Here is a 69,896-nt window from a genome sequence, read left to right on the forward strand (position 1 = left end):
ATTTTGGGCCTGTGTCTCAAATTAACCCACGGTGGGGGGTGGTGAAGTATCTTTCCCTGTGAGTCTAGGGTCTCTCTCAGGGTCTGGGGTCTGCATCTTTAGCACCTCTGTCTTTCTCTGGTGTGTTTTTGAGTCAGGGGTCTCTCTCTCTCACAATCTGGGCCTCCCCGAGTAGGGGTGGGGGCTGCAGAGTCTCTCCCTCCTCCTCCTCCTCCTGCTCTCTTAGCTCTCGCTCGCTCCCCCGCCCCCCCTCTCTCTCGGCTGCCGCTGCTGCCGTTGGCTCTTATTCTCCTCCTCCTCCTCCTCTCTCCTCCTCTCTCCTCCTCTCTGCTTCTCTCTGCTCCTCTCTCCTCCTCTCTCCTCCTCCTCCTCCTCCACCTCCTCCTCCTTCTCCCCCTCTTTCTCCCCCTCTTTCTCTCTTCTTTCTCCCCCGTCCCCCCGCCCCCTCCCCCCAGGCCTGATGAGCAGGTCTCGAGCCTCCATCCATCGGGGGAGCATCCCCGCGATGTCCTATGCCCCCTTCAGAGGTACGTGGTGGGGGGAGGGGGAGGGCCATATGGGGGGCAACAGGGGGAGGGGCAGGGGGCGGGGGAGAGTCGGGGCCAAGGGAGGGGAGCGGCTGAAATGGAGAGAGAGGGGAGGACCGAGAAGGCAGGGGTGGGAGCAACCGGGAAGGAGGGATTGGAGGCCAGAGGGATAGGGGTAGATAAGGGACGGAGGGGCCAGGAAATGGGCCTTGAAAGGGGGCTGAAGGGAAAATGATGAAGGGGAAAGAAAGCGCCAGAAAGGGGTGGGAAGGTAGAAGGATTGGGTTGGGGAAAAAGCTGCAGAAATAATTTGGGGGTGGGAGCTGAGTGATGAGGAAAACATCAAGGAAATAGAGGGACAGAGTCTTGGGAGAGGGGCTAGGAGGGAGAAATGAAAACATAGGGGTGAAAAGAGAAGCCAAGAAGATGTGGGGGGAGAATTTGGTGGGGGACTCAGAGTATGGTAAGGGGTGGAAAAAGAGAGGAGGATGGAGGGAGAGAAGGGGCCAGATGGAGAGAGAGGGAGGCAGTGGGGGGCGGGGGGATGGAGGGTCCAGATGGAGGGAAGAGAGAAGAGAGATGGAATGGTGGGGGAGGGGAGACCAGGGCAGGGAGAGGGCCAAATTATGTGTGCTTGGTGGGGTGGCAATATAAGTAAAATTAAGTGATGGGAGTAGGGGACAGGTTAGCATCCTGCCCCAGACTCTGACCCTCTTAAAGGCTCTTGACCAGTGAAATGTAACCTCTGGGGTCTTAATGCTGTCTTCACTTCATCACTTTTACCCCCTTCCCCCACCCCCCAATCCTTATTTCCATTCCCCCTCCCTCCTCTGCTGTCCATCACCTATATCTTTCCCCCAATATGGTGTCCGTTCCTTATATGAGTCCCCCTTCTGTCCTTCCCCTATATCAGTCCCCTCTCTGGTGTCCATTGCCCCTCTCTATCTCTTTTCTATGTGGTCACTCCCTTATATCTCTATCGCTTCTCTACTAGTCTGTCTTGACCCCTTGTCATAGCCCCCGCATTAGGTCTGCCTCCTTTGCTCTGACACATGTCCAGTCTAGCCCTTCAGGTGTATTCCCTTGCCCCTAGGCATTTACCATCATTTCTGCCTCCTTTTCTTTTATATCTACTCCTATTATTTGTCCCCCAGACCATTCCTTGTCACCACAAGTCTGTGCCTACCCACTTTCCCTTAATACCTCAACTCTTATTATCATTTCTCTTTTCTTGTCTCCTCTACTTATTGGGGTGTTGGAGATTTGGGGTACAAAGACACAGGTTTTGATGATTAGAACAAGGGATCCCCATCTCAGCCCTTAAGGGATTTCTCATGCTAGTAAAAATTTTCCCTTTCTCAGTCATGTTCCTTTGCCTCTTGCATCTGCCTCCCAGAATCATTCTTCACCAAGTCCAGACAGTGTGTGTGTGTGTGTTTCTAGAGTTGTTCCTAAGTTCCCTGCTGCCAGGAGAAAGATGCCCTCTGAAGTCTAACCTGCCTCCCTTGGCTGCAGCCTGAACCAGCCCTTTCCCAGGATGCTTATGTGTATCAACAGATTTCTCTTCTGAGTATACCAAGTGTCTAAGTGCGGTGGGCATGTTGCCAGCAATGTCTGTAGTTTCAGAGGCTAGGTATTGGTGATCGTTGTATCTAGAGAACATTAGTTAGTCTTGGAAATGGGTTGAGATAGAGTTTCAAAGTATTGTGGTTTCTAGATGGTGGACATTCTGAGGGTTCATCGCTCACTGTGATCTGGAGGCTGGGTAAATTTGAGAGATATATTTATAGACAGAAAAGGGCTGAATTTGCAAAACTCTGCTACTCAGTGCATTCTGTTGGAATGAAGCTCAAAGACCAGTTCTCCTGCAATATACTCGTGGTTATCCCATAAAGGTGACAGAGTTTGATCTTTTTTTCCATCTAAAATCTGATACCTTAAGCTAATTCTCTTTGCTGTCACCAATATGACATCTCTCTTACTTCAATAGGGCCTGTGTGGCTTTGGGGTTTAAAAGAGAGGCAGTTTGCAGGAAGAGCGGCATGGCAAGAACAACACAATTGGGGAAGGAGGACCCTGGGCTCATCTCAGCCATGGGTGACACTTGGTCTACTATTCTCTCTTCTGAAAGTTTTGTTCCCATCTCCAGCTCTCGTCTTTGGAGGCCCCTCTATGTCACCAGGCCTGGATATTCCATTCTTTCCCCCTGACCTCTTTCTTCCTCAAGCTCTTCACTGTGCCTTGGGAAGGCTCCTGACCTATGGAGTGGTTTCCTTCCTGTCCATTGAGACTAGGTGGGGTGAGGTGGTGGGGGCAGTGTTGAATCTCTGGGCACTGAATGGGGGAAGAGATAAATTTGGTCTCTACTCGTCCAAACAAGGGCATATTTCCCACATTCTGCCCTGGCCCCTCCACAGCCAGATGCCGACAAAAGCCATCTTCTCCTTACCACCAGAAGAACCAGAACTTTCCCTAAAGGATGAACAGGGTTGAACTGGGGAGGAGGGCACAGAGAAGGGAGAGTTGGGCGGGGAGACCCTCTCATGTCTCTGACTCTGTGAACAGGTAAGCTCCCCAACTTCCTCTTTTCTAGATATTTAGCCCTCTGAATCTCATGATCCCAGTGTTCCTACACACACACCCCATCCTTCTTTCCCACAGCTGTGTAGCTTTCCTCATACTCTTTTATAGAGGGATGGTGCCACCTTCCAAGTCCTTGTCTTGTGCAGCTATTTGGATGCCTTCCTCTACCCAGATATCTGACACCAACTTCTGTTTTTCTCCTGCCAATTTTGTGGCATCTCCACCTTATTTTCCTGAAGTAGATGGAGAGCTCCTTCTTCTTTCTCTGCCCCCAAACGTGTACCTTCTCTGTCATATAATTCCCGTCCCTGAACCTCTGCATTTCTTCCCCCAAGTCTCCAGAGCCTTCTGTGATGTGATCCTCTCCTCTTTTCCTCTATGTATAAATGCTTGTCTTGTGTTCCTTTAGAGTTGCCAGGTGCCTCACTTTCAACTGATCTCCTGAAGGCCGGTGGGGTCCCCTTCTCACTTTGTGGACTCTCTTCTTGCCATTTTAGGCCTCTGCTTCCAAATGCATAGAGCCTCCCTTACTGTTTCTGTGTGTCTCTGTTCCCCAGATGTACGGGGACCCTCTATGCACCGAACCCAATATGTTCATTCCCCGTATGATCGTCCTGGTTGGAACCCTCGGTTCTGCATCATCTCGGGGAACCAGCTGCTCATGCTGGATGAGGATGAGGTGAGTGGGGTGAGAAGGCTGGGGAAAGGCATGTGGGAGAATGGGGAGAGTCCTCATTAGTGAAGGGGAGAGAGACACAAAGAAGGCAGACAAAGAAGAAGCATTTGCAAATGGCAGAAGGGTAGCCACTGAGACTTGGGTTGGAGTGTGACAAGGGGGATAGTCATCCTCTCACTTTGGGAAGGGAGTCTTTGAGGGTTATGAACTGTGTTGGGGAGGAGATGTGGTTCTGAAGATTTTGGGGTGGGGGGACTCCTGTTTTCACACTGTCCATATTGTAGGATAGGTTAGAATGGGGAAGGGGAACTGAAAGGTTTAGAGAAGGGGTGAAGACATGGAAAGCCCTCCCCACCAAAGTAATCTTCAGGACCCCTCTCTGCTTTGTCCACTGAGCAAGACTCCCGTCCTTTCTCCATCAGGGGGCAGAGTGCAAGGAGGATAAATTGCAGGACCCAGAGAAAAGGCAGGGGATAGAGGAGGTTTTTGGTAGCTGAAGGGTAATGGGAGAGAAGACTGAGGTCAGTGGATCTTGGCATGATGGGGGTGAAGACTGGGAGGGTGACTGAGATCAAGGTTTAGAGAGACACTGAGAGGGCTTCTGCAAGGGAATGGTTGGACATCAGGAAGGAATATAAGGGAGGGGAACTGGGAGTATGTGGAGTTATCTAAAGGAGTAGGAGTGGAGTAGGGGCAGGGATTAGCCAGAGTAAAGGAGATGAAATGGACAGAGGTCTCTTATGGAAGGTGGTGGCCAGGTATGGAGATCTGAGAGCCAGGGGAGTGGGTTCTGATTTGGGAGCTGGGTCAGTAGGAGTGTCCATTGGAGGAAATAGAGGATGAAAACTGGAAGCATGCCCCATAAGTGTGAGTCAGGGAATGGGGGTGATTTGGGGCACAAGTTTAAAGAATAGTAGGGTAGCCTGGAAAACCAAACGTGATGAGAAATGGGCCCTGAAAGTTGTCGGGAATAGGGTGATGAGGAAGGGTTAGAATTTGAGTCAGGGCTAACTACAGTGTCAAGGGACCTGTGGGGGCAGGTGAGAGTGTGGAGAGATGGCTGGGTAGACAGCTTCCAGGCCACAGAGTAAAGTAGAGGTGTTAAGGAGAGGATATGGTGACTTTGAAAGGGGAGGTGGTTTGGGGAGTCTAAGTTTTGGACACCATTGGGAGAGATTTGAGTGACTGTGGTCAAACCCCTCAATCAAGGTTTGGAGTCTGTAGGATAAATGGGGGAAACTGGAACCAAGAGTGGGGACTGTTAAAGGGATGAAGTGGGAAGACAATGGATTGGGGTAATGAAGGAATGACAGAGATAGGGACAGATTGAAGGGACCAGTGGCCAGCAAGCTGAGGGGCAATAGGAATGGCCAGTCTGGAGTAGGAAGGGCATGTGTGTGGGAGGGGGAGTAGATGGAACTGGGAAAATGAGCAGCCTGAACAGACACAGGGAGTTGCAATTGGATGGGTGGTGTGGAACTGGGGCTGGGAGATAGTGAGGGGTCTGTTCCTGTGGCTCTTGATAGAGGTGGAGGAGACTGCAGGGGTGGAGGTGTATGGAGGTAGGGATGGAGGTGGACAGGGGGAGTGGGGTGTGAAGCTTAGGGAAAGGTGATGGCTGAGGGGAAGAAGGGAACGGAGAGATGTTGGGTCGGGTGATGGAAGGAGATGAAAGGTGGGGGAAGGTGACCAGGCCCTCTAGGGGGAGGGGAGGTTGGGTCCCAGTCTGGCCGCAAGCCGGGCCGTGGGAGGGAGACAAGCTGTGGATCCTGATTATAAATGCAGCTTCTGCTACCCCCGTGACAGGCTCGGAGGGAGAGAAGGGGGTAAGGGAGGTGGGAGGTTGGGAGGAAAGCAGGGAGAATGGAGGAACTGAAGGTCAAGGGAAAACTGGATTCAGGAAGTAGCTAACTTCTGAGGAGTTGCAGAAGAGCTGAGTAGGGTTTGAGAGAATCCTCAGGAAGGTGTTTCAAGACAAATGGAGGGAGAAAAGAGGGTGGGACGGGAAGGAATGAGAGAGAGAGACTTGGGGGAGAGAAGGGAGAGATCCAGTCACCAAGTGTGGAGGGGCCGGGGCAGAAGGTGGGCAGCCTTAGGGGGGAAAGGGAGGCCCGCCCTTCCTGGGAGGGGGCGGAGGGGGGTAGAGGGAGGGAAAGGGCGGCGTGGGCCAGGGAGATCTGAGACACCCCCACCTCCCCTAGATACACCCCCTACTGATCCGGGACCGGAGGAGCGAGTCCAGTCGCAACAAACTGCTGAGACGCACAGTCTCCGTGCCGGTGGAGGGGCGGCCCCACGGCGAGCATGGTACGGCGGCCGAGCAGGCTCTCAAGCCCCGGACAGGCGAAGGGAGAGGGCTGAAGGTGGACCGGGCTGGCGGGGCGGGGGCGTCGGGGAGCTGTGGGAGCTGGCCGGGGGCGGGAGAAGGTGGAGACAAAATCTCGCTTCCCGAGGGGAGATGGCGCCCTCCTCTGGAAGGTGGAGCGGGACAGGGGCTGTGGGTGAGAGGCCCCTGTAGGTCCTCGTCGGCTTCGCTCCCTTTCTCCTCTCCAGCAGTGAAGTTTGACTATTTTCCTGGTGCTTGTAAAAATAGTCTCCTTAGATCTTTAGCTTCCAGTCCGTGTGTTCCTGCCCCTGCCCCTCCCAGCCCCTGGTCTGGGATCTTGGAAAGAATGACCTAGTTCCTGCCCTCCCCCCAGACCTCTGCCCCACCCCTATGCTCCTGATTCTTCTTCCGGACCTTCAGTCCTTGAGGTCTCCTTCTTTTCTTGCTCCCCTTTTTCCTCCTCTCATCAGCTGCTTCTATTTTCTGCAATTGTATCACCCCCTTTCTCTTTCCTCCCTGATTTCTCTTATTTTCTGTACCCCTCTTGATTACCCCGTCCCTCCTCTCTGCTCCCGGCGAAAGTCCATCAGACTCCCATCTCATCTCCTTTCTGTCTGTAGAGCTATCTGCTCGGTCTGTCTCTCCAACTCTCTCCCTCTCTCCATCTGTCTCTTCCCCTCCCTCCCCCTTTTTGCCCCCCCAACCCCCTCTTTAGTCATTTAAAAAAAGATTTTTGTCTTCCTGAGAAGTTCGCTTAAAAGGTTTCCATGGGAACAGTGAGGGGAGATGAAGGCAGAGAACAGAGATCTGCAGCCAAGGTGCAGAGAGACGCCCTCAGCCCCCGGAAACCCCCTCGTCACTGCCCCCTTCCACTGCATTTCCCTTCCCGGACCCAGCGATCCAGGTTCCCCATTCCTCCAACCCCCGTGTGACCCCTTTTTCCCACCAGCTCCCCCTCCCCTCAGGAATTCAGGCTACCAGTTTCTTTCCCTTAGAGAGCCGGTGACCTGTCCCCATCCGTTGGCTCCTTCCAGCCTTCTGATAGGTCCAGGCCCTACTAGTCTTGTGGGCCGGTTTGGGGACCTTGGGTGGGTGGGTGGGTGGGTGGTCAGGGATGTGTGTCATTGTCATGGAAACCCCATACCGTGGGGGTGTGTGGGTAGCACATCTCTGTGAGGCAAAGTCAGGTGGTGGTGGAATGTATACAGAGAATGTGTGTGATGTCTGTCACATCTGTGTGTATATGTATGTGTGTATGTCATGTTCGTGTCTGGGGAAGATGTGTGTGTTTGTGTGCACGTGTGTATACCTGCGTTTCCAGGCCAGAATGGTCACATGCTCACAGAGCATGTTTATCATGTGTCCTGTGGTTGGCAGATCTGCCCACTTATTCCCCATCTTTCTCCTTATCCTGAGTCCTCAGGGTCTAGGGGTCTCTGGCGGGGGTCTCCCGTGTGTTTTGGGTGGGGACACCGTGTGTGTTTGGAGTTGAGGTGGCACGTGGAGGTTGCTGTATTGGGGTTCACTAGAGGCTGGGAGGGGTTCCAGGGGCATATGTATTTGGGGGGAGGGCTTAGTGAAAGTTGATAAGGGGTGAACATTTAGGGTCTTCAGGGAAACATGGAATGTGTAAAGGGCATAGAGGATGTGCAGTGGACACGGGTCGTTGGAACCTTGGGGACTTGGCTATGCAAAGGTGTTTGCTGAGGCTGTGGACTCTCCAGCCCGGGAGAGGTCGCCGGACCTTTGAGGGGCATTGGAATCCAGGGCTCCTCCTCTGCTGGGTGGAGCCGCGAACCCTCGTTCTCTCCGCGGTTTTGTGTGTGTGTGGGGGTCCTGCTCAGGAGGGGATGGTGGGTGGCCTGGTTTGTTTTGGGGGTCCCCTTGCCCCCCTCCCCCGTCTCTCTCGCGCTGTCTCCGGGCGACGGGGCTCGTGACAGAGGCGGCCACGGCAGCAGCGGTCGCCTAGCAACGGCGGCGGGGCCCGGGCAACGGCGGCAGCGGCGGGAGCGGCGGCGGAGGGAGCCGTTCCCGCGGCCGTCACCGCGCGGCCGTCCCGGCCGTCCCGGGCCCCGCCGCCGCCCCCACCGCGCCGGGCGGCGCGAGCCGGGCCGTACCGCCCCCTCTCACTCCGCACCCCGCCCTTCCCCCGCGCAGGGGCGGGGCCCCTCCCCCACCGGGGACACCCCTGACCCCCCCCCGGGGGGGCGGTGCGAGGTAAGGGCGGGGCCGGGCGGTCTAGGAGCGCGCGTGGGGGGGGAGGCCGCCGCGCGCGTGGGGCGGGGGCGCGCGTGTGCGTGGGCGCGGGGAGGGGGGTGGGGAAGCCGCGGTGGCGGCGGCGGCGGCAGCAGCTGCTCCCTCCGCATGTTCTCGCTGCATCTTCCGAGTGGGGGGAGTTATGGTAACCGGAGGGGGACAGCGGAGGTCGGGAGGGTCGGGGACCGGCCTCGTGTGGACAGGGTCTTGAGCACGCGGGGGCGGCCGGTGTGTGTGGGATCTTGGAGCCCCTGGTGGAAGGGGCAGCCCGTGTGTCCGCGAGTGTGTTCGTGCCCATGCTCGTGTCTCCTGTGTGTCGGTGCCATGTGCACACGGGGGCCCAGTTCCTCATGCACACATGTGCAGCCAGCCTTGTGCAAGTGTGTCCTGTCTTATCCTGCCTCTGCCTGTTTCCTGCCTAGGGGGCTGTTGGGCCAGCCATGGGCTTGTAGGGCAGTTCGCGGCCATGCTGGTCCATGTCACCTCTGACCCTGAGCATGCATATCCCTGGCTGGGGCTCACCTCCTGTCAGCCTTCTGTGTGTGGGAATGTGTGGCCCTATGAGCAGGATTTTCTGTGTCCCTGGTGGCAGGTGTGTGTCTTTGCATGTGTGTTCCAGCACTGGCCTGAGTATCTGTGTCAGTCCCAGTATGGGTGTCCAGGGCGTGTCTGGATGTGAGTGGTATGGCGTAGGGGGGAGAGTGTGTGAATGTGTTCCTTGGAATCCTACTGTGTATGAAACACCTTTGGGCTGGGCAGGTGTAAGCCCTGCTTGGTCAGTAAGTGGGGACAGAAAAGCTCAAAAAGGGAAGAAATGGGGTAAAGAGGAAAAGTGGGGAGGGAATAGGAGCGAAGGAATGAGAGAGGCTTGAAGAAGAGAGCAGAGAGCAGGCCAGGGAGAAAGAATAGCTGGAGAATGGGAATGTGGGAGAAAGCTGAGCCAGACTTAGGAGAGAACAGGGGATAAGAGCTTAAGATGGGGAACTGGATAGAGATGGTGGGAAAAGAAGTGGTCTGGGAGCTGGGAAGGCAGTGGGGAGGAGAGAGTCAGGCCTTCTGGTAAAGTCATCTGTGAAAGAAGAAAGGGAAGAAGATGGGAGAAGGCACTGGATTCTTGTAGGCCTTGTAGGATCAGGCTTGGTTTTGGATCAGGGAAGGCCACTCAGGCATACGGGCTGGCTCACAGTGAGGCCTGTCATGGCAGGGACTGTCATTAGAGGTTCATATCCCCAGCACAGAGCTCTGTCTCCCATTTCTCTGCTCTGTGTCCAACCCTGTTCTTCGCCCTTCTCTGGCAACCTCCCTCCCCTGGCTCCCCTTGAGAGCTGCCAGCTGGGTGTGGAGAGGAAGAAAGGCCAAAGGAAAGGTTAGGGATTTGGAGGGCAGGGGGAGATTCTGTGGGTGATGGCAAGGTTAGAGATGTTGGAGGGGCAGGAGTCCAAGCCCTTGCTGTGTGTGTGTGAGTGCCATTGTGTGTGTACACAGGGTGTGTACATGTGTGGGTGTGTGCACAATGCCTGTGTTACGGGTTTGTGTAGGTGGCTGTTATGTGTGTGCATGCGTGTATACATCGTGCAGGCATGGGACATGGAGACCCAGGATCACAGTTTATGCTTTTCAGGTTTGCTGTGTGTGTGTATATACGGGTGTGTGTTATTTTCTCTGTACATGTCACTGCATGCAGCACTAATAACAGGATGTTCTGTGTTTCTGTCACTCTGCCCCCCTTTCCTCTGTGTTTCTGCTATTCTTTTCCTGCGGCAACAAAAGTCTTTAATAAGCATATGTGTATGTGGCCTCTGTGTTCCTGTGACTTATGAGTGAGTTCATTGATCTTAGTTCTTGGTAATATGTGTAAGGTTATATTACTTCCAAGAAACAAGCAAGCCAATTAGCAAATTTGTTATTCTGTTAATGCTTTAGTTCCAAAGCAGAATTTTAATGTATTTAAAATTAGACTTTATGCCTTTATTAGATAAGCTTGCACATGAAAATAATGGCTGAGCTCGGTTCCCTGAAATGAGAGTGAGGCAGCCATACCTGAGAAATGCAGAAAAATGTTACTAGGGAAGAGATATCCTGAACCATTGGATGCATTGCTTAGTGTGTGCCAGAAGGATAATTAACACATTTGCTCCTGGTTTTTCTTTACTCTGGTGGCAATCTTGGATGCCTGTGTTAGAGTGAGAGAAGGGCTGGGGGAGGAAAGGGGGTTGTCCTGATACAGAGCGGATGTGGTTGTACTTTTCACGTGAATGAAAGGATGTTTGTGCTTCTGAGATATGGGGATACCTTTCTGTGGTCAGGATCATGGTGTTCTCAAGCATGTATTTCAGGGGTTAAACTGGAATTCCCCTGCATGGGGATATGCGCGTCTTAGGGTTATAGGTCCATTTCTGTAGTGTGCTGTCCACGTGATTGCCCAAGAGACTTGGGCCACAAAGTCCACACGAGCAGCTCTCATGTGGGTAACTGGGTTCAAGTATGTACTCCCTTGTTGTAGTGCTCACATATGTCAAAGCATGTATCCTGTGGGGTGTGTGGGCCTTAGGGTCTCAGAATGTGGATCCGTGCTATGCCCGTGCTCACAGTTGTCTGTATGTCTCAAAAGCACATAGATCCCCAGTTATTTTTTTTGTATTGTGGTTCTCATATACACGTACCACTACAGCTCAGTGTATGTTTCTGTACTATACACCTGAGGGAGTGATAGGGTTCTCGTGTGATGGGGTCCACTTTTTGTATGCAAACCTCCTAACACCTGGGTTTTATAGGTAAAGGGGAGCTGGGGACTGATTCTAGGGCAGTTTGCAGGCAATTTGCAATTCTGGAAGCAGACAGTGAAAATATAATTGTGGTCCTCCCTTGTTCTGTTCTGGAACCTAGAGGGTTAACAGGCAGCTCTTCCGGTCCACCCCCCTCCTTCCAGCCTGTAGCTTCTTGTTGCCGTGGAGATGCTGGCCCCGCCCCTGATGCAGCACCTGCCCCCCCATTGGCTGCAGTGGTGACTGTGGGGCTGAGGGGGGAGCCCAGGCCTGGGCAGCCATTCTGGAGCTGGAGCCGGAGCTTGGCATCCCCCCACTTACATTCTCTTCCAGCCCCTGGGCCCCTCTAAATTCCCTTGTAGCCGAACCTCAGCTTCCTTTTTCAGAGCTTGCCATCCCTCTAGGCTCTTGGCAGGCTGAGCTGCATCCGCATTCACCTCCCCTCCTCCTCCTCTCCCTGTCCTTACTTGGGAGTCCCCAGAACCCCCACTGCCCATCCTTCCTGTTCCCTGCCCACTCCCCTGCATTCTTTGCTTCCCCCCGCCCCCACCTTCTGAGCCCCTGCCACTGCAGTGCACGTGGAACCGGCTCCTTCTCCCCTCCCCCCACCTGCCCCTTCCTTGGATTTTCTGTCCCCGGCTTCTCCTCCTGCTACTCCTCACAAGTCTCTTCCAAGACCTCCCCCTCCAGTCCAGGGAGGGGGTCATGGGAGGCAGCCCTGGCCCTCCAGACAGGCAAGGGTTCCAGGAGGTGGGGGGCAGATGGAAGATGTGCCCAGCAGGGGGAAGAGGAAAGCCTGCCTATGGGCAATGACCTTTAACCCATCTTTCCCCCCAGCTGGCCCCTTCTGGGGTGGGTGGGCACCAGGGACCTAGCCTCCCTGGATCTTTGGTGTCCTTCATTACTGGGGTTTTACTGACCCTCTCAGCCATGCCCCCCTGCTGACTGCCGGCCCCAGTCATGGGCCTAAGGCCTCCCACCCCATCCCCCTCAGGGGGCTCCTGCTCAGGTTCCTTGCCCCCTCCTTCCCGCTGCCAGCCTCTCCGCCGTCGCTGCTCTTCCTGCTGCTTTCCGGGGGGTAGGTGAGGCCGGAGCTGAGGGGCAGAGGGAGGTGGGGGCATGCACTGGGGTCAGGGGTGGGAACCTGGGTTAACAGCTTCCCTCCTGGCCCCCTCCCCAACTTCCCTTCTGGCCCTTTTCTCCCCTCCAGAATACCACTTGGGTCGCTCGAGGAGGAAGAGTGTCCCAGGGGGGAAGCAGTACAGCATGGAGGGCGCCCCCGCTGCGCCCTTCCGGCCCTCGGTGAGTGGTGCCTACCAGATGTGGCTCAGCTGGGCCCCCTCCCCTCCAGCCCCAACTGGGGCCCTAGGAGTCTGAGAAAGAGGGCAGGAGGGGGAGAGAGGGAGTGAGATTGAGAAAAAGAGTGTGTGTGTGTGTCTCCCCACCTCTTTGGTTTCCCCCTTCTTGGCTCTGCCCCCCTGCTTCTGAGACCAGCCCTCCCACTTTCTCCAAGCTGTGTGTGTGTGTGTGTGTGTGTGTGTGTGTGTGTGTGCACGCGTGCTTGCACTGTACCCGTGGGAGCAAGGAAGACAAACTGGTATTAGGGTTCCTATCCCCCTTTCCTCGCCTCTGGAGACTTCCCTTTTCCCTATCCCACTTTCATCCAGGGACTCTCTACCAGCTGAGGGATGAGTAGGTAGAACTGACCCTGCCCCAACCCACCCCATCCCCATTTCCCCCCCAGCAAGGCTTCCTGAGCCGACGGCTAAAAAGCTCCATCAAACGAACGAAGTCACAACCCAAACTTGACCGGACCAGCAGCTTTCGCCAGATCCTGCCTCGCTTCCGAAGTGCTGACCATGACCGGTACAGGGGCTGGAGCATGTGGGATGAGATCGATGTAATGTAGGGTCTCTTGTGTGAGATGCAGAGGGAGGGGGTTATCTGTGTGCAAAGGTTGAAGGATTCAACTCAAGTTGGTTGGGGGATGTCACGGGGCAGGGGACAGAACAGAAAAGAACTAGAATAGGGATCTGTGAGCAGCAGGAGAGGGGTAGGGTAGCAGAGAGAAGACAGAGAGGCTGGAAAGGGAATGAAGGTGAAGCCAAGGAGTGACTCCTCAGGGACTACTCAGGCCAAGAAGGATGGGCTCTAGCCCAGGATCAAAGGAGCTGTACAGGAGGAGAGTGATCCTGGAGGAGCGTTTAAGGAATGCAGGGAAGGGGTTGGTAGGTGAATGAGCAATAGGCTCTAGGTGGAAGGGTGTCAGGGAAGGAAATACAGGGCAGCAGGTTGGAGCAGGGCTGGGGGTGGCTGAATGAATGGATGATGGCTAGGGCTCAAGGACCTCATCAGCGAAGGAAGAGACAGTATAGAGCATGGCAGAGAAGGGGAGGCTGGGACAGGTGTGCAGGGTGACAGAATGGGGAGCAATCCATGGACTGAGGCATGAAGAAGCAGCCTGTAGAGAAGTCCAGAAGGCATTGGCCCTGAGGCCAGGCTGAAGGAGACCGCCACTGTTTGCCTTTGTTGCCTGCCATTTGGGGTTCCTATCTGGGTTTCCCCCTCACCCAGTCACTCCCTAGGGAGAACCATGCCCTCCCTTTCCCCCACGTCTGGCCACCCACAGGATTGGGCAGGTAGGGAGGTTGGGATAAAGTGAGTTACACCTTGCCCTGCCCCCCTCCCATGTTGCCAGAGCTGGATTTGGGGCCGGCAGGGGGTGAGGGCATGGTATTCCTGGCCGCGGGGGCGGGGGGGGGGGGGGCCGGGGGCCGGGGGAGCGTCGCGCTGACGGCAGCCAGAGCCTGCGATGACGGGGCTGCTATAAATAACTTCTTGGAGGCTCCCACACCCGAGCTCCCCTCCCGCTTTCCCACTGCTCTCTACTCTTCATCCCCTGCCCATCTCCATACCGCTTGCTATCATACCCCTCATTATTCCATGCCCCCAGTCCCCTTTATCTTCTGCCCTCCTGCAGTGACTTTTTTGCATTCCATCCCCTCTTAGCCCCCACCTCGGTTCTCCTGGCCACCTCTCCAGTTGGCCCTCCTCCTCTTCTGTCCTCTGTCTTGTTGCACATACCTTTGTCTTCCCCTTTCTCCTTGCCCTACCTTCTCTTCTTCCCTAGTCCCCATATTCTGTCTTTTATCCTCATTCAGCTCTTTTTTGCCCACAGCTTTCTCCTATTTCATATGCTTTGCCCTCACTCTTTCCCCTGGTTCTGCTAAAACTTGTCCTCTTATGCTATGTTCATTCATTTTTTGAATCATTAAATGTTTATTAGGCACTAGCTGTGTGCCAGGCCCAGGCTAGACATATCTCTTCTCTGTGCCTTCACTTTTTTACTTCCACTTTTTCCTTTATACTGAGGCTCTGGTTTCTGGGGTTACCTGGAGGTACTACCTAGAAGTGCCCCAGGCCCATTTTGTTCTCTCCTTTTTTTTTTCTTTTCTGCCATGGTCCATTTCTGGGTTGAGATATTTCTAGGTATCCCCAGTCCTCGCAATCCCTTAGGTGTGAGATGGTTGGAGTTTCTTTTTTTTTTTCCTTTTTTTAAAAATAGAGATAGGGTCTCACTGTGTTGCCCAGACTGGTCTCGAACTCCTGGGCTCAAGTGACCCTCCCACCTCGGCCTTTGAAAGTGTTGGGATTACAGGCGTGAGCCACCAGGCCCAGCTGGAGCAGGGGAGTTGCTTAAAGGATTCTCATTTCTCTCACATCCCTCATGTCCTTCCTGAGATAGGCAGGGTTTCTTTCAGTGTCTGTTTGGGAAGGGTGTTCAGGGGGCCTTCTCTCCAAGTCTCCATCCTGGAACAGACTGATGGTGCAGGATCCCTATGTGTCTAAGAAGAGTAGTGGGGCCGGCCGTGGTGGCTCATGCCTGTAATCCCAGCACTTTGGGAGGCTGAATCACGTGAGGTCAGGAGTTTGAGACCAGCCTGACCAACAGGGTGAAACGGTGTCTCAACTAAAAATACAAAAAAAAAAAAAAAAAAAAAGAAAGAAAGAAAAAGAAAAAAAATTAGCTGGGTGTACTGAGGCAGGAGAATCGCTTGAGCCCAGGAGGCAGAAGTTGCAGCGAGCCGAGATCACACCACTGTATTCCAGCCTGGGCGACAGAGCAAGGCTCTGTCAAAAAAAAAAAAAAAAAAAAGAGTGGGGCCCCCTGATCCCCTCCTCTCCTGAACCTCCTGCTTGCTAGGGCCCGGCTGATGCAAAGCTTTAAGGAGTCGCACTCTCATGAGTCCTTGCTGAGTCCTAGCAGTGCAGCTGAGGCATTGGAGCTCAACTTGGATGAAGATTCCATTATCAAGCCAGTGCACAGCTCCATCCTGGGCCAGGAGTTCTGTTTTGAGGTACTGGGTCTAGTAGGCTGGGGAGGGCCAAAGGAAAGGGGCAATGGAAGGTGGGGGGCAGAGAGGTCTAGAGAAAGTGGCACAGGTGGGGACATCAAGGAAACAAACTTCTGGGATTGGAAGAAAGGATGATAGGCCAGGGAGGAAGAGAAAGTAGCAGAGTCTCCTTCCCTCTGTAGCCCTTTCCCTCAACTCCACACTCCTTTCTAGGTAACAACTTCATCAGGAACAAAATGCTTTGCCTGTCGGTCTGCAGCCGAAAGAGACAAATGGATTGAGAATCTGCAGCGGGCAGTAAAGCCCAACAAGGTATTGGGGAATAAAGGGGACATAACCTGTGCAAGGCAAAGGTTGCGCCAACACAGAAAGTTGGGGGCCTAGGGAGGAAAGTGAGTTAAAGGAGGAGAGGCTTGGAGAAGGAGAGGATTGAAGTACAGGGCACCTGGACAAGAAGGGGGAGACCCCCATTATTCTGAGTCCCCCATTTCTTTTCTCTTTCTGTACTTTCTGTACTGCTACCCTGCCTTACGATCTCTTTCCCTGCCATATAAGTCGTAGACTTACAGAGTTGACGGGGCTCTGGAAATCCTTTAGTCTAGCTTCCCTGCAGGCAAGAATACTTCAATAAAACCCCGCAGGACACATAAAATACACTTAGCCAAGTCTCTGTACCTTGATTTCCTCTCTAAGACAGAGGGAACTGTCTTAGGGTTGGATTAAATGATCTCTAAGTTCCCTTTGGCACATAAATTCTGTGAGTCTGTGTTCTTCCCAAAACTTCATGCTTTCAGTTCTGTTAGCTATTCTCTGTATCCCAGTTTCTAGCAAGCTTACAGTCCTAGTCACCCTCCTCTGGGGGAACTCTTGTGTCTTGATGTCCTTAAAGAACTCAACCCAAGATGCTGACATGATCTGACCTATGCAGAGTACAAACACCATGTTCTTTTTCCACACACTGCAATATCACCTGAGCCTTCCCATTAGCGTGTTCTCAATTGTATCCCCCCAGGCCCTTATACCAACTGTCAAGCCTTACTCATTTTTTTTTTTTTTGAGACAGAGTCTTACTCTGTCACCCAGGCTGGAGTGCAGTGGTGTGATCTTGGCTCACTACAACCTCTGCCTCCCAGGTTTAAGCAATTCCTGTGCCTCAGGCTCCCCAGTAGCTAGGATTACAGGCATGCACCACCACACCTGACTAATTTTTGTATTTTTAGAGACGAGATTTCACCATGTTGGCCAGGCTAGTCTCAAACCCCTGACCTCAGGTTGTCTGCCTGCCTCAGTCACCCAAAGTGCTAGGATTACAGGCATGAAACACCACACCTGGCCAAGCTTTACCCATTCTATATGCAATTCTTTTTTCACAATTTCTGATAGTTTCTGCAGGACTTTCCAGTTCCCTTTAAATTCTACATTAATATTTTTGGCTTGTTATTCCAGCTTTAAAAATCTTTCCAATACTGTTTGTGTTGTCTAGTGTATGTGTCTAGAAACTACGCTTCTAGAGTAGTTTCCTGGGGCTGCTATAACAAACTGCTACAAACTTGGTCACATAAAACAACAGAAATTTATTCTTTCACACAGTTCAGGAGACTGGAAGTCCAAAAGCAAGGTATCAGCAGGGCCATGCTCCTTTTGATGCTGTAGCGGGGAATCCTTCCTTGCCTCTTCCTAGCTTCTGGAGGTTGCCAGCAGTCCTTGGCATTCCTGGGCTTGTAACTGCGTATGTCTAATTTCTGCCTCCATCTTCACGTAGCTGGTTTCCTTTTGTGTGTCTCTGTATCCTGTATCTCTATGTCTCCAAATCTTCCTCTCCATATAAAGACATCAATTTTTATAAGGTAGATTAAGAGTCAACTCTAATTCAGTATGGCCTTTTTTTTTTTTTTTTTGAGATAGAATTTCGCTCTTGTTTCCCAGGCTGGAGTGCAATGGCATGAGCTCAGCTCACTGCAACCTCCGCCTCCCAGGTTCAAGTGATTCTCCTACCTCAGCCTCCTGAGTAGCTGGGATTACAGGCACATGCCACTATGCCCAGCTAATTTTTTTTGTATTTTTATTAGAGACAGGGTTTCACTATGTTGGCCAGGCTGGCTCGAACTCCTGACCTCAGGCGATCCACCCACCTCAGCCTCCCAAAGTCCTGGGATTACAGGAATGAGATACCGTGCCTGGCCTCTTCTTAATTTGATTACATTTGCAGGGATCCTGTTTCCGAATAAGATCACATTCACAGGTTCAGGGTAGACATGAGTTTTGGTGGGATACTGTTCAACCCAGTACACCGTCTCACCTATGATTGCTGTCTGTATCCCACTTTCTTACTGTCTCTCCTCTTTTGGTGTCTCTCTGTCCCTTCCCCCTTTAACATCGTGCCCACCCCACCATGCCAGGACAACAGCCGCCGGGTAGACAATGTGCTAAAGCTGTGGATCATAGAGGCCCGAGAGCTGCCCCCCAAGAAGCGGTACTACTGCGAGCTCTGCCTAGATGACATGCTGTATGCACGCACCACCTCCAAGCCCCGCTCTGCCTCAGGGGACACCGTCTTCTGGGGCGAGCACTTCGAGTTTAACAACCTGCCGGCTGTCCGTGCCCTGCGGCTGCATCTGTACCGTGACTCAGACAAAAAGCGCAAGAAGGACAAGGCGGGCTATGTCGGCCTGGTGACTGTGCCGGTGGCCACCCTGGCTGGGCGCCACTTCACAGAGCAGTGGTACCCTGTAACCCTGCCAACAGGCAGTGGGGGATCTGGGGGCATGGGCTCGGGAGGGGGAGGAGGTTCGGGGGGCGGCTCAGGGGGCAAGGGCAAAGGAGGTTGCCCGGCTGTGCGGCTGAAAGCACGTTACCAGACAATGAGCATCTTGCCCATGGAGCTGTATAAGGAGTTTGCAGAGTATGTCACCAACCATTATCGGATGCTGTGTGCAGTCTTGGAGCCCGCCCTGAATGTCAAAGGCAAGGAGGAGGTTGCCAGTGCACTAGTTCACATCCTACAGAGTACAGGCAAGGCCAAGGTGAGTGTTGTGCCCTCAGGGAAAGGTGACTTGGGAGTGGGCACTTGCTTGGGGGTTAGTGAGGACAGGGCAAATTCACGAGATTGGGTTGTGCAGAGGCTGACACTTGGATTTTCCTGGTCCTCAGGACTTCCTTTCAGACATGGCCATGTCTGAGGTAGACCGGTTCATGGAACGGGAGCACCTCATATTCCGTGAGAACACGCTCGCCACTAAAGCCATAGAAGAGTATATGAGACTGATTGGTCAGAAATACCTCAAGGATGCCATTGGTATGGCCCACACTCAGGCCCTCTTCTTCCCAAACCTGCCAGATGTCCACCCCAGACCCCAAGTCCACCCTTCCACAGCTTGGTATTTCCTAACCCAGAGTCCTAGGACTCCAGCCTCCAACACCTGATTCTGAAATTTCCCCAACCCTGGCCACCCCCTTCCCTGCCCTTGGAAAGTGTGACCACACCCTCTTGTGCCACCACCCCCAGGAGAGTTCATCCGTGCTCTGTATGAGTCTGAGGAAAACTGCGAGGTAGACCCTATCAAGTGCACAGCGTCCAGTTTGGCAGAGCACCAGGCCAACCTGCGAATGTGCTGTGAGTTGGCCCTGTGCAAGGTGGTCAACTCCCACTGGTGAGACTGGGAACGCTGGGCTGGGGGGCCAGGGTCGGGGGAATTATGTGTTCATCTGTTCATCTATCTGTCCATCCTCAGAGAGGACTGAGAACCATTTATGGGTAAAGCATTGTTCTAGGCGCTATAGAGCAAACAGGTGAAAGAGGCCTGGTCCCTGCCCTCAAAGGGCCTCCACCAGAATGAGTGGGGACAAATTAGGAAAACAACAAAAAAAAAGCCACAGAGTCATAATGGTGTGTAAGTGCTGAGTAAGGGTCCCCCCACCTCTGTGTGATAGAAGGTCAGAGAGAAGGCAGAGCTTTAATTGAGATAAGCGGGGAAGAGGTGCCCCATTGGGTAGGCTTTGAAGACTGTAGGTTCTGATATATGGACATAGTTGGCAAGAAAGACATTTCAGAAGGCGGCTGTGAGAAAGGCACATGTGTGATGGTGAAAAGGCCCAGGAGTTATCAGGGGACATTAGAGTAGGTTAGTAGCAATTACATCAGGTTTAGTGGAGCATGTGCCTCATGATGGGGAGTGGTGGGAGAGATGTCTGGGCAGGAAGATTAGCTTTAGAAACTGGAAGGCCTCAAGGAGTCTGAGGTCATTGGTAGGCCTTGGGATGCCATTAAAGGTATCAGAAGTATTGTGCTTTAGAAGATTAATCCATAGGCTGGGCACGGTGGCTCATGCCTGTAATCCCAGCACTTTGGGAGGCCGAGGTGGGCAGACCACCTGAGGTCAGGAGTTCAAGACCAGCCTGACCAACATGGAGAAACGCTGTCTCTACTAAAAATAGAAAATTAGCCGGATGTGGTGGTGCATGCCTGTAATCTCAGCTACTTGGGAGGCTAAGGCAGGAGAATCGATTGAACCCAGGAGGCGGAGGTTGCGGTGAGCCAAGATCACGCCATTGCACTCCAGCTTGGGCAACAAGAGTGAAACTCTGTCTCAAAAAAAAAAAAAAAAAAAAAAAAAAAAGATTAATCCATAAGTAGACTATATGTAGTAGAGTAGAGGGGTGTATGTAGGGGGATGACTGGAGTAGAGCCAGCTGGGGGTTGGGAGGCATGAAAGTCAGATCCTGAATCAGAACAGTGTCAGAGTTAGGAAGGAGCTACTGGAAGGACCCTCTGAGGAAAGGATCAGTAGGAATTGTCAGCTTATTGGAAAGGAGGGAGCATATCTGCGGGGAGTCACGGATGACTCAATAGGCCATGAGAATGGTGGTTGGGAGACCTGTGGCCTCATTGACAACCAGGAAAGTCAGGAGGAGGAGCCAGTTGGAGGTGTGGGGGTGGTGGTGAGCTCTGCTTTACACCAGTCGAGTTTAAGGTGTCAGTGGGACATTGAAGTGGATCTGGGAGGTGGGGGGAGTGAGCTCTGAGCCATTCCAGGGACTGGGGATCATGCCTGGGGCACCTCCATCCCCATTTCCCTGGAATCCAGAAGAGTTGGGGGGTCCGAGCTCCCTGTACCTCAAGTGACCCTCCATCTCTCTCCCATCTCTGTCTCTCCCTGGTGTCTGTTTTTCTTCTCCTCCTCTCCTTGTCTCTCTCCCACACCCCTCCATCTCTCTCCCACGTGTCTCTCCCCTCACCTTCTCTCCCCCTCCATTTCTCTCTCCCTAATCTGTCTGTTCCCTCTGCCATGGCCCCCTTCTTCAAGCAGCCTCCCATCTTGCTCCTGCGGTCCCTCCTTCCCTGTCTCTCTCACCTCTGTTTCCACACCCTCATCTCCTACCACCCCCCTCAGCATGTTCCCTGGAAGCTGAGGGTCTCTGGGGCTCAGTCCCGGTCTCTCTCTTTCTCTCTCTCTCTCTCTGTCTCCCCGCCCCTTTCCCCCAGCGTGTTCCCGAGGGAGCTGAAGGAGGTGTTTGCTTCGTGGCGGCTGCGCTGCGCAGAGCGAGGCCGGGAGGACATCGCAGACAGGCTTATCAGCGCCTCGCTCTTCCTGCGCTTCCTCTGCCCAGCGATTATGTCGCCCAGTCTCTTTGGGCTTATGCAGGAGTACCCAGATGAGCAGACCTCACGCACCCTCACCCTCATTGCCAAGGTCATCCAGAACCTGGCCAACTTTTCCAAGTGAGGGAAGCTTCAGGAGGGGGCAGGGCAGGGCGTGGCAGGGCTGGGGGTGGGCAAGAAGGGTCTCCTGAGTCCCCAGAGATCCTGAGATGGGGAGGCTATGATACCTTCTCTGTGTGTGTGTCTGTGACCTTTATCTTCTGGATTCTTGGCTAGGTTTACCTCAAAGGAGGACTTTCTGGGCTTCATGAATGAGTTTCTGGAGCTGGAATGGGGTTCCATGCAGCAGTTCTTGTATGAGATCTCCAACCTGGACACGCTAACCAACAGCAGTAGCTTTGAGGGTTACATCGACTTGGGCCGAGAGCTCTCCACACTGCATGCCCTGCTCTGGGAGGTGCTGCCCCAGCTCAGCAAGGTCAGCAGATCCCCTCTTTGCCCTATCCCCAGATGACTCCAGAGGTTCCTGGAGCCTAAGAAACTACCCTTTGAAGATTTTTTTTCTCCCCTTGTTGCCCGAGGTGTCACCACTACCATCCCAACTCAGACCCCCTCCACCTGTACCCTCAGAGGCCCTCTTAGAGCTGGGCACTGAGCCCCCAGATAACAGCCTCACCCTTCCAGGAAGCCCTCCTGAAGCTGGGCCCACTGCCCCGGCTCCTCAATGACATCAGCACAGCTCTGAGGAACCCCAACATCCAAAGGCAGCCAAGCCGCCAGAGTGAGCGGCCCCGGCCTCAGCCCGTGGTACTGCGGGGGCCATCGGCTGAGATGCAGGGCTACATGATGCGGGACCTCAACAGGTGAGCACCCTAGGACAGCCAGGCCTGTGCCCTAGGAGCCCTTCTCCTGTTCTAGATACTCCTCATTGGGCCCCACACGCATCTCTCTAGGGCTTGAAAAAAAGGAAAAAGCACCAAGTTCTCAGGGAAGACTGGTAAGGAGACAGGTACAGTCAGTGGTAGGCTGAGAGCCCTTTACAGCCTGAGGAAGTGAGAGATGTGGAGCTTTAGGAAGAGGGCTGAGGCTCCACCAACTCACGGCTTAGTTGTAAGCCTAGAGCATCCCTGCTGCAAGCTCTGATTTGCTGTCCCTCTGCTTGCCTATGCTTGTCCCCAGGCTGAGGTTCAGCCAGCACGTCATGTCAGCTATGTGTCAAAATATTCAAACATCTCAGTAATAGCTAGTGAATAAGCACTTCCCCCGGCCCCCAACCAGAACCTCACAGACCTCCCCATGATCCAGCACTTAGAGCAGTGGCAGCAGAAGCCTAGTAGGGCCTGCAGCCTGCTCCAGAGTCCCAGCTTCCATTCCCATGGGTGGTGCCCGTGCCTCATTTGCTGCTCATTATTTTGATGATGGCCCTGCTTGTTCCTCTGCCCGTGTCTTCCTCCATGCCACCATACCCATGCCACCATTCCCGCCTCTCCTTTCATTTGTCCACATCTTTCTCCTTCTCTGTCTGTGCTTGCCCCTCTTTCCATCTCTCTCCAGCTCCATCGACCTTCAGTCCTTCATGGCTCGAGGCCTCAACAGGTGAGGGGCTCTCCCCTCCCCCACCCTCCTCTCCTCTCCTGTCTGTTCCCTCTCCTGCTCCACTGGCCTTCGCCCTACTCCCTACTCCTCTCCTTCTCCATGGACCTCATCTCCTCCATATCTGCCCAGCCCTGTCCCCATTCCTTCTCTTGCTGCCCCCATCTCCCCTCCTCTAGGCCTCACCCCTTTCCCGGAGGGGCCTTGTCCTTTCCCTTTACCCACCTGTCCCCTCCCATCCCCCCTGCCTTCCCTCTTCAGGGCTGCCACTGCTAGCTCTCAGCCCTTCCCTCTGGGTCCCACTTTTCACCCCAAGGCCTATGCCAGACCATAGCAAGGCTCAATTGCTAGGAGCCCCAACCTTACCTTCTGCTTGTGTGCCCCCTTCCTTTCTGACAGCTCTATGGACATGGCTCGCCTCCCCTCCCCAACCAAGGAAAAGCCACCCCCACCACCGCCTGGTGGGGGTAAAGACCTGTTCTATGTAAGCCGTCCACCCCTGGCCCGTTCCTCACCAGCATACTGCACGAGCAGCTCGGACATCACAGAGCCAGAGCAGAAGATGCTGAGTGTCAACAAGAGTGTGTCCATGCTGGACTTACAGGGTGATGGGCCTGGTGGCCGCCTCAACAGCAGCAGTGTTTCGAACCTGGCGGCCGTAGGGGACCTGCTGCACTCAAGCCAGGCCTCGCTGACAGCAGCCTTGGGGCTACGGCCTGCGCCTGCTGGACGCCTCTCCCAGGGGAGTGGCTCATCCATCACGGCAGCTGGCATGCGCCTCAGCCAGATGGGTGTCACCACAGACGGTGTCCCTGCCCAGCAACTGCGAATACCCCTCTCCTTCCAGAACCCTCTCTTCCACATGGCTGCTGATGGGCCAGGTCCCCCAGGCGGCCATGGCGGGGGCGGTGGCCATGGCCCACCTTCCTCCCATCACCACCACCACCACCATCACCACCACCGAGGTGGAGAGCCCCCTGGGGACACCTTTGCCCCATTCCATGGCTATAGCAAGAGTGAGGACCTCTCTTCCGGGGTCCCCAAGCCCCCTGCTGCCTCCATCCTTCATAGCCACAGCTACAGTGATGAGTTTGGACCCTCTGGCACTGACTTCACCCGTCGGCAGCTTTCACTCCAGGACAACCTGCAGCACATGCTGTCCCCTCCCCAGATCACCATTGGTCCCCAGAGGCCAGCCCCCTCAGGGCCTGGAGGTGGGAGCGGTGGGGGCAGCGGTGGGGGTGGCGGGGGCCAGCCACCTCCATTGCAGAGGGGCAAGTCTCAGCAGTTGACAGTCAGCGCAGCCCAGAAACCCCGGCCATCCAGCGGGAATCTATTGCAGTCCCCAGAGCCAAGTTATGGCCCCGCCCGTCCACGGCAACAGAGCCTCAGCAAGGAGGGCAGCATTGGGGGCAGCGGGGGCAGCGGTGGCGGAGGGGGTGGGGGGCTGAAGCCCTCCATCACCAAGCAGGTAGGTGAAGGCAGGAGGAAGGTGGGCTGGGTCACGACAGGGAGGGGAGGAGGAGATTGCCGGGGTGGGGTTGGAACACAGTCTGTGGCCTGAAGTTACAATCTTCTTGCCTCCTTTTGGCCATTAAATGTGTATAGAGAGCCTGCTATGTGCCATGTGCTGTGCCAGGCACTAAAGATATGGCACTGAACCCTCTTAGCACTCTCATTCTAGAGGGGATTAATCCATAAGTAGAGTGGGGGTGACTGGAATAGGGCCAGTTGGGGGCTTGGAGTCATAAAAATCAGATCCTGAATGAGAACAGTAACAGGAGAAATTGTCTGGCATTCAACTCACATCTCTGGCATTCAGAGGCGATAAAGGCTACAGCAGGGCGATAGGACTGGGACTGTCATCTCCTTTGGCTGTGCTGTTGCCCTCTAAATGTACCCTGCTTTTTCCTACCTTTCCTTTCTCTGTTCGCCCTCACTGTGCCTTGTCCCAGCATTCTCAGACACCGTCCACATTGAACCCCACAATGCCAGCCTCTGAGCGGACAGTGGCCTGGGTCTCCAATATGCCTCACCTGTCGGCTGACATCGAGAGTGCCCACATCGAGCGGGAAGAGTACAAGCTCAAGGAGTACTCAAAATCGATGGATGAGAGCCGGCTGGATAGGGTACGGTGGGCTCTACCAGCTCCAAGCCCCAATGTTTCCTTTTACCCACAGGGGAGATCTCTAGTCACTTCCAAGGGAAACCTCCAGGGTCAGGTAGTTATGGTGGAAAGAAAAGGCAAAGACGTGATCACCTCTTGAGAAGCCTTCAGTCCATCTGGGGAGACCAGATACACACAGTTGTTAAAAGTCACTTTCAACTCTATTTTGTAGGTTATATATATCGTAGACTATCTGGGGATCATCTATTTTAGGCTTACCTCCATGTTCTTCCCCAGGAGGAACATAAGCCCTGGCTCCTGTGACTGCTTAGGAAAGGAAATGTTACTTTACTGGCAGTAGGAGCTAATAAATTGGGTGGGGATGGAGGGGGATGCAGTTATATTACAAGTGATGTCTGGCCTACCCAGTCACTGTCCCATGGGCATAAGTTACAGTCAGTGGGCAGAGGATGCATGTGGTAAAGTAGTATGTATCAGTCATGTGTGAAAAGGCCATCCAGACCCTCACTTGGTGGAGGCTGAGGGCAAAGGGCACCAAGAGCTCTGGGGCACACACAGATAACTTAGCAGAAAGTTACTTGAGGAAGCTGTTGCTCCTAGGGCCTGAGGAAGAGGGTGGCTGCAGGATTAGGTCATATATTAAGAACATATGACCCTAACATGGGGAAGTGGTTTTTGAGCATAGGAAATGTGGGGACTGACTCAAATGGGCTTGACCAACAAATTTAATGAGAATTAAGCCCTAATATTAGCCCCAACGCAGCCACCGTAGGAAGTTAATTCACATCTCTCCTCTGCATGTAGAAGGGTTGGTGATGCATGTATGTGTCCTCTTCAGAGAATGAGGAAATAGTCTTTTGAATCATTTTTTTTCTGTTCTGTGCTTCAGATGAGGAAACCTTGTTGAGAAAGGCTGTAGACTAGCAGTATCCAATATAACTTTCTGCAGTGATGAAATGTTCTGTAATCTGTACTGTTGGGGACATGTGGCTAGTTGTGATTCAGGAACTGAATTTTTAGCCCTATTTAATTTTAATTTTGTAATTTTTTTTAGACAGGGTTTTGCTCTGTCACCCAGGCTGGAGTGCAGTGGTGCAAATGTGGCTTGCTGCAACCTCTGCCTCCTGGGCTCAAGGCATCCTCCCACCTCAGCCCCCTGAGTAGCTAGGACTACAGGGTCGTGCTACCATGCCCGGCTAGTTTTTCTTTCTTTCCTTTTCTTTTTTTTTCTTTTTTTTCCTTCTTTTTTTTTTTTTTGTAGAGACGGGGTTTTGCCATGTTGCCCAGGCTGGTCTAGAACTTGTGAGCTCAAGTGATCTACATGCTTCAGCCTCCCAAAATGCTGGGATTACAAGTGTTGAGCTACCGTGCCTGGCCTAAATTTTAAATAACTACATGTGGGCTGGTGGCTCTTACATTAGACAGCATAGCTGTAAACTCTAGAGCCAATAGGGCAGATAAAATGACTCTTCTGAACTCTTCCAGCTCTGGAATTCCTAGATTCTCAGTCTAGAATTCACTTGTAGACCCCCTATCCTTGGCTCTTTAACAGAGCCAAAGAGAGGGTCACATGGAGGACAGCACCTGCCTTTCCCCCATCAATTGCCTTTTCTTCCTGTGTCCTAGCATGTGTTCTGGAGCCTGGCTTGGGGCTGAAGAGTCACCCTATTTTTAATTTCTGAGCACAGTTACTCAAGGTGTGCTTGTGAATCTAGGTTTCTGTGTGGGTCTTCATGAAGTGCCATACATAGACCTCAGGGTGTGGGAGTCTGTGACCTTGCTCTATTTTGAGGAAGCCTCAGCACCATGGCAGGGTCTTCTCAAAAGCAGGTGTGTGGATATGATCCACAGGCAGGGAGGGGGTTGGGGAAGGCAGCTGGATGTCCCTCACCATGCAGTGGCTGTGCTCGGCAGACGGGGATGGAGGCTGGGTGGTGGGCTTGGGGTGGGGCGCCCCTCACAGTGCGGGGTCGTGTGCCCGGCGGGCAGGTGAAGGAGTACGAGGAGGAGATTCATTCACTGAAAGAGCGGCTGCACATGTCCAACCGGAAGCTGGAAGAGTATGAGCGGAGGCTGCTGTCCCAGGAAGAACAGACCAGCAAAATCCTGATGCAGTATCAGGCCCGACTGGAGCAGAGTGAGAAGAGGCTAAGGCAGCAGCAGGCAGAGAAGGATTCGCAGATCAAGAGCATCATTGGCAGGTGAGGGGCGGCCTGGGGAGGGGGTTGTGAGGGAGAGCCTGAGGCTGAAGAGAGCAAGTGGGCGAGCGACTACTGACTCCCATCCCAAACTCAGGAGCCCACCAGGAGAGCCCACCACTCTCCTCCCCGGGAAGCCACCCACTCACTATCACCAGATGGAGAGAAACCACAACCTGCTTAGTGCATTAAATATCCCTTTACTAAACCCTGACCTCTCTTCTGATAGAGTAGCTTCGGAAGCCCTTGGAAAATGTACCTGTTCCTGTCCAACCATCACTGCATTTGCATTCACTCTAGGCCAGGACTCCCCACTGGTTATTCTCAACTTAACCTGTGATGTTAACCTAAGCAGGGCTCCCTAGCCAGAGTATCCCCTGCCCTTCCTGGGCAGACCCTCCCTCTCTAGCCTTGGAAAGGTGTTCTGTTAGAAAGGGTCTTTTAGCCTGTGTATGTTTTCAGCTGCTCCAGCAAGCCCTGGGCTCCAAAGAGGGTATCCTCAGCAAAGAGGTCAATTATCTTCAGAGTGGTGGGGTTGTGGGGGGGGGGGGGTGCCCCTGGGCCCCACTCCAAGCAGAGCCACCTCCATTTTGATCCATTCTAAATGTATTTTATGTAAGATTTAATTAGAAGAAAAGGACTTCTTGAAATATTTTTTGAAAACCACTGCTCTAATTGATATCCTTTATGAGAAATCACTTTGAGGATCTTCACAGTGAGGTGACATGGGGGATGCAGAAGCCAGGTCCTCAGCCATGGAAGGTCTGGGGAAGGGGCACTACTGTCCTGATTGGGAAGATGGAGGCCTGGAGGTGTCTGGATGGTAGAAGTCTTTGAGGCACAGAAAGCTGCCTTAGCAGGGAGGTGTAAGGGTTCCTGGGAGGAAGGTGGAGAGCATGATCCTGAGTAACAGGGAATCTTGTGTCATGGCAATGGAGGGACTCTGATTCTAAGGGATAAGGATGCCTGAGGCTTTTCCAGAGAGCTGTGGGGTTCCATGGGGAGGCTCTGAGCCTGTGCCCGCCACTAACCCCACTGAAGCCCGTCCCTTCAGGCTGATGCTGGTGGAGGAGGAGCTGCGCCGGGACCACCCCGCCATGGCTGAGCCGCTGCCAGAACCCAAGAAGAGGCTGCTCGACGCTCAGGTGGAAATTACAATGTCATTTATCTTCTCTGTGTCCCATCCCCATCCATCCCACTGTCTTTCGTGCACTCACTACACCAGCCACCCAGCCCCATCACCATCTGTCTCTCATAGTCTGCGGTTTGTCCACTGGCTGCTCCTGGCAGCCCCCTAGTGACCCCATCTTCATCCCATCGTCTGTGCCTCTGTCACTCCTAGCAGCGTCAGCCCAACTCCTGTGCCTTCCCATCCGGTCTTCCCACTCCTGTCTGCATCTCGGGACCTTCTCTACCAGAACCTTGGTCTTTCTGCCCCTAGATCCCACCTAGTTCCGTGAACCCCTGCCCCTTCTTTGCCCACTCCTATTCAAGGCATGTTGTTCAGCTTCCTCTGAGCTCTTGGGCCAGAGGGCTAGAAGCTGCTATTTTCTGGAAAAGAGCACAGGGCAGTATGATCTGTAGTTTCCCCAGGCCCTGGCTGGTACCCTGAAAACTTGGGGACCCCATCACCTCTGTTCTCTTGGCTCCCCAATTTTCCTGTCTCCTTGGCAGCTCCTGCATAGCTTCCTCTTCCTGACTCTTCAGATCTTGAAGGCCTTCCATCCTTTAACCTCCCTTTTCCCTCAGTATTTAAGTCCAGGCTCCATTTGGCCTCCCTCTGGCCTCCCTCGCACTCTGGCCCTCACACCTTCCCAGCTGCCTGCTGCCCAGCCTCTCTTCTCAAAAGCCAGCTTCTAGGACCTCCCTTCTGCACCCTTACCCCTTGCTTTCCCAAAATTCTGCTCATTTTCCTACCCATACTCCTCTTTCCTCTGCTCTGACTGCTAGGCTCCCCCCGCCTGCCATGCCCCCAACCAAGGCTCCTGACCCCATGACCCCACTCTCTCCCACTGCAGCTCCTCATCAGGTAATTCTCCTGGTTCCGCTTTGGCCACGGGCGGAGGACACAGGGGGAGGTGACTCCGGACCACTGCAGGTTGGTCATGAAGCCCACTCCCTCCAACACCTCCGGAGCCTCTCCCCTCTCACTGCTGCCCTCCACACCCAGAGAACCTCCACAGACTCCAGCCCTCCGACACCTCCTGCACAGACCCATCTCCCAAGACACCACCCAAAGACAGCATTTGCTGCTGCCTCCAGAACTGTCCAACAATACCTTAGCAACACCAAGAGTTGGGCCCTAGATGGGCCCAGCACATTCACAGGTCACATCCACTTCCCTGCAAAACCCACCCCCTCCCAGCCTCCTCCTGACTCTAAGCCCTCCTTTTCCTCTACCTCTCCAGTGTATGTCTGTCACCCCCCATTTCACCAGAGTGTCCTTAGGGGCTGGGGGTGGGTTTGTTAATGGGGTGGAGGTGATGATGGGTTGGAGGACCTTGGCTATAGGGGCTGTGCTGACTGCAGCAGGTAGGTTGGGTTTTCCTCTTCCTTCCCTAACATTGGTTCTCTACCCTCCTTTCCACTCCTCACCTGATTCTCCCTCTTCCTCCTCCTCACATCTGTGAGGCAGAAGGCATCTGGAGCTCATATTGGCCCCCGTTGGGTGGGAATTAGGAGTGGGTAATTAACTCACGGAGACTTGGGATACCCTGGAAAAAATGCTATTGAGATGTCCTGACATTAGGCAGGATGGATGGAACAAGAAGGAGCAAGAAAGGAACCTTAGGCAGATGTTAGGACGTGGACTTGACCATGTGGCCTGGGAGTTTAGAAATGGGGAGAGGCATCCTCCTAGATCAGATCGTGGGCTCAGTAGGCATGTTGATTCCCAGGCAGAGGTGCCAGGAACAGCATGGTAAAGAACGTACTCTCAGAGCTCACATCCCCAGGTTGCTGATGCCACTCACTCCCCCTCTCCTGCCATCAAGTGGCCTTGCCGGACACATAACCCTACCTAAAAAGCCAGTAAATGAGAATCTGTCAGCTCTAGACATTATTTCTGAGATGCGATTTTCTTTGGGATTGAGCTGCAGTGGGCAGTGGCTCCTTACACTGTAATTTTAACTCTCTGTCTGCCCAGCCTCTCTGTCAAAGTAGCTGGTGATCTATAAACAGATGCTAAAAGGCACCAGGGGACTTTGCCATTTAAAGGACTCCTGCAGTGAATTCTTTTGTAAAATGGATAATGGCACCCTAATTTATCCACTTTCTAAATTTGGGTCCATGGGGGTGTCCGGGGCATGCTTATGTGCTGTCACCAGCAGACAAACAGGGAATCGAATATGGGGGTTCCTTTCCTGCTCTCCTGCCGTACTCAGGATACCCTACCATAAGTGATTTCCTCTCACTGACTTGCAGAAAATGTGTGAGATACCCAGCAAGCTAAGAAGGCAGTTTTGCTGGGTATCTCATACCCAAGGCTGGGGTTTGGGCAACCTGAGAGGTTAGCTCCTTGATCCTAGGATGGAAGGGAGAGCTTACATAGAAGCTTTTACTTGGAAGGTTTTGTATCCTAAGGTCAGACATAGCTATATTGCCAAGCCTAAATGCCATGTGGCCCAGGAAATAATTTGGATATTTGTTCTAAACCACTTGTGGTAGGTATTGGTCCCTCTGCAACTCAGCCATTAATTAAAAATTAGTTCTGAGCCTGAATTTTAAAAAGCCAAGTGTTGCCCCCAGCCCACACACACACACCCGGATATGTACAGTACAAACCCCAGATAATTACAACAGCCAAAGAAGAGAGAAGGAAGTGAATTTCCCAGCCAGAAGTGTAGGGAAATTCAGATGGCTTTCTTTTCTCCCAGCAGAGGAACAGAACTAAGGGCAGGAACCAGGAGTTGGTCCAGCAGCTATAGGAGGTGATGAGAGTAGGACCAGGGGTAGGAGTTGGGTCTGGTACCCCTCACCCTCTAATTGGGAGCCCAGGGAGAAGGACTGAAAAGAAGATGGGGGTGGAAAAGAATAAAGCTGGCTTCTGCTTCCCAGGGATGCGGAGATTGGGGCATGCTGTGTCTGCAGAAGCTCCTAGTCATTTCTGCCATAATTGTGAGAGAGAGGGGCAGCCCTCCCATAAGATTTTTCCCTTCCCATATCACTTCCCTGAATCCCCTTCCTCTCCCCCCAGTACAGTTAAACCTCTCTCTAATTTGGAATGTTATATTTGAGACGATGGCCACTGTGAATAAGTGACAAAACTGAATGACAGTGTCTATTTAATGAAATGCATGTCTTCAAAATATATACAGTAAGTAGAACTTGATGAACAAGGCTTTTTCCACTCCCCAGGGAGCATGCATTAATGAAGAGATATGAGTCAAAAGTCTGTTTTCTGGTATGGGTTAAATATCCCCTCCTACAGACATATTTCCACCACTAATTTGCTTAGTACACCTTTTCTTCACAGATAAAGGAAACTCAAGCTCAGTTTTTGTTCAAATTACGAAGAAATTCCAAATCCACAGGGGTTTGGATTAATGAGGTTTTGCTGTACTGCCTCCCCTTATTCCTCAACATGAAGTTCCCCACCTCGGATTGGGGATGGGTGGGAGGGGGTTTCAAGAGGAGGAGGGTGGAATGGGCAGGCATATACATAGGTGAAGCCAGAGAAGGGTTAGGTTGGGGGTGCGGTGGGAACTTCCTGCTTTGATCTGGTTTCCTGGTGTGACACTCTGGGTTAAAGGCTTGAAGGCCCCTGTTAGGAGTCTGGGGTGAGATTCTCTTCTCTCTGATCCCAGAGGACGTTAACTTCTACTGCAGGTGAGAAACAAAATAGGAGGATGGTGGGGACTGTCCTGGGAGGAGGAGGTGGTCCATGGCTTGTGGTGTGGGCTGGCTATAGGGGAGGCCACTGCTAGGGGACTGGCATCCAGGCCCCCTTGAAGCGTCTCAATAAGTCCGCGCTCTCCTTTTTGGTGTCTTGCAGGAGAGGCAGCTTCCCCCCTTGGGTCCAACAAACCCGCGTGTGACGCTGGCCCCACCATGGAACGGCCTGGCCCCCCCAGCCCCACCACCCCCACCCCGGCTGCAGATTACGGAGAACGGCGAGTTCCGAAACACCGCAGACCACTAGCCCACCCAGCATCACAGACCTTCTCTTCCTTTCCTGTGCACCCCACCCTGTAACAGCACCAACCACCAGGACTGGACATCACCGAGGAACAGCGGGATTGCCTCCCCGAATGCCTCCCTGGGAGGCACACTGATTGCCCACCCCCCCCCCCCCCCCACTGCACCATTTCCAGGAGGGAGAGCGGGGACCCTCAGCCGCCCCCTTTTCCTTCCCATTGGGGTGCTGCCCTCTCTTTGACCCCCAGGGACCCTTGCCCCAGGACACCGCCTACCCCACACAGACCCCTTCACTCCGGGGTGCTATCCCCATCCTCTGCCTCATCGTTCCCCTGAGCACTGGGGGACAGACCCTCACCCCCACCCTGGGGGTGTGGCACCTCCAAACTTTCAACTTCAGGGTGATTTTTTTAGCAGTAACCAGAGCTGACAATCTAACTCCCCTCCACCGCCCCATTTTGGCCTCCCCTGCCCCCCTTGTTATGGGGAGGGGACCCCAGGTGAGGGGGCCCTATTACCCCTTGATTTCTCAGGAGCGTCTGGGGGGGCTCAGCACGCACAAACTCCTTCTCCTCCTACCCCTCTTAAATTTACTCCCTCCCCACCCAGAACCCAGATGGGGTGGAGGGGGCCACCGGGGCAGGGAGGGGGCGGCAAGGGGGGAATGGGAGTTGTCTCCCCTTCTCCCCACACCTGATCTGCTCTCGGCTGGTCCCAGAGCGGGGTGAGGGGGCTTATGCCCCCCCCTCCCCCAGTGTGTTGGGTGGGGTGGAATTGAGGTTAGGGTGAGGGGTCAGGGTTTAGGAGGGTGTGTATGTTGGGAGGACAGGCTAGTTGATCTGTCCTACTCTGACACACAGTCCCCCCTGCCGCTCCCTTCTCTCTTCTTGGTCTCTACTCCCAGGGGGAGGGGGGAACTTACTCTAGGAAAAGCCATGTCTCTCTCCCCCGGGGTGGGGGGACCTGTGTTGGAGGAGGGGTGTTGGGGGGCCCCCTTCCATGACTCTGTCCCCTGGGGGAGGTAGGACGGGGCTGGGCTTCCCTCTCATCCTCCCCCTCCCAATCTCCTTCCACCTCCCTCCCTCCCGCCAGCTCCGCAATTTTTCGGTGTTTCTCTGTACATAGTTCTCTGGCGGGATAGGGGAGGTAGGATGGATGGGGTTTGGGGTGGGTAGGCCATGGGAGGGGAGAAGCCCCTCCTTGGCACCCCCTCTTCCCTGACTGCTGTCCCCTACCCAGCCTTGCCCCCTTCATCCTTTTGCGTTTGGTATTGAGACTCTCCTAGACTCTACTCCTCTTTCTTTTGTATGGACAGTTTCCCTTCAGTCCCATCTCCCTACACATACACCCAGCCGGGGCCAAATTTATACTTATATAAAAGTTGTAAATATGTGAAATTTTATCCCTGTGCCCTTTCCCCACCTCAGGCCCTAGCCCTGGATCCTCCCCAACCTTCCTTCTCTCTTCTTTGGCTGTTGTAATTATCTGGGGTTTGTACTGTACATATCCGGGGTGTGTGTGTGTGGGCTGGGGGCAACCCTTCTGTACAGAGCTTCCTGGCCCCCTCCCCCCCCCCTCTGCTTCCCTCCCCACCCACCACCTTAAGGGTAGGGAGATGCTCTTCCTACCTGTTTTATTTTGTTTTCTCGTTCTCCCTCCCCACCCACCACCTTAAGGGTAGGGAGATGCTCTTCCTACCTGTTTTATTTTGTTTTCTCGTTCTCCCTCCCCACCCCACTCCCAGCCTTATCTATCCCCCCTTGCTGTCCCCTTTTCTCCCCTCCCAGCCCCATTTCCTTTTTTTCTGGAGTGTGTGGTGAAACAGAAAAAAACATGTTTAATAAACGGAGATTGTTCTTTTATCGCTGTGCCGACTTTCTTAGGCAGGGCTCTCCAGACAGACCTGTATGGTGGTAAGATCTGCTTTCTGAAAGGAAGCTGACAGCCTGAGAGGAAAACCGTACATCCCCACCTGATGCCACACTGTCCTCATAAAATGTCACTCTCCCCTCCCAATGAGATTTTTTATATTTTAGAGCAGGAGTTTTGCACTGGCCAAACTTCTTCAATCTAACTCTCCCCTCACCACTGTGTCACTTAGTCCGAGGCCAGGAACAGCGGCGTTATCTGATAAAAGAGTTCATGTATATATCCACATTTATCTCTTTTAGTGGCTCAAGCCTGTAATCCCAGCTCTTTGGGAGGCCGAGACGGGCGGATCACGAGGTCAGGAGATCGAGACCATCCTGGCTAACACGGTGAAACCCCGTCTCTACTAAAAAATACAAAAATCTAGCCGGGCGAGGTGGCGGGCGCCTGTAGTCCCAGCTACTCGGGAGGCTGAGACAGGAGAATGGCGTAAACCCGGGAGGCGGAGCTTGCAGTGAGCTGAGATCCGGCCACTGCACTCCAGCCCGGGCGACAGAGCGAGACTCCGTCTCAAAAAAATAAAAAATAAAATAAAAATAAAAATCACCTAGAAATAAGGTTTCTTTAATTGCTGATTTAAATGGTCCCGTGCAGAACAGAGGAAAGAACCTGCCTAGTTCCTTAGCAAATCTGAGTTCCAGTCCCAGGTCCACTACTATGAACTGAGTGACGCTTCCAGCCCGTTGCCCCCGCCTGGAAACTGAGGACGGCAACCCCCATGCTCGCAGGGCCGGTGGGAGGACACAAGGTGATGTGGGCAAGTGCCAGGCCCACATGGTAAGTGCCCACCTAATCTCGCCCCTCTCAGGACCTACCAGGGGCGGGTGCTACACTTAATCACCGGGAAACGCAGCTTTCCGGGGCGGCTGACGGCCCGCCCCCTCCGACCGGGCTGTTCTCTCCTGGGACCTGGCTCTCGGTCCTCTGTAGTGGCGAGGACTTCGGCAGCTACCCCGGACGCCCGACGCGCTGGCACCCTGGGCCAGCGCCCTCCTACTAGCACCGCCCTCCTGGTCTGCGGTAGCCAATCAACACGAGGCTTGTAGGCTGCCCTTCCTCGATTGGCTACGCCTCTAGCTCCGCCCGCCGCACTTCGCGACGGCGTCCGGCGGGGAGGCGGCGGCTTCCGGCCCGGGACGGAGCTGTAGCGGCACTGTAGCTGCGAGGGCAGCGCCGCGTGTGTAACGGCGGGGGCGTGTCGGCGGGAAAGACAGCCGGGCCGGGACTCACGGTGTCCGGGTGACCGCGGTTTCCCGGGAGCAGGCCTCTGTGGGCACTGTGAGGCGGAACGGATTGGCGGGGCAGGAGCTGTTCTGGGCAGGTGAAGGCAGGCTCGTGGCTGGACCTCCTTCGCATCTTCCACAGGGGCTGGAAGTTACAACCCCGGTTGGTGTCTGGTGGTGGTGGTGGTTTGTTTTTGCTTTCTTGGTGTGCGGGACTGATGTGCAGAAACCGCCACGGACTTAAAAGTTTCCAGTTATTGCTCGTGGGGGGAGGAGGTTGTTTGAAGAGATGTGACTCCCTTTATCCAGGGCTTCTGTGACCTCCATCTTTTTCCTCTGCAGCCTTCATCCCGCGTGGAGTCTACCCTCAGGCCCCTCTCCTCTTCCCAATTCTTCTCACCTTCGAGGAGGCCATGGAAACCCCAACGCCTTTGCCGCCCGTATCCGCCTCCCCGACCTGCAACCCAGCCCCACGGACAATCCAGATCGAGTTCCCGCAGCATAGCTCATCGCTACTGGAATCTCTGAACCGCCACAGGCTAGAGGGGAAGTTCTGTGATGTGTCCCTCCTGGTGCAGGGCCGGGAACTTAGGGCTCATAAAGCAGTGTTGGCTGCTGCCTCTCCTTACTTCCATGACAAGCTGCTTCTGGGGGATGCACCTCGTCTCACTCTGCCTAGTGTCATTGAAGCCGATGCCTTCGAAGGGCTGCTCCAGCTCATTTATTCAGGGCGTCTCCGCCTGCCACTGGATGCTCTTCCTGCTCATCTCCTTGTGGCCAGTGGCCTTCAAATGTGGCAAGTGGTAGATCAGTGCTCAGAGATTCTTAGAGAATTAGAAACTTCAGGTGGTGGAATTTCAGCCCGTGGAGCAAACTCCTACCATGCCCTTCTTTCCACTACATCCTCTACAGGAGGCTGGTGCATTCGCTCTTCGCCTTTCCAGACGCCAGTACAGTCCTCTGCTTCCACTGAAAGCCCTGCTTCCACTGAGAGCCCTGTGGGAGGGGAGGGAAGTGAACTGGGAGAAGTGCTGCAAATTCAGGTAGAAGAAGAGGAGGAGGAGGAAGAAGATGATGATGAGGACCAGGGGTCAGCCACACTCTCTCAGACTCCTCAGCCCCAGAGAGTATCAGGGGTTTTTCCCCGTCCTCATGGACCCCACCCACTGCCCGTGACTGCTACTCCCCGAAAGCTTCCAGAGGGTGAGAGTGCACCAGTTGAGCTTCCTGCCCCTCCTACTGCACTGCCCCCCAAAATCTTCTACATTAAGCAGGAACCCTTCGAGCCTAAGGAGGAGATATCAGGAAGTGGAACTCAGCCTGGAGGAGCAAAGGAGGAAACCAAAGTGTTTTCTGGAGGGGACACTGAAGGGAATGGGGAGCTAGGGTTCTTGTTGCCTTCAGGGGCAGGGCCAACATCTGGGGGAGGGGGTCCATCCTGGAAACCAGTGGATCTTCATGGGAATGAAATCCTGTCAGGGGGAGGAGGACCTGGGGGAGCAGGCCAGGCCGTGCATGGGCCTGTGAAGCTAGGGGGGACACCCCCTGCAGATGGAAAACGCTTTGGTTGCCTGTGTGGGAAGCGGTTTGCAGTGAAGCCAAAGCGTGACCGGCACATCATGCTGACCTTCAGCCTTCGGCCTTTTGGCTGTGGCATTTGCAACAAGCGCTTCAAGCTGAAGCACCATCTGACAGAGCACATGAAGACCCATGCTGGAGCCCTGCATGCCTGTCCCCACTGTGGCCGTCGGTTCCGAGTCCATGCCTGTTTTCTCCGCCACCGGGACCTGTGCAAGGGCCAGGGCTGGGCCACTGCCCACTGGACTTACAAATGACTGCTGAGGCTATATACTAGCTTCTAGAACGAAATAACCACTGCTGCTGATGGATACTTTTCCCTCACTACCATGGCACACCAGTCATGGATCTTGTAATCATGCCAAGAGAATAGATACATTGATACATTATGGACCTCTTGTTCTTAGATATGGGCCTCTCAGCCTGGCAGATGTGGAAACTCAAATTTCTCATCCCACTCCAGGTTTTGGCTAGCCAACCCTGCAGGAAAGCGGTTTATAGGCCATTCATACTTAAGTTGATCACTTGCCCATGGTGGACATTTTTGTAGTGGTGATGTCCATTAAGGAAACCAGATTTTCAGTTATTCAGTGAGAGAAGAATTAAAGCAAAAGACAGTGGTAAATGTTTTATTCCGTCTCCATGAGGAATTAAAGGAGTTGGTCTCCACCTAGAGATACATTTGATTTAGAGCTCGAGTAATTCAGAGGCTAAGCTCTAAACTTTTTTCTCTCATTGCTGGAATGATTTAAGCAGAATTCCTTTTGTGTACTTTTAAAATTGTATCTTTCCAGGAGCCCCTCAGATTGTACCTTGCTTTCTCACCAGTAGACACCTTTTTGACACTTTTTTAATGTTGTAGTTGCACTTTAACAAGTTGAGCATTCCATGTTTCATTCTTAGAACCTTCTTTAATAGAGGGTAGTCCCTCAACAGCCTGTGCCTCTGGTCTACCTTTGACCACCACTGATAACTCATATATTGGTCACAATGACTGGAATGTGACTAGTGATCTCAGGAGATGGCACTGTCCTAAAGTGCTCTCAGGGTGGCACCACTGCTCTCTGAACAAGTTGCCTTGGTCAGAGAGACTCAGGTTTGGGACAGCACAAGCTGAAGGCTGGCGAGTAACTTGCATAATAGGACCATATCTCTTCCTTTCCCATCCCACCCACATATGATAGACAGCCCCTCAGTGGAGATATGGAGAGGATAGATATTGGAATCGGGTGTGGGACTTGCAGTTACTTAAAATTTTTGAATAAACTGTGCCCTGAAGCCTAAACTGACAGTGGACTGGATTGAGTAATTTGTGTGGGAGAGAATGTGAGAACGGAGCTGCAGAGCCTTGGGTGTGTTCTTTGGGTGGCTAGGTTATGTTGATGGGGAAGGAATGGAATGGTTTCACACTGGTGCCAAGAACACTCTTCTGGACTTAGGCCCTAACCTGTTACCTAATAACCTTGAGTAGGTTGCCTTACTTTTTTTTTTTTTTTTTGAGACAGTCTCACTCTGTCCCCCAGGCTGGAGTGCAGTGGCACAATCGCAGGCTCACTGCAACCTCTGCCTCCCGGGTCCAAGCGATTGTCCTGCCTCAGCCTCCTGAGTAGCTGGGGTTACAGGCACCCGCCACCACGCCTGGCTAATTTTTTTGTATTTTTAGTAGAGATGGGGTTTCACTGGGTTAGCCAGGATGGTCTCAATCTCCTGACCTCATGATCTGCCCGCCTCAGCCTCCCAAAGTACTGGGATTACAGGCGTGAGCCATTGCGCCTGGTCTGCCTTACCTTTTAAAATCTAAACTAGCACTTTTTTTGGTAGGGTGGTGTGGACCACCTAACTGGTTTTGTTTTCCTTTTTAGAAGAGGTTGGCTCACATTATCTTTTTATTATTATTTGTTTATTTACTTTTTGAGATGGAGTTTTGCTCTGTCGCCTAGGCTGGAGTACAGTGACATGATCTTGGCTCACTGCAACCTCTGCCTCCTGGGTTCAAGCGATTCTCCTGCCTAAGCCTCCCAAGTAGCTGGGACTACAGGTGTGTGCCACCACGCCCGGCTAATTTTGTATTTTTAGGAGTGACAGGGTTTCACCATGTTGGCCAGGCTGGTCTTGAACTCCTGACCTCAGGTGATCTGCCCACCTGGGCCTCCCAAAGTGCTGGGATTACAGGCCTGAGCCACTGCACCCAGTCTGTTATTATTATTTTAGAGACAAGGTCTCACTGTGTTGCCCAGGCTGGTCTTGAACTCCTGAGCTCAAGTGATACTTCTGCCTTAGCCGCCCAAAGTGCTGGGATTACAGGCCTGAGCCACTGCACCTGGCTGGTTCACATGATCTTTATAATATTCCCCAACTTCCTGTATTCTGTATGTTTGGATGGTTGTTCTACAAACATTCAGTACAAAGCACTATGCTAAACCCTGATTAATACACTGCCTTCAAAGGGTTCACAGGTATTACCAAAGATAGACAAGCTATTACAATGTGATAGGATAAGTTGATGATAGTGGGCAGTACAAACCGCTTGAATGCCACAAAGAAAGCTAAGTAAAGACCTTTTCTAGGTCAGCAGAGGTTTCACAAACACAACTTCCATGTGCCACAGTGTGGTCATGGGTGTGGGTGGCTGAACTGACATGGAGATGGTAAACAGAGGAGTTGAAGTGAGAAGTATAGGGCCAGGGGTGATAGCCTTCCCCAAAGTTTGTTTCTGAAAGTTACGAGATATGGCGCTCAGAAGGGTCTGAAAAATGTGACTGTGGCTAAGAAGGTAAATTCTAGCTGGGATTTGTCAGCGTCTCAAAAGAGCCACGCCATGATCCCATCCCCATGATAAGGACTGTGAACATATTGGGAAAGGGGATGAGGAGGGGTCAACCTATCTTGGATCTGCTACAGTCCCATCCATCAGCTATTCTTGACACATATTCTATGGGTGGCTATATCCATTGGCCAGGATCCTTTGGTTGCAAGCACTGGAGGCTGGCTCTGGTTAACCTCATCAGAACAGGAATTTATGGCAGGATGTGGGGTGGCTCCTGGAATTGAAAGAAGGGCCAAAGGACCAGCCATCAGAAGGATAAGACCTGGGTCAGCGTTGGGGGTCCATGGAGCAGGAACTCCAAGGCATACAGTTTGGGATGATGACCCATTCTTGTTTCTTGTGTCACTCATCTCAAGATAAAATTTCCCAGGGAAAGAACTTAATCCTCATGACCACCCTCTGGCCAGAGCACCTTGATCATATAGTCCATCAAGATGGCAGCAAAGTGGGCATGGAATCCTCAAAGGCAATTGAAGTCCTAGGACAGAGGAGTGGAGAATGGGTTCTGGCCAGGCCACAGCAACAGAGACACACCGGACAATCTCCATATGTTACACATTTTGGGATCCCAAAGCCTCAGGTGTACTTGCTACTTAGTGGGTGTTCAACATATGCTGAAGTTGCCCAACTTCCACCTCTGCCTGCTGGATGTAAGGCAGAATTGTTTCCTGACTCTCCTTAATACCCATGACACTTTGTCCTTACTGATATTAAACCAATTACAATAGCTTGTTAGAGTTTTTCTTTTTTTGTTTGTAGGTATTATACAGAAAACAAGTGCAGAAATTAAAGATTTTGGTTTACACAAATAAACTTGTTACCTCTCTGCCTCTGTCCTTCAGAAGATGCAGTGGAGGAGATGTCCAATCTATTGTCAAAGGATAGCCCCATTCCCAGAGCCTTTGCTCTTTTAATTATCACCTCTCTCCTTTATCTTTACCCTCCCTGCCTCTGTAGTTCCTCATTACATTTAACCGTGCTCATAGAGTAGTGAGAATTAATCCATGTAAAATACTTAGAACATTGCCTTGCACATGGTAATCACTCAGTAAGTGTTAGCTGTTATTATGAGTGAGGCCACTAGTCATCAGTTCCCCACACCTTTACTGCGATCAGTTCTCCCAGGGAGGGATCACATTCATAATAAAGGAAATTGCAAGATAGGGGGAAATAAGAGCTATCAGAGCACATAGCAGAGGTCCTAGCCTGACCTAATAATTGGGAGATTTCTAGGTGAAATGGAAACATTTCTAGTGAAGGGGTAAAATATTTTCTTTCTTTTTTTTTTTTTTTTTTTTGAGGCGGAGTCTCGCTCTGTCGCCCGGACTGGAGTGCAGTGGCCAGATCTCAGCTCACTGCAAGCTCCGCCTTCTGGGTTTACGCCATTCTCCTGCCTCAGCCTCCCGAGTAGCTGGGACTACAGGCGCCCGCCACCTCGCCCGGCTAGTTTTTGTATTTTTAGTAGAGACGGGGTTTCACCGTATTAGCCAGGATGGTCTCGATCTCCTGACCTCGTGATCCGCCCGTCTCGGCCTCCCAAAGGGGGTAAAATATTTTCAACAAAATTAGAAATGAGGCACATAGTATTTAGTAAGGATTACATATTATCATTATCATTACCTATCTCATAAATGCTACAGTTCTTCAGGGTCCTTTATGCCCTCTTCTAAATTTACACACTCTGGGGTGATTTTTTTTTTCCCCCATGAAGAACTATGTTGAAATTCCTGGGTGACTTTATCCACTCTTCCAAGTTGAACCATTTAAATAGTGATGACCTTTAATTTAATGTATTTCTTTAATTTTATTATTATTATTTGAGACGGAAGTCTTGCTTTGCTGCCCATGCTGGAGTGCAATGGTGCCATCTCACCTCACTGTAACTTCCACCTCCTAGATTCAAGCGATTCTCCTGCCTCAGCCTCCCGAATAGCTGGGATTATAGGCGCCTGCCACCATGCCTGGCTAATTTTTGTATTTTTAGTAAAGACGGAGTTTCACCATGTTGGCCAGGCCGGTCTCGAACTCCTGCCCTCAGGTGATCTGCCTGCCTCATCCTCCCAAAGTGCTGGGATTATAGGCATGAGCCACTACACCCAGCCAACCTTTAATTTTATACCTCTAGTTTTACTGGGCCCCAAACCCACTTGGATTTCTTCCTTCTTTCCTTTCTTTTTTCAACAATGAATGCCTGCTGTATACCAGACACTGAAGAAAAGAGCAGAAGGCACCATAGGGGCTTGAACTTTGGATGATCTCTTTAAGAGACAAGACGTTTAAACCAGCCATATGCCATAGACATCTCAAGCTCAACATGTCTAAAGTACTCCACCCCACCTCTAGCCAGCTCTCCTCTGTTGTTTCCAGATTTGTTAATGGTTCCCTCATCAACCCAAATGCCCAAGGTTGAAACCTGGGAGGGTTCCTTGCCAGCAGCTCTCTCACCTCCCATACCTGTCCTACCAAAGCTATCTCCTAAATATTTCACATTGATGCACTCCTTACCCACTGCTGCCACTACAACCTCCTAACTGATTCTTTGTCGCCTGTCTTGTTTCCCTCTGTATTTCACCCTATGCACTAGGACCAGAGTAATCTTTCTAAAGCAAAAATTAATGTTTCACCACTCTCCAGCTTAAACCTTTCATTGGCTTCCTCTTGCTCTTTCATGAGGTCCAAGTGATCTGGTCCCAGTTACTGGTCCCAGGCTTTGGCTTTTCCTGCTTCTCATGCTCATCTCTCTACCTAGTATAGTTTCCCGTCAGTGGAATAATTCCTGCTCTTCAGATACTTGTTTAAACCTCACTTCATCTAGAAATCTTGACCATGGGACCAGGGTAGGACCTCTGCTATGTGCTCTGAAAGCTCTTAATTCCCCATATTTTTCAATTTCCTTTATTCAATAAGTAATTGCATTTGGAAGGGGGCGTGAGTTGAAAGCCTATCTATTGGGTACTCCACTCAGTATCTGAGTGCCATATACCCATGTAACAAACCTGCATATGTACCCCCTCTATCTAAAATAAAAGTTTAGGCTGTTCTGCCTATGGAATAGCCCTGCTCTGTCTATGGAGCAGCCATTAAAATAAAAAATAAAAGTTGAGAAAAAAACATACATGCCAACTACCTAGTGTTACTCATGTGTGGGCACTGCTCTAGGCACAATGATCAGTCCCTGTTCTTTTTATTTATTAATTTATTATTATTATTATTATTATTATTATTATTATTTGAGACAGAGTCTTGCTTTGTTGCTCAGGCTGGAGTGCAATGGCACCATCGAGGCTCACTGCAACCTCCGCCTCCCAGGTTCAAGCAATTCTCCTGCCTCAGCCTCCTGAGTAGCTGGGATTACAGGCGTGTGCCAACATGCCCAGCTAATTTTTGTATTTTTAGTAGGACAAGGATTCACCATTTTGGCCAGGCTGGATTCAAACTCCTGACCTCAAGTGATCCACCTGCCTCAGCCTTCCAAAGTGCTGGGATTACAGGCGTGAGCCACCACACTCAGCCATATTTATTATTTTTTAATTGAGATGGGGTCCTGCCATGCTCCCCAGGCTGGTCTCGAACTCCTGGGCTACTCAGGCGATCTGCCTGCCTTGGCCTCCCAAAGTGCTGGGATTCTAACTGTAAGCCACTATGCCCGGGCAGTGCCTGTTCTCATAAGCTTACACTCCAGTGCTGTAAATAAAATGAACTAGATAAGGAGGAGAATAACAGAAAAGGAGGGCATACTATGTACATTAATCTAATATTCAAAGGGGAAATAAAGGCCCAGACATGCAAAGAAAAGGGAGAAGATGGTTTACTAAAGTGTTTAACAGATGCACAAGCCAAGAAGGAGAAAAAGAAGGAGACCAGTGGACCTAGAGCTACAGGGAAAGAGGGAAAAGATGTGGTTGAAGAGGTAGGATGCAGCTGGGTCATATAGAGCCTTTGACATCATGATAAAGAATTTGGCTTTGGAAGTGCAATGGGAAGGCAATAAAAAGTTTTAAGTAGGGGAGTAATAACCTTTTAACATTTTAGAGAGATTCCTTCTAGCTAGAGTGAATATTGACTCATTAGGGGGCAAGGGTGGAAGTGGGGAGACCAATCAGACCATTTTAGTAGTGCAGACAAGAGATGGGTAAAGGCAGCAGATAGAGAACTAGATGAATTAAAGCTACTGTATTTGGGGGCAGAGCTGACAGGATATTCCGATGGATTAATATAGAGATTATGGGAAAGTTAAAAAAAAATAAAGATCTGTAAATTTTTGGCTTGAGGAATTGAATTAGAGATAATTTAATGAGTCGAAGACAGGAATAAAAGAACTTCGGAGTGGATCAAGAGTTTTGTATAGGCCAGGCATAGTGGCTCATGACTGTAATCCCAGCACTTTGGGAGGCCAAAATGGGTAGACAACTTGAGGTCAGGAGTTCAAGACCAGCCTGTCCAACATGGTGAAACCCCGTCTCTACTAAAAATACAAAAATTAGCTGGGCGTGGTGGTGGGTGCCTGTAATCCCAGCTACTCGGGAGGCTGAGGCAGGAGAATCACTTGAACCGGGGAGGCATGGGTTGCAGTGAGCCGTGCACTACTGTGCTCCAGCCTGGGTGACAGAGTGAGACACCATCTCAAAAAAAAAAAAAAGAAGAGTTTTGTAGAAATCACTATAAGTTATCCAAGATGCATGTATCAGGTGTTCTTCTAGATCGGGGGTTGGCAAACTTATTCTATGAAGGATCGAATAGTAAACATTTTAGGCTTTGCATGCCAAGAAACAAAATCAAGGATATTATATAAGTACTTTAAAAATAAAACAAATTTCCATAAATTGTCATTGACAAACTCGTTTTATAAAGAAACAATATTTCTTACATTTTTGGAGGCTGGAAGTCCAAGGTCAAGAGGGTGCATTTGGTGAGTGCCTTCTTGCTGATGCAGACTCTGCAGAGTCCCAAGGTGATGCAGGACATCACATGGGGAGAAGGGTGAGTATGCTTTGACAAAATAAAAAAAGTAATAATTGAATGCAATATTTTTGTAATACAGATTTGCTGATTAATTGGGGTTCAGGCCGGGCGCGGTGGCTCAAACCTGTAATCCCAGCACTTTGGGAGGCCGAGACGGGCGGATCACGAGGTCAGGAGATCGAGACCATCCTGGCTAACACAGTGAAACCCCATCTCTACTAAAAATACAAAAAAAAAAAACTAGCCGGGCGAGGTGGCGGGCGCCTGTCGTCCCAGCTACTCGGGAGGCTGAGGCAGGAGAATGGCGTCAACCCGGGAGGCGGAGCTTGCAGTGAGCTGAGATCCGGCCACTGCACTCCAGTCCGGGCGACAGAGCGAGACTCCGCCTCAAAAAAAAAAACAAAAAACAAACAAACAAACAAACAAAAATTGGGGTTCAAATTTAGTGTTCCTCATCATCAAAGTCAATTGCAAATGTTCATCCTTTTTTTTTTTTTTTTGAGACACAGTTTTACTCTGTCATCCAGGCTGGAGTGCAGTGGCATGATCTCAGCTCACTGCAACCTCTGCCTCCCAGGTTCAAGCGATTCTCCCGCCTCAACCTCCTGAGTAGCTGGGACTATTGGTACATGCCACCATGCCTGGCTAAGTTTTGTATTTATAGTAGAGATGGGGTTTCGCCATGTTGACCAGGCTGGTCTCGAACTCCTGACCGCCTGGGCCTCCCAAAGTGCTGGGATTTCAGGCATGAGTGACTGGGTCTGGCCCTAAATATTCATCTGTTAATGCTGATCTACAATGAGATTTTACATATTTCATCTTTGAAAATGTCTTTACAAAGGTAGGTATTGCCAAATACTGATATCAATCCAAGACCATCTGGTTTTGATTGGGTATATTCATTACTTGGAAGGCTTTATATAATTCTATTATATGCTTATACGGTGTGGCTGTGTCCCCATTCAAATCTCAACTTGAATTGTATCTCCCAGAATTCCCCTGTGTTGTGGTAGGGATCTAGGGGGAAGTAATTGAATCATGGGGGCCAGTCTTTCCTGTGCTATTCTCATGATAGTGAATAAGTCTCATGAGATCTGATGGGCTTATCAGGGGTTTCTGCTTTTGCTTTTTCCTCATTTTCTCTTGCCACCGTCATGTAAGAAGTGCCTTTCACCTCCTGCTGTGATTCTGAGACCTCCCCAGCCATGTGGAACTGTAAGTCCAATTAAACCTTTTTTTCTTCTCAGTCTGGGATATGTTTTTATCAGCAGCATGGAAACAGACTAATACAGTAAATTGGTAACAGTAGAGTGAGATGCTGCTGAAAAGATACCCGAAAATGTGGAAGTGACTTTGGAACTGGATAACAGGCAGAGGTTGGAACAGTTTGGAGGGCTCAGAAGAAGACAGGAAAATGTGGGAAAGTTTGAAACTTCCTAGAGACTTGTTGAATGGCTTTGCCCAAAATGCTGATAGCAATATGGACAATAAGATCCAGGCTGAGATGGTCTCAGATGGAGATGAGGAACTTGTTGGGAACTGGAGCAAAGGTTATTCTTGCTATGTTTTAGCAAAGAGACTGGTGGCATTTTGCCCCTGCCCCAGAGATTTGTGGAACTTTGAACTTGAAAGAGATGATTTAGGGTGTCTGGCACAAGAAATTTCAAAGGAGCAAAGCATTCAAGAGGTGACTTGGATACTGATAAAGGCATTCAGTTCTATAAGGGAAGCAGAGCATAAAAGTTTGGAAAATTTGCAGCCTGACAATGTGATAGAAAAGAAAAACACATTTTCTCAGGAGAAATTCAAGCCTACTGCAGAAATTTGCATAAGTAGCAAGGAGCCTAATGTTAATCCCCAAGACTGTGGGGAAACTATCTCCAGGCCATGTCAGACACCTTCACAGCAGCCCCTCCCATCACAGTCCTGGAGGCCCAGAAGGAAAAAGTGGTTCGTGGGCTGGGCTCAAGATCCCTATGCTGTGTGCAGCCTAGGGACCTGGTGTCCTGTGTCCCAGCAATTCCAGCCATGGCTGAAAGGGGCCAATGTACAGCTTGGGCTGTGGCTTCAGAGGGTGGAAGCCCCAAGCCTTGGCAGCTTCCATGTGGTGTTGAGCCTGCAGGTACACAGAAGTCAAGAATTGAGGTTTGGGAACCTCCACCTAAATTTCAGAAGATGTGTGGAAAGGCCTGGATGATCAGGCAGAAGTTTTCTGCAGGGTCAGGGCCCTCATGGAGAACCTCTGCTAGGGTAGTGCAGAAAGGAAATGTGGGGTCAGAGACCCCCACGAAGTTCCTACTGGGGCACTGCCTAGTGGAGCTGTGAGAAGAGGGCACTGTCCTCCAGACCCCAGAATGGTAGATTCACTGACAGCTTGCACCGTGTGCCTGGAGAAGCCACAGACACTCAACTCTAGCCTGTGAAAGCAGTGGGAGGGAGGCTGTACCATGAAAAGCCACAGAGGCAGAGCTGCCCAAGACCAGGGGAACCACCTTATGCATCAGCATGACCTGGATGTGAGACCTGGAGTCAAAGGAGATCATTTTGGAGCTTTAAAATTTGACTGTCCTGCTGGATTTCGGACTTGCATGGGCCCTGTAACCCCTTTATTTTGGCCAATTTCTTCCATTTGGAATGATTACATTTACCTAGTATCTGTACCCCAGCTGTATCTAGGAAGTAACTAGCTTACTTTTGATTTTACAGGCTCATAGGTGGAAGGGACTTGCCTTGTCTCAGATGAGACTTTGGACTGTGGACTTATGGGTTAATGCTGAAATGAGTTAAGACTCATTTGGAGGCTGTTGGAAAGGCATAATTGGTTTTGAAATACGAAGACATGAACCAAGTGGGGGCCAAGGGTGGAATGATATGGTTTGGCTGTGTCCCCATTCAAATCTCAACTCGAATTGTATTTCCCAGAATTCCCACATGTTGTGGGAGGGACCTAGGGAGAGGTAATTGAATCATGGGGGCTGGTCTTTCCTGTCCTATTCTTGTGATAGTGAATAAGTCTCACAAGATCTGATGGGTTTATCAGGGGTTTCCGCTTTTGCGTCTTCCTCATTTTCTCTTGCCTCCACCATGTAAGAAATGCCTTTCACCTCCCACCATGATTCTGAGGCCTCAGCCATGTGGAACTGTAAGTCCAATTAAACATTTTTTTCTTCTCAGTCTCAGGTATGTCTTTATCAGCATCACGAAAACAGGCTAATACATATACTTTTCTTGATCCTTTCCTTTTAGCATATCATTACATTGTAGATTAATCACCTCCAAATGAGGGTTAGGTAGAAGCTCCTCAATTGCACAGTTAAATGAAATATAGAATTTTTTTTTTTTTTGAAACAGGGTCACACTTTGTCATCCAGGCTGAAGTGCAGTGGTGTGATCTCAGCTCACTGCAGCTCGACCACCTGGGTTCAAGTGATCCTCTTGTCTCAGCCTCCCAAGTAGCTGGGACTGTAGGTATGTGCCACCACCCATAGCTAAGTTTTGTATTTTTTGTAGAGACAGGGTTTCTACAGAAACCCTGGCCAGGCTGGTCTCAAACTCCTGGGATCAAGTGATCTGCCTGCCTGGGCCTCCCAAAGTGCTAGGATTATAGGCATGAGCCCCCAAGCCCTGCCTGAAATATAGAAATTTCCTTTGCACTTGCACTGAGGACCAAAAAACCTGCTAGAACTGTGGTTTGAGCTCAGAAAATATATCTGCTGCAAATTTTGTATGGGAATGGAGATTTTGGTTCTTGTTTTAGCTTTTGATGACAGGAAATATATAAAGTAGCTTAACCTTACCTGTGATTCAAACAACTTGAATAAATTTACTATAGTATAAGTTTCACAATAAGTACCTTTTTACCTTGTAATTTTAGATTAAATTCATCGAGGCCATGTTCTCACTTGTAAGTGGTAGCTAAACAATGAGAACACATACACCAAGAGGGGAGCACTAGACACTGAGGCCTACTTGAATGTGGAGGGTGGGAGGAAGGAGATAAGAAAAAATACCTATCAGGTACTATGTTTATTACCTGGGTGAGTAAATAATCTGTACACCAAACCCCTGGTGACACACAGTTTACCTATATAACAAACCTGCTCATGTACCCCTAAACTTAAAATAAAAGTTTTTTAAAAAGATTTATTTTAAGGAATTAGCTCACACAATTGTGGGGGCTGACAAGTCTGAAATTTGTAGGGCAGGTCAGCAGGATGGAAACTCAGGCAGAATTTCAATGTTACAGTCTTGAGGCAGAATACTTTCTTTTCCAGGAAACCTCAGTCTTTGATCTTAAGGCTTTTGACTAATTGGATGAGTCCTACCCATATCATCAAGGGTAATCTACTTTACTTAAAGTCAGTTGATTATAAGTGTTAATTATATCTACAAGATACCCTTAGAGCAATATCTAGACTACTGTTTGAACAAAGAACTGGACACCATAGCCTATCCAAGTTGACACAGAAAGTTTAACTACTACATGTGTTTGAAGGCATGTTCAGAAAATTTTCTATCTCAGCCCTGAGCTCAAGAAAATCTTAACATCTCTTTGCCACCACTATGTCAGTGAACTGCTGTATGGTAGGACAAGTCAGGATAGGATATTCAACTTCTATTTCTAACAAAAACTGTTTTAGTTCAATCTGCTACAACAAATTAACACAGACTGGTAGCTTAAACAACAAACACGTATTTTTCACAGTTCTGGAGACTGGAAAGCCCAAGATGTAGATGGCTATCTTCTCATATTTTCACAAGACAGAGAGCAGAGAAAAGCAAGCTCTCTTGTGTCTCTTCTTATAATGATACTAATCTCGCCGGGCGCGGTGGCTCAAGCCTGTAATCCCAGCACTTTGGGAGGCCGAGACGGGCGGATCACGAGGTCAGGAGATCGAGACCATCCTGGCTAATACGGTGAAACCCCGTCTCTACTAAAAAAAATACAAAAAACTAGCCGGGCGCGGTGGCGGGCGCCTGTAGTCCCAGCTACTCCGGAGGCTGAGGCAGGAGAATGGCAGGAACCCGGGAGGCGGAGCTTGCAGTGAGCTGAGATCCGGCCACTGCACTCCAGCCTGGGCGACAGAGCGAGACTCCGTCTCAAAAAAAAAAAAAAAAAAAAAAAAAAAAAATGATACTAATCTCATTCACAAAGATCCACCCTCATGACCTAATTACTTCCCAAAGGCCACACCACCAAATACCATCATATTGGAATTAAGGGTTAGCATATGAATTTTGGGGGTACATAAACATTCAGTTCAAAGCATTGACAATGTTAAGACCACGAGATGCAAATGAAGTTCACTGTTGACACACTGGTTCAATAACACATGATAAATTAAAATATTCTTCACAGTGTACCTACTGATGGTTATTACAGCAAATAACCACAGGCTTTAAACACCTTACATTTTCATATGCTTTGCAAATATGCCTCACTACAACGTTTCCTTTACCACTATCACTTGTAGCACATCTTAGTAGGTTCCACTTCGGGCTGTATGGAAGTAGTGTTTTCTCAACTTTTTTGAAAGTATTATCTTATGTAATTGTTCCAAACATACTATTGATAGTAGCTTATTCTTCATTCACTCCAAACTTCACATTGACTCCTTGAATAAATAACAGCTAAGCAGTGTCAGTAGCATCTGTCCACTCATCAAGAGCCAAGGGAAAATCACATTTAATCATTGGACTTGTTTTTAACTGATTATTGATTTTTATCCCAGTGTCCTCAACTCTTCAAGCAGCTGTTCTTGATGAATAAGAGTCTTAAACAAATTTATTTTCTCTGGACATACTTCTTTGGCTTCTGCATCACATGATTTAATTAACTCATTATTGATAAATGGCTTTCCTTGCTTGGCTACAAATGAGCTATGTGGAAACTTACTGTGATTGTAACTTTAATTTTGTGTGTGTGAATAAATTCTGCTGTGATTAAATTTTTTTCAAAAAAGCTTTCTAATTTTTCTGACTGTTGCTTTCTTGTGAATTGGGAACACTGTGATGACTACTCAGTCTGTAATGTCAATGTATATATTCTTTTTTTTTTTTTGCGAGATGGAGTCTCACTCTGTCACCCAGGCTGGAATGCAGTGGTGCCATCTCAGCTCACTGCAACCTCCACCTCCCGGGTTCACGTCATTCTTATGCCTCAGCCTCCCAAGTAGCTTGGACTACAGGCACCTGCCACCATGCCTGGCTAATTTTTTGTACTTTTAGTAGAGACGGGGTTTCACCATGTTAGCCAGGATGGTCTTGATCTCCTGACCTCTTGATCTGCCCGCCTTGGTCTCCCAAAGTGCTGGGATTACAGGCATGAGCCACCGCGTCCAGCCGGCCATGTCAGTGTATATATTCTTATTCTTTTAGCACAACTGTAGTATCACTTCTTTTTACTTTTTTTTTTTTTTTTTTTTTGAGACGGAGTCTCGCTCTGCTGCCCAGGCTAGAGTGCAGTGGCCGGATCTCAGCTCACTGCAAGCTCCACCTCCCGGGTTTACGCCATTCTCCTGCCTCAGCCTCCCGAGTTGCTGGGACTACAGGCACCCGCCACCTCGCCCGGCTAGTTTTTTGTATTTTTTTTAGTAGAGACGGGGTTTCACCGTGTTAGCCAGAATGGTCTCGATCTCCTGACCTCGTGATCCGCCCGTCTTGGCCTCCCAAAGTGCTGGGATTACAGGCATGAGCCACCGCGTCCAGCCGGCCATGTCAGTGTATATATTCTTATTCTTTTAGCACAACTGTAGTATCACTTCTTTTTACTCTTTTTTTTTTTTTTTTTTTTGAGACGGAGTCTCGCTCTGCTGCCCAGGCTAGAGTGCAGTGGCCGGATCTCAGCTCACTGCAAGCTCCACCTCCCGGGTTTACGCCATTCTCCTGCCTCAGCCTCCCGAGTTGCTGGGACTACAGGCGCCCGCCACCTCGCCCGGCTAGTTTTTTGTATTTTTTTTAGTAGAGACGGGGTTTCACCGTGTTAGCCAGAATGGTCTCGATCTCCTGACCTCGTGATCCGCCCGTCTTGGCCTCCCAAAGTGCTGGGATTACAGGCTTGAGCCACCGCGCCCAGCCTGACTTCTTTTTATTCTTTTCTTTTCTTTTCTTTTCTTTTTTGTGACAGAGTCTCGCTCTATCCTCCAGGCCTCTATGCTGGAGTGCAGTGGTGCAATCTTGCTTCACTGCAAAATCCACCTCCCGGGTTCAAGTGATTCTCCTGCCTCAGCCTCCCGAGTAGCTGGGATTACAGGCACATGCCAACGCATCTGGCTAATTTTTGTATTTTTAGTAGAGACGAGGTTTCACCACGTTGGCCAGGCTGGTCTCAAACTCCTGACCTCAGGGGATTCGGCCACCTCAGCCTCCCAAAGTGCTGGGATTACAGGTGTGAGCCACCAAGCCCATCCAAGTATCATTTCTTAATAAACAAAATATAGGTTGGGTGCAGTGGCTTATGCCTGTAATCCCAGCACTTTGGGAGACCAAGGTAGGAGGAGAGCTTAAGCCCAGTAGTTCGAGACCAGGCTGGGCAGCATGGCAGAATCCCGCATCTATAAAAAATACAAAAATTAGCCATGCACGGTGGTGCACAACTGTAGTCGCAGTTACTCAGGAGGCTAGGGTGAAAGGATCACCTGAGCGCAGGAGGTGAAGGCTGCAGTGAGTTGTGATCAGGCCACTGCACTTCAGCCTGGGCAGAGAGAGAACCTGTCTCAAAAAACAAAAACAAACCAAAAAAATCACTAAAGAACTTACTAATGTAATCAAATACCACCTGTTCCCCAAAAACCTATGGAAATAAATAAATAAATAAATAAATAAATTTCTGTAGAACCTAAAAAAATAAAAGATCTAATTATCAATTTACAGAAAATGATGCAGAGGGCAGGGAAACACATTAAATCACACCAAAGTGGTACAATCAACAAAATCAAGACTATAAGAAACTCTAAAGGACAAACAACCCATTTCTTCACACACACACACACACACACACACACACACACACAATTGCAAGGGAAAAAAGAGATGGATTGGAACCTACAGTTTAAAAGAGGGCTGGCTCAGTGGCTCACTCCTGTAATCCCAGCACTTTAGGAGGATAAGCAAGAGGATGGCTTGAATCCAGGAGTTTGAGGCTACAGTGAGTTGTGATAGCACCACTGCACTCTGCCTGGGTGACAGAGCAAGACCCTGTCTCTAAGAAAAATAAAAGACACATTAACCAATCATAATGTGTGGACCTTGCTTGGATCATAGTGTTAAAAAAAATGGTCTCGATCTCTTTTTAACATGACATTTGTGAGACAACTGTAGACTCAACCACTGACTGAACATTTGATGATATTAGGGAGTTCTTATTTTTATTTATTTATTTATTTTTTGAGATGGAGCTTTGCTCTTATTGCCCAGGCTGGAGTGCAATGGCACGATCTCGGCTCACTGCAACCTCTGCCTCCTGGGTTCAAGTAATTCTCCTGCCTCAGCTTCCCGAGTAGCTGGGATTATAGGCATGCACCACCATGCCCAGCCAATTTTTGTATTTTTAGTAGAGATGGGGTTTCTTCATGTTGGTCAGGCTGGTTTTGAACTTCTGACCTCAGGTGATCCGCCCGCCTCACCTCAGCCTCCCAAAGTGTTGGGATTACAGGGTGAGCCACCACGCCCAGCCAGGGAGTTATTCTTAAAAATTTCAGTTGTGGGCTGGGTGCGGTGGCTCACACCTGTAATCCCAGCACTTTGGGAGGCTGAGGCGAGGTGGATCACGAGGTCAGGAGATCGAGACTATCCTGGCTAACATGGTGGAAACCTGTCTCTACTAAAAATACAAAAAAAAATTAGCCAGGCGTGGTGGCAGGCGCCTGTAGTCCCAGCTACTCAAGAGGCTGAGGCATGAGAATGGCGTAAACCTGGGAGTCAGAGCTTGCAGTGAGCCGAGATCGCACCACTGCACTCCAGCCCGGGGGACACAGCGAGACTTCGTCTCAAAAAAAGAAAAAAAAAAAGAGGCCTATACCTGTGCATGGTGAGGCATATCTGTAAATCCCAGCTACTTGGGAGGCTGAAGTGGGATGGTCCCTGCAGCCTAGCATTTCAAAGCCAGACTGGGCTACATAGTGAGACTCCATCACTAAAAAGAAGGTGGGGAGTGGGCTTGTCTTTTGATGGCATTGGCTATTTATAGATAATAAAAAATCCATGGTTATGGGTTGAATAAAATGTTAAATGCATACATATACATGCTCTAGATAAGTGTGTAAATTAAAATTTGTGTATATAGTCAATGTAAAGAAAGATTGAGAAATAAATTTGGAAATAGCTATTTATACACTTTAAGAATGTCTGATCAAAAATTTTATATTATAAGCACATAGTTCTGGTCCAAGTTAATAAATAAAACTATTCTTATTTGCTTAACTCTTAAAATAATCAGAGGCTCCACATATTGATGTAGAAGGATCTCCAGTATATACTGTGGAGTGAAAGAAGTAAAGTGCAGAACAGGATATACAGCGTGCTGTGTTTTATGAGAAAGAGTGGAGGTGGCGAAGAAATAAGAAAGGTCTAATATTGTATTTGTAAAAACAGGCACTGCTAGAATAAACAAGAAACAATAAAAACGGGAGAGGAGTTGAGGAGGTAAAGACAGAAACAAGACTCCATGTGCTTTGAGACTCCTCCTTGTATACTTTGAGTCATGTAATGCCATTACCTAACCCCAAAATAAAAGAGGACAGGAGTTCGAGACCAGCCCAGACAACATAGTGAGACTGCAGTCTCTACCAAAAACAAACAAACAAAAAGCCCCCCGCCGCCACCACACACACACACACAACTAGCTAGTCCTGGTGGTGCACCCCTGTGGCCCCAGCTACTCAGGAGGTGAGAAGATCACTTGAGTCCAGGAGGTCAAAGCTGCAGTGAGCCATGATTGTGCCATTGCACTCCAGCCTGGGCAACAGAGCAAGACTCTGTCTCAAAAAAAAAGAGAGAGAGAGAGAGAGAGACTTTGCATCATTAATAGGATGCTTTTTTTTTTTTTTTGAAACGGAGTCTTACTCTGTCGCCAGGCTGGAGTGCAGTGGCACAATCTCAGCTCACTACAACCTCTGCCTACCAGGTTCAAACAATTCTCCTGCCTCAGCCTCCTGAGTATCTGGGACTATAGGCGTGTGCCACCACACCCAGCTAACATTTGTATTTTTAGTGGAGACGACGTTTCACCATGTTGGCCTGGATGGTCTCAATCTCTTGACCTCATGATCCACCAGCCTCAGCCTCTCAAAGTCCTGGGATTACAGGCATGAGCCACCGCTCCCAGCCAATAGGATGCATTTTAAGGATAAAAAAGCTGAAACTAAAATTTTAAACTTTAGACCCTTACACATTTTTTTTTTTTTTTTTTTTTGAGGCGGAGTCTTGCTCTGTCGCCTGGACTGGAGTGCAGTGGCCAGATCTCAGCTCACTGCAAGCTCCGCCTCCCGGGTTTACGCCATTCTCCTGCCTCAGCCTCCCGAGTAGCTGGGACTACAGGCGCCCGCCACCTCGCCCGGCTAGTTTTTGTATTTTTAGTAGAGATGGGGTTTCACCGTGTTAGCCAGGATGGTCTCGATCTCCTGACCTCGTGATCCACCCGTCTCGGCCTCCCAAAGTGCTGGGATACAGGCTTGAGCCACCGCGCCCGGCGACCCTTACACATTAAACTCTCCTAAATTTTAAACTCTCAGAAGTAATATTGTTTGTAGTATTATCAGTACTGGAATTTTGAAAATATACAATTTTCTCCTAAGAGACATAAATAGGCATAAATTAGTGTAACGAACTAGATTTTTTGTTTGTGTTTTGTTTTTGTTTTTGTTTTGTTTGTTTTTTGATACGAAGTCTCCTTGTCACCCAGGCTGAAGTGCAGTGGTATGATCTTGGCTCACTGCAACCTCTGACTTCTGGGTTCAAGCAATTCTACCACCTCAGCTTCCCAAGTAACTGGAATTACAGGCACCCGCCACCATGCCTAATTTTTTTATTTTTAGTAGAGACAGGGTTTTCCCATGTTGGCCAGGCTGGTCTTGAACTCCTGACCTCAGGTGATCCACCTGCTTCGACCTCCCAAAGTGCTGGGATTATAGGCATGAGCCACCGCAGCCGGCCAGGAATCAGTATTTTTAGTACAAGCGAAAAGATACAATTATGTAATCAAAGAAGTGAAAACACGATAATGTTAAAACTGAATTGAAAAATCAGTATTAACCTATTGTTTTTAAATATATATTTTCTGGGCCGGGTGCGGTGGCTTACGCCTGTAATCCCAGCACTTTGGGAGGCCGAGGTGGGCAGATCATGAGGTCAGGAGATTGAGACCATCCTGGCTAACATGGTGAAACCCCCGTCTCTACTAAAAATACAAAAACAAAATCAGCTGGGTGTGGTGGCAGGTGCCTGTAGTTCTAGTTACTCGTGAGGCTGAGGTGGGAGAATGGCGTGAACCCAGGAGGAGGAGCTTGCAGTGAGCCAAGATGACTCCACTACACTCCAGCCTGGGCGACAGAGTAAGACTCTGTCCAAAAAAATATATATATATATTCTGGCCAGGCCCTGTGGCTCATGCCTATAATTCCAGCACTTTGGGAGGCCAAGCAAGGCAGATCGCTTGATCCCAGGAGTTTGAGACCAGCCTGGACAACATGGTGAAACTCTGCCTTTACAAAAAAATACAAAATTAAATTAGCCAGGCATGGTGGTCCACGCCTGTAGTCCTAGCTACCTGGGAGGCTGAGGTAGGAGGCATGAACCCAGGAAGATGAGGCTGCAGTGAACCAAGATCACACTACCACACTCCAGCCTAGGAGACAGAGTGAGACCTTGTCTCAAAAAATATATAAAAATTATATAACTCTCTCTATATTTTAAATATAATATATATACATGCACACATATATATGTATAATTTTTTTTCTGGTCCTGTCCACTGAAATGGACCAGAAGAAATGAGCATTTGTAATGTCCATGCTGTGCTCTCTAATACGATTCCACATTAAAACAAGATATGGCTCATTGGGAAACTGCTGATTTCAGGTCTAGTGCAGGCACTTTTCAAGGTGAGTCTGGGACTCCTTTTCATGTTAAGAAGCATGAAAGCAGGGCTGGGCACAGCAGCTCATGCCTGTAATCCTAGCACTTTGGGAGGCCGAGGTGGGTGGGTCACATGAGGTCAGGAGTTTGAGACCAGCCTGGCCAACACGGTGAAACCTCGTCTCTACTAAAATTTCAAAACAACTAGCCAGGTGTGGTGGTGCACGCCTGTAGTCCCCAGCTACTCGGAAGGCTGAGGTAGGAGAATCGCTTGAACCGGGGAGGCGGAGGTTAGTTGAGATTGCATGCTTCACTCCAGCCTGGGCGACAGAGAGAGACTCTGTCTTAAAAAAAAAAAAAAAAAAAAGAATGAAAACTTTAGAAGATAATGTCACATCAAAAGGACTCAGGAGCACATGTGAAGGTGTCCCCACTGAACAATGTTGTGACAATTGGACAACTAAAAGTATAATGATAATTTTGGATTGAATATACTGAATCAATGAAAATTCATTAGTTCATAAAGATACAATAAGAAGTCAAGAAGTCGCATTTATTACCATTTGAGACAACTATTAAAACAACTCCTTACTTTGAAAATTGGTAATTAAAAAAAATTAAAATTTTAGGCCAGGTGCAGTGACTCATGCCTGTAATCGCAGCACTTTGGGAGCCTGAGACAGGCAGATTGCTTGAGCTCAGGACTTCGAGACCAGACTGGGAAATGTGGCTAAATCTCATGTCTACACATATACACAACAATACAAGAATTAACCAGGCATGTTGGTGCATACCTGTGGTCCCAGTTACTCAGGAGGCTGAGGTAGGAGGATTGCTTGAGCCCAGGAGGTTGAGGCTGCAGTGAGCCGAGATTGCCCCATTGCATTCCAGCCTGGGTGACGGATCCAGACCCTGTCTCAAAAAAAAAAAAAAAAGAAAAAAGCATTTATTTTGCTCTTTCACTAAAAATTTATTTTAGGATAACCAAATAGCCCTAGTTGATGAGCAAAGCCTTCACAGAATTCTAGTTAATATCTTTTGTTTAAATGTTATTAACTTTTTTTTTTTTTTTGAGACAGAGCTCTGTCACCCAGATTGGAGTGCAGTGGCATGGTCTCAACTCATTGTAACTTCTGCCCCCCAGGCTCAAGTGATTCTTGTGCCTCAGCCTCCCGAGTAGCGGGGATTACAGACATGCGCCACCACACCTGGCTAATCTGTTTTGTATTTTTAGTAGAGACAGGGTTTTGCCACTTTGGCCAGGCTGGTCTTGAACTCCTGGCCTCAAGTCATCCGCCTACCTTGCCCTCCTAAACTGCTGGGATTACAGGCATGAGCCACCAAGCCCGGCCTTTTTTATTTTTTTTAAACTTAAGTGGATGTGTACACATCTAGTTAATACATGTGAATGAAATAAAAGAAATATAATTTCACAAACTCCAATAAATTAGTGATTCAGGTAAGGATTATCATTTGGCATCGAAAACAATAGATGACTGATTGTTGTAGACATTCATATAGGACCAAAGTAACACCACACAGATTACTTCTAGTCCCCAAAGGAAAACATTAACTATAAATGGAGTGATCAGAATGTCACTACCCTAATCTAGGTAGGGGTCAACCTTAGCATAACTAATGGTCAATCATATTTGCCTTCTAATGGAATACAACCTAAAATACACATCAATATGGTGACTGTATGACTTCATCCTTTCTAGTATCTCGTATCCTAGTTCAGATATCCATCAGAGAGTCTAATCCATTCCTAAAAACACGCTGCATAGTGGATTTTAGATCATGGGAGTTTGTATGTCATTACATTAAATGGAAAAAAAATGATAATGTATTCCCAGCACATCAAAAAACCCCAACCATTTTCTCTATATATGTATATATAAAAGATTTTTCTGCTTAATATAAAGCCTTTAAAACACCAATGGCCTAATTGTTTAACACTAAATTAACTCATTAGTTTATTTGTGTAGTAACATTACAGAATACAAATTATGTTTTCCTTTAACTGCAACAAATGTGAACAGTGAAATAATGTGTGAAAGACATATAATAAAGTTAAATAACACTTAGCAATAATAAAATGAAGCAAGTTTTTAGACTTGCTTTTAAAAGCAAGTTGGTTAGTGACGAGTGAAGTGAGTGAGGTTTGAAGATGAGAAGGAATATGTGGATATGGAGGCTGTGGTCCCTGTTGCTGTTAGTGGAAGATAAAAGTGAACAAAATGAGCTGTGGAAGGACTGAGTGAAACAGTGAATGCCTGGGGTTCGTCCATATTCGGATCCAAGAAGCTGATGGACAGTCTACTTTTCTTTCTTGGCAATGGAGTCTTCAGAAGTGGATGATTATTAATCATCTTCTGAAAGTATTGACAAAGCATCACAAGAAACTCAAAATGGACAAGTGTCCCATTCCTTTTGCTTGTGTCATGCAGCTTCTGATAACCCTAGACTGTGCCAGAATGCATTTTTGAATGTGATTTTTCTCCTCTCGATGTGATCATAATCTCTCTCGCTCTTTTTTATTTTTTGAGGCAGGGTCTAGCTCTGTCACCCAGGCTGGAGTGCAGTGGCATCATCTTAGCTCACTGCAACCTCCACCACCCGGGTTCAAGAGATTCTGCTGCCTCAGCCTCCCCAGTAGTTGGGAGTAGTTGGGATTACAGGCGCCTGCCACCGCGGCCAGCTGATTTTTGTATTTTTAGTAGAGACTGGCTTTCACTGTGTTGGCCAGGCTGGTCTTGAACTCCTGACCTCGTGATCTGCCTGCCTCCGCCTCCCAAAGTGCTGGGATTACAAGCGTGAGCCACCGCACCCGGCTGATCGTAGTCTCTTATAAGCAAACAGTAATCATTCTACCTTCATGATTAAAATGTCCTTTAAAAATTTGTTGTCAGTTATTAGTGTCTCCTTGCATTAGTTTGCTAGGGCTGTCATAACCAAATGCCCCAGACTGGGAGTCTTAAACAGCAGAGATTTATTTTCCCACAGTCCTGGAGGCCGGACGTTCAGTATCAAGGTCCCAGCAGGTTTGGCTTCTTCTGAGGTCTCTCTCCTTGTCTTGTTTGACCACCTTCTCACTGTGTCTTCTCATGGTCTTTCCCCAGTGTGTGAGCATCACTGGTGTCTTTTATTCTAGATTTTTTTTTTTCTTTTTTGAGATGGAGTCTTACTCTGCTGCCCAGGCTGGAGTGCAGTGGTGCCATCTCGGCTCACTGCAACCTCTGGGTTCAAGTGATTCTCCCGCCTCAGCCTCCTGAGTAGCTGGGATTACAGACGCCCGCCACCATGCCCAACTAATTTTTTTTGCATTTAGTAGCGGTAGGGTTTCTCCATATTGGTCAGTCTGGCCTTGAACTCCCGACCTCAGGTGATCTACCCGCCTTGGCCTCCCAAAGTGCTGGGATTACTAGGCATGAGCCACCACACCTAGCTTATTATTTCTTGTAAGGATGCCGGTTCCATTGCATTAGGGTCTCATCCTTATGTCCTCATTTAACCTGAGCCACCTTTTTAAAGGCTCTACCTCCAAAATCAGTCACACTGAGGGTGAGGGCTTCAATATCAACATTGGAGAGAGTAAGGGGACACAATTCCTTCCATAACTCTCCTGTTCCTCCAGTTTAGCTCCTTCCAGCATTATTCCTTCTAAATCAATGCATTTTTTGAAAGGAACACGGTAAGCTAGATGGTGGTGATGGTTGCACAGCTTTCCAGAACCACAATTATTTTAATAATTTGTCTTTATTTTCTCACACGCAGAACATAAGGTATTCACAGGAGATAGAACATGTGCATGGCCAAGCATATATCCTTTTATGCATTCACCTCCTAGTATAATTTATCTTTTCCAGTATACATGATTCTTTAGTGTTTTCAGTTCACCTGCTTTCCTTCATAGTGTTCCACTTTAGTTGTTTCATTTTGTAATGCGGGGAACTGACACAGAAAGTGCATAACATTAGCCTGTCTATCCTTTCACCCATACCACACTGTCTTAAATATTATAGCTTTATGATATCTATTAGTGTAGGACCTCCAACTTTGTTCTTTTACTTCAAGATTGTGTTTGCTATTCCTTGCTCTTTGCAATTCCATATACATTTTGTAATCAATTCCATTTGTTTGTTTATATTTATTTTTAGAGATTTTAGAAGTGATATCTTTGTAATATTGCATTTTCCCATTCATGTAATATAGCCTTTCATTTAGTTAAGTCCTTACTAATTTTTAGCAATTATTACTATTAGTATTATTATTTTGAGACAGAGTCTCGCTATGTCACCAAGGCTGGAGTGCAGTGGTGTGATCTTGGCTCACTGCAACTTCCGCCTTCTGCGTTCAAATGATTCTCCTGCCTCAGCCTCCTGAGTAGATGGGATTACAGGCACGTGCCACCATGCCCGGCTAATAGCAATTATTATTATTATTATTATTATTTGAGACAGAGTCTCGCTCTGTGGCCCAGGCTGGAGTGCAGGGGCCGGATCTCAGCTCACTGCAAGCTCCGCCTCCCGGGTTTACGCCATTCTCCTTCCTCAGCCTCCCAAGTAGCTGGGACTACAGGCACCCGCCACCTCGCCCGGCTAGTTTTTTGTATTTTTTAGTAGAGACGGGGTTTCACCGTGTTAGCCAGGATGGTCTTGATCTCCTGACCTTGTGATCTGCCAGTCTCGGCCTCCCAAAGTGCTGGGATTACAGGCTTGAGCCACTGCGCCCGGCCATAGCAATTATTTTTAAAAATAAATTTTATTGTGTATATTTCAGGTTTACAACATGATGTTGTGGGATACACATGGATAGTAAAATGATTACAATAGTGAAGCAAGTTAACATACCTGTCCTCTCACATGGTTATTTTTTCTTGTGACAAGAGCAGCCGAGATCTATTTATTTAACACATAATAAATTCTTAGCTGGGTGTGGTGGTTCACACCTATAATCCCAGCACTTTGGGAGGCCAAGGTGGGTGGATCACCTGAAGTCAGGAGTTTAAGACCAGCCTGGCCAACATAGTGAAACCCCATATCTACTAAGATTACACAAAAATTAGCTGGGCATGGTGGTGGGCGCCTGTAATCTCACCTACTCTGGAGGCTGAGGCAGGAGAATTGCTGGAACCGAGGAGGCGGAGGTTGCAGTGAGCCAAGATCGTGCCACTGCACTCCATCCTGGGCTGACAACAAGACTCCGTCTCAAAATAAAATAATAATAAATTCTTAGTAATAATTAATTTTATGAACTTTTTTTTTTTTTTTTTTGAGACGGAGTCTTGCTCTGCCACCCAGGCTGGAGTGCAGTGGCCGGATCTCAGCTCACTGCAAGCTCCGCCTCCCGGGTTTACGCCATTCTCCTGCCTCAGCCTCCTGAGTAGCTGGGACTACAGGCGCCCGCCTCGTCGCCCGGCTAGTTTTTTGTATTTTTAAGTAGAGACAGGGTTTCACCGTATTAGCCAGGATGGTCTCGATCTCCTGACCTCGTGATCCGCCCGTCTCGGCCTCCCAAAGTGCTGGGATTACAGGCTTGAGCCACCGCGCCCGGCCGATATAATTAATTTTATGAACTTTAGTCTTCATGCTGTACATTAGATGTCTACACTTACTTATCTTACATATCTGCTTCTTTGTATCCTTTGACTTATATCTTCCCATTTCCTCCCCGTCCCTGAACCACTCTTGCATTCTCTATCTCTGTAGTTGGGCTCTTTTTAAAAATATTCCACATATAAGTGAGCTCATGCAATATTTTCTTTCTCCGTCTGGCTTATTTTGCTTCGCATAATGTCCTCCAGGTCCATCCATGTTGAGGCAAATGGCAAGATCTCCTTTTTAAAGGCCGAATAGGCCGGGTGCGGTGGCTCAAGCCTGTAATCCCAGCACTTTGGGAGGCCGAGACGGGTGGATCACGAGGTCAGGAGATCGAGACCATCCTGGTCTACATGGTGAAACCCCGTCTCTACTAAAAAATACAAAAAACTAGCCGGGCGAGATGGCGGGCGCATGTAGTCCCAGCTACTGGGGAGGCTGAGGCAGGAGAATGGCGTAAACCCGGGAAGGCGGAGCTTGCAGTGAGCCGAGATCGCGCCACTGCACTCCAGCCTGGGCAACAGAGCTAGACTCCGTCTCAAAAAAAAAAAAAAAAAAAAAGGCTGAATAATATTCCATTATATATATTGTGACATACACATACACACCCCCCCACACACACACACATTTTCTTTATCTGTTCATCCATAAGGGAAATGCAAGTTAAAACCACTATGAGACACCACCTTACACCCATAAGGATGGCTGTTATCAGAAAGACAGGAGATACTAAATGTTGGTGAGGGTGTGGAGAAAAGTGAACCTGGAACACTGTTGTTGGGAAATGTAGATTGGTACAACCATTACAGGAAACAGTGCAGAGACTCCTAAAGAAGTTAAAAATAGAACTGCCATGTGACCCAGCAACCCCCTCTGCTGGGCATATGCCCAGAGATGAAATCACCACCTTGTAAAATATCTGCTCTCCCGTGTTCACTCTAGCATTATTCACATTAGTAATTAGTTTGTGGCCAGGCACAGTGGCTCACACCTGTAATCCCAACACTTTGGGAGGCTGAGGCAGGAGGATGATCACTTGAGGCCAGGAGTTCAAGACCACTCCAGATAACATAGATAGACTCTGTCTCTACATTAAAAAAAAAAAAAAAAAAAAGTGTTTTTTTTTTTTTTTTTTTTTTTTTTTTTTTTTTAGACAGGGCCTTGCCCTGTCACCCAGGCTGGAGTACAGTGGCACAATCTCTGCTCACTGCAACCTCTGCCTCCCAGGTTCAAGCAATTCTCCTGCCTCAGCCTCCCAAGTAACTGGGATTACAGATGTGCACCACCATGCCTGGTTCATTTTTGTATTTTTAGTGGAGATGGGGTTTCACCATGTTGGCTCGGCTGCTCTTGAACTCCTGGCCTCAGGAGAGTCACCCACCTTGGCCTCCCAAAGTGTGGGGATTATAGGCATGAGCACCTGGCCTTCCACAAAAAATTAAAAAATAAGCCAGGTGCAGTGGCTGGCACCTGTGGTCTAAGCTATTCAGGAGGCTGAGGCAGGAGTACTGCTTGAGTCCAGGAGGTCAAGGCAGCAGTGAGTGATCATTGTGCCACTGCACTACAGCCTGGGTAACACAGCAGGACCCTGTGTCTTAAATAAAGAAGAAAAAAGTCGTTAGTTTTGAACTGGTAAAATACATACAACAAAATTTACCATTTTAACAATTTTAAAGTGATATAGTGGTGTTAAATACATTCAGAATGCTATGCAACCATCACCACTATCTAGTTCCAGAACTTTTTTATTACCCCAAACAGAAACCCTGTACTCATTAAGCAGTCGCCCCTCATTTCCCCCATGCGTCGAGCTTCCGCAATCTGCTTCTGTCTCTATGGCTTTGCCTATTCTGGACATTTCATATAAATAGAATCACATAATATGTGGCTTGTTGTGATTGGTTTCTTTCATTTCGCATGTTTTCAAGGTTCATCCATGTTGTAGAATGTATTTTTATGGATGACTACTATTCCACTGTATGTATATAACACATTTTGTTTATCTATTCATCTGTGGATGACATTTGGGTTGTTTTCACCTGTTGGCTTCTGCGAATAATGCCACTGTGAACAGTGGTGTACAAATATCTATTCCAGGCTGTGCTTTCAATTCTTTTGGATATATACCCAGAAGTGGAATTACTGAACCATATGGTAGCTCTACATTTAATTTTTTGAGAAACTGCCATGCTGCTATCCACAGCAGCTGCATCATTTTATGTCCCATTCCCACCAGCAATAATGCACTTTAGCCCATGTTTTAATTGGGTTGTTTGTCTTTTGGCTGTTGAATTGTGAGAGTTCTATTTTTATTTATTTATTTATTTATTTATTTATTTATTCGGGAGACAGAGTTTCACTCTTGTTGCCCAGGCTGGAGTGCAATGGCGTGACCTTGGCTCACCGCAACCTCCGCCTCCCGGGTTCAAGTGATTCTCCTGCCTCAGCTTCCCACGTAGTTGGGATTACAGGCATTTGCCACCACACCCAGCTAATTTTGTATTTTTTAGTAGAGACGGGGTTTCTCCATGTTAGTCAGGCTGGTCTCAAACTCCTGACTTCAGGTGATCCACCTGCCTTGGCCTCCCAAATTGCTGGGATTACAGGTATGAGCCACTGCGCCCCACCGAGAGTTCTTTAGATAGGATGGATACTAGACCCTTATCAGATGTTTAATATGCAAATATTTTCTCCCATTCTATTGCCACTTTCCACCTCTTCTCTGTCTTGCATTCTCATTAGGCCTAAGTTAGTATGTGTAATGGTCCTACAAGTCTCGCAGGCTCTGTCTGGGAGAAAATATTATCTTTTCATTTTCTTTATAGTGTCTTTTGATGCAGACAGTTTTTAATTTTGATGAAGTCCAACTTATCTATTTTTTCTTTTGTTGCTTGTGTTTTTGGTGTTATATTTTAGAAACCATTGCCAAATCCGGGTCATGAAGATTTCTCCCTAAGTTTTCTTCTAAGAATGGGATAGTGTTAGTTCCTACTTTTAGATTTTTGACCGATTTTTAGTTAATTTTTATTTATGGTGTGAAATAAGTGTTCAAATTCATTATTGTGGAGGTAGATTATCTAATGTCCTTTCCTTTTGCCCCAAGGAACTCCCTATAACTTTTTTATAGGACCAGACTAATGGCAATAAACTCTCAGCTTTTGTTTATATGGGAATGTCTTAACTTCTTCTACATTCTTGAAGGATAGTTTGACTGGAATAGAATTCTTGGTTGACAGTTTTTTTTCTTTTAGCTCTTTAAATATGTCATTCCACTGCCTTCTGGCCTTAATGGTTTCTAATGAGAAACTGGCTGTTATACTTATTGATTATCCCTTGCACGTTATGATTCCCTTCTCTCTGCTTTCAAGTTTGTCTCTTTATATTTGGCTTTTGAGTTTGATGATCTGTCTCAATGTGGATCTCTTTGAGTTTAGGAGTTTGTTGAGCTTCTTGGATGTGTGGATTCATGTCTTTTATCAGATTTTGGGGCATTAATTCTTCAAATATTTTTTATGCCTCTTTCTATCTCTTCTCTTTCTTGCATTCTCATTATGCCTAAATTGACATGTTTAATGGTGCCTCACAATCTCCTAGTCTCTGTTCATTTCTTTCTTTCTCTTTCTTTCCTTTTCTTTTCTTTTCCTTCCTTCCTTCCTTTCTTTCTTTCTCTCTCTTTCTTTCTTTTCTTTCTTTCTTTCTTTCTTTCTTTCTTTCTTTCTTCTTTCTTTCTTTCTTTCTTTTCTTTTCTTTCTTTCTTTCTTTCTTTTCCTTCCTTCCTTCCTCTTCCTTCTTCTCTCTTCCTCTCTTTCTATCTTTTATGAGACAGGGTCTCACTCTGTCACCCAGGCTACAGTACAGTGGCATGATCATGGCTCACTGCAGCCTTGAACTCCCAGGCTCAAGTAATCCTCCTGCATCAGCCTCTCATCTCTACAAAAAATACAAAAATTAGCTGGGTGTGGTGTCACACACCTGTAGTCCCAGCTACTCTGGAGGCTGAGGTGAAGGATTGCTTGAGCTGGAGAGGCAGAGGTTGCAGTGAGCTGAGATCACATCACTGCACCCCAGCCTGGGCAACAGAGACCCTATCTAGAAAAAAAAATTAAATAAAAAGCAAACTAGACACCATACACACACACACACACACACACACATGCACACGTGTGTGTGTATATATATGTATTTATATTTTGAGATGGAGTCTCACTCTTGTCGCCCAGGCTGGAGTGCAATGGCACAACCTCGGCTCACTGCAACCTTCACCTCCCAGGTTCGAGTGATTCTCCTGCCTCAGCCTCCTAAGTAGCTGGGATTATAGGCGCCTGCCACCATGCCTGGCTAACTTTAGTATTTTTATTTTTTGTATTTTGCATCTTTTAAATTATTACTATTGTTATTATTATTATTAGAGACACAGTCTCACTCTATCACCCAGGCTGGAGTGCAGTGGTGCAATCTCAACTCACTGCAACCTCTGCTTCCCAGGTTCAGGTGATTCTCCTGCCTCAGCCTCCCAAGTAGCTGGGATTACAGGCACTTGCCATGACACCTGGCTAATTTTGTATTTTTAGTAGAGACAGGGTTTCACCATGTTGCCCAGGCTAGTCTCCAACTCCTGACCTCAGGTGATCCACCTGACTTGGCCTCCCAAAGTGCTGGGATTACAGGCATGAACCACCGTGCCTGGTTGACACCTTTAATATTATGATATGACTGAAAAGGAAAGAAAGAGGGCTAGGCATGGTGGCTTACACCTGTAATCCTAGCACTTTGGGAGGCCAAGGTGGGCAGATCACCTGAGGTCAGGATTCCGAGACCAGCCTGGACAACACGGTGAAATTCTGCCTCTACTAAAAGTTTAAAAATTACCTGGACATGGTGGTGGGTGCCTGTAACCCCAGCTACTTAGGAGGCTGAGGCAGGAGAGTCACTTGAACCTGGGTGGAGAAGATGCCACTGCACTCCAGCCTAGGCAACAGAGTGAGACTCCATATGAAAGAAAGATGAAGGAAGGAAGAAGGAGGAAGGAAGGAAGGAAGGGAGGGAGGAAGGGAGGAGGGAGGAGGGGAGGGAAGGGAAGGGAAGGGAAGGGAAGGAAGGAAGGGGAGGAAGGAAGGAAGGAAGGAAAAGAAGAAAGGAAGGCGAGAGAAAGAAAGAAACAAGAAGAAAGAGGAAAAAAAGAAAGAAAGAGAAAAGAAGAAAGAAAAAAGGAAAAAAGAGAAAGAAAAAAAGAGAAAGAAAGAAAGGAAGAAAGAAAAAAGGAAAAGAAAAAAGAGGAAGAAGGAAGGAAAAAAGAAGAAAGAAAGAAAGGGAAAGAAAGAAAGAAAGAAGAAAGAAAGGAAGGAGAGAGAAAGAGAAGAAAGAGAAAAAGGAAACAGAAAGAAAGAAAAAGAAAGAAAGGAAGAAAGAAAGAAAGAAGAAAGAAAGGAAGGAAAAAAGAAAGAAAAGAGGAAGGAAGGAGGATGGATGGAAGGAAAAGAAGGAAGGAAGGAAGGAAGGAGGATGGAAGGAAGGAAGGAAGGAAGGAAGGAAGGAAGGAAGGAAGGAAGGAAGGAAAGGCAGGCAAAGTGAAATTACTCTCTAGGTGTTTGCAGATTGGCTCTGTGTTGGGAGAACTTTTTCAGTGCCTAATCTGGTCATTTACAACTCTTTCTTAGCCTTCACTTTCTGTTTCTTCTGAGCCTAAAGACCATCTGGAGGTGAATGCTTGTGCTCTTCTCAGGTCTTTTCTGGGCATGCATCCTGCCTGGGCATGTGTGTGGATTTCTAGGTTCCCCAGTATACAGAGGAGATTTTCCAGACCTCCTATTCCCCCAAAGTCTCACTCTCCAGCTTTTCCTCCCAGGCTTTCTTCATGTCTTCTTTGCCCCAATGTTACGTTTTTCCTGGGGTGGCAGCAGCTAGTTCATTTATCTTTCAGTTTTCAAGAATGTCCTCTGCACAGCTGCTCCACTCTGGTAGATTTCTGAGTTAGGCAAAACAAAGAGAAGCCTCTTATGTCAATCCTTCGGGGAAGCCCGTCAGGTGAAAACAGATAAACACAATTTCTCGGGAACAAAGTCCACTCTGTTCCCTCTGGAACCAGTTACCAGGAATGCCAGCTGCCATCTTCCATGCCAAGGAGGGGTGTGGGGAAAGGCTCAGTTAAAACACCTCGAGGGGCCAGGCGCGGTGGCTCACGCCTGTAATCCCAGCTCTCTGGGAAGCCGAGTTGGGAGGATCACGAGGTCAGGAGATCGAGACCATCCTGGCTAACACGGTGAAACCCCGTCTCTGCTAAAAATACAAAAAGTTAGCCGGGCGTGGTGGCGGGCACCTGTAGGCCAAGCTACTCAGGAGGCTGAGGCAGGAGAATCACTTGAACTTGGGAGGCAGAGGTTGCAGTGAGCCGAGATCGCGCCATTGCACTCCAGCCTGGGCGACAGAGCGAGACTCTGTCTCACAAACAAAACAAAACAAGACACAAAATAACACCTTGACATAACACCTTGACACGCTCCTTCCCCTACAGTAGCTTTTCTGGTTAAGCATTTGCTTGGTTGTGGTAAACCTTTGACTATATTTTAGAGTTTGGTAAGGTTGATTCTGACAATTCTTGATAGTTTTTTGGGTGTCTCTGGGGAGGGGTGGCCTCCAGAAGTTCCCCTCCACCATTTTTACTAGTGTCACTGTTAATGATGTTTTGTAAAGATCTTGCACGTCTTTTGTTAGATATTGTTCTGGGTTAGATACTATGTTAGATATTTTTCTTGGTATTTGATGCAATTGTAATTATTTTCTTTTTCTTTTTAAGAGACAGGGTCTTGTTCTGTCACCCAGGCTGGAATGAAAAAGTGCGATCATAGCTCACTACAGCCCAAACTCCTGGGCTCAAGTGATCCTCCTGCCCCAGTCCCCTGAGTAGCTGGGACCATAGGCATGTGCCATCATGCCTGCCTAATTTTATTAATTTTTTCTAGAGATGATCTAGAGATTAATCTAGAGATGATCTAGAGATTAATCTAGAGATTAATTTTTTCTAGAGATTAATTTTTTCTAGATCTCACTATGTTGCTCAGGCTGGTCTTGAACTCCTGGCTTCAAGCAAGGCTCCTGCTTCAGCCTCCAAAGCACTGGGATTATAAGCATGAGCCACTGTGCCTGGATTGTATTTTTTTTTTAATCTCATTTTCTAATTGACAGTTACTGGCATATAAAAAGGTACTTGTAAAAAATATTGATGAGGCTGGGTGCAGTGGCCCATGCCTGTAATCCCAGCACTTTGGGAGGCTAAGGCGGGTGGAACACCTGAGGTCAGTAGTTCGAGACCAGCCTTGCCAACATGGCAAAACCCTGTCTCACTAAAAATACAAAAATTAGCCCGGTGTTGTGGCTAGCGCCTGTAATCCCAGCTACTTGGGAGGCTGAGACAGGAGAATCACTTGAACCCAGGAGGTGGAGGTGGCAGTGAGCAGAGATCGCACCACTGAACTCTAGCCTGGGCAACAAGAGCAAAACTTTGTCTCAAAAAAAAAAAAAAATTAAAAATTAAAAAATTAAAAAATTGATTTAAAGATTATGCTA

At 49.1% G+C, this 69,896-nt stretch overlaps 2 protein-coding genes across 16 annotated transcripts; both read left to right on the forward strand.

The window, feature by feature from the left end:
* Positions 1-260: 260 nt before the first annotated feature.
* SYNGAP1 (synaptic Ras GTPase activating protein 1) lies at positions 261-33,801 on the forward strand. Of its 14 annotated transcripts, none has more exons than XR_004438655.1 (20): positions 261-527; positions 3,668-3,789; positions 5,988-6,093; positions 12,344-12,435; positions 12,878-12,999; positions 15,338-15,491; positions 15,702-15,800; positions 17,888-18,511; positions 18,639-18,783; positions 18,994-19,138; positions 20,971-21,207; positions 21,364-21,565; positions 21,772-21,950; positions 22,642-22,683; positions 23,080-24,151; positions 24,636-24,809; positions 26,798-27,009; positions 28,061-28,151; positions 29,025-29,104; positions 32,000-32,133. XR_004438655.1 is itself a non-coding variant. In XM_033216810.1 (20 exons), exons 3-20 carry the CDS (start codon positions 3,685-3,687, stop codon positions 32,144-32,146), a joined length of 3,951 nt encoding a protein of 1,316 aa, XP_033072701.1. In that variant the 5' UTR covers positions 451-527; positions 2,945-3,092; positions 3,668-3,684; the 3' UTR covers positions 32,147-33,801. The 14 variants fall into 14 exon arrangements, 12 of the variants coding, with proteins under 12 accessions (XP_033072695.1, XP_033072696.1, XP_033072697.1 ...); XR_004438656.1 differs by lacking the exon at positions 32,000-32,133 and adding an exon at positions 31,202-31,307; XM_033216810.1 differs by lacking the exon at positions 29,025-29,104 and adding an exon at positions 2,945-3,092 and having other exon boundaries at positions 451-527; positions 28,061-28,154; positions 32,000-33,801.
* A 1,362-nt stretch (positions 33,802-35,163) lies between these two features.
* ZBTB9 (zinc finger and BTB domain containing 9) lies at positions 35,164-38,157 on the forward strand. 2 transcript variants are annotated; one of them, XM_033216818.1, is made up of 2 exons: positions 35,164-35,392; positions 35,637-38,157. In XM_033216818.1, the coding sequence occupies exon 2, from the start codon at positions 35,708-35,710 to the stop codon at positions 37,127-37,129; it is 1,422 nt and encodes a 473-aa protein (XP_033072709.1). In that variant the 5' UTR covers positions 35,164-35,392; positions 35,637-35,707; the 3' UTR covers positions 37,130-38,157. The 2 variants fall into 2 exon arrangements, with proteins under 2 accessions (XP_033072709.1, XP_033072708.1); XM_033216817.1 differs by having other exon boundaries at positions 35,179-35,457.
* Positions 38,158-69,896: the final 31,739 nt, after the last annotated feature.

Source organism: Trachypithecus francoisi, unplaced genomic scaffold, assembly GCF_009764315.1.
Source record: "Trachypithecus francoisi isolate TF-2019V2 unplaced genomic scaffold, Tfra_2.0 Lachesis_group10, whole genome shotgun sequence".
In the NCBI taxonomy this organism is placed as follows: Eukaryota; Metazoa; Chordata; class Mammalia; order Primates; family Cercopithecidae; genus Trachypithecus; species Trachypithecus francoisi.

What these genes read in the sequence shown, in the direction of transcription:
- SYNGAP1 (XM_033216804.1), top strand. Translation starts at nt 461, where the DNA reads ATGAGCAGGTCTCGAGCCTCCATCCATCGGGGGAGCATCCCCGCGATG. An exon ending in ATGATGCGGGACCTCAACAG is followed by an intron (nt 21,951 to 22,641) that starts GTGAGCACCCTA and finishes ATCTCTCTCCAG; the next exon opens with CTCCATCGACCTTCAGTCCT. An exon ending in ATGGCTCGAGGCCTCAACAG is followed by an intron (nt 22,684 to 23,079) that starts GTGAGGGGCTCT and finishes CCTTTCTGACAG; the next exon opens with CTCTATGGACATGGCTCGCC.
- ZBTB9 (XM_033216818.1), top strand. Translation starts at nt 35,708, where the DNA reads ATGGAAACCCCAACGCCTTTGCCGCCCGTATCCGCCTCCCCGACCTGC.